The following is a 72,089-nucleotide window of genomic DNA, read 5'->3' on the forward strand; positions in this document are numbered from 1 at the left end:
AATACGTGCAATCATGTCGGCAGATATGCCCAGAAAATACGTGCAATCAAGTCGGCAGATATGCCCAGAAAATACGTGCAATCATGTCGGCAGATATGCCCAGAAAATATGTACAATCATGTCGGCAGATATGCCCAGAAAATACGTGCAATCATGTCGGCAGATATGCCCAGAAAATACGTGCAATCATGTCGGCAGATATGCCCAGAAAATACGTGCAATCAAGTCGGCAGATATGCCCAGAAAATACGTGCAATCAAGTCGGCAGATATGCCCAGAAAATACGTGCAATCAAGTCGGCAGGTATGCCCAGAAAATACGTGCAAACAAGTCGGCAGATATGCCCAGAAAATACGTGCAATCAAGTCGGCAGATATGCCCAGAAAATACGTGCAAACAAGTCGGCAGATATGCCCAGAAAATACATGCAAACAAGTCGGCAGATATGCCCAGAAAATACGTGCAATCATGTCGGCAGATATGCCCAGAAAATACATGCAATCATGTCGGCAGATTTGCGCAGAAAATACATGCAATCATGTGGCAGACCTGCCCAGAACATACACCTGCTAATATAAATAAAAAAACAAAAACATTTACTCACCTGCAGCAGCAGACCTCCTGTCCCAGCCTCCATCCGGCGCGCAGCTCCCATGGGTGGTTGGGTGGATAGGTAGCCTGGTGGGTGGGTGAGTGGGTGGGTGGGTTGGTAGCCTGGTGGGCGGGTGGGTGGGTTGGTAGCCTGGTGGGTAGGTAGCCTGGTGGGTGGGTGGGTAACTAGCCCGGTAGGTAGGTAGGTAGGTAGGTAGCCGGGTGGGTGGGTAGGTAGGTAGGTAGCCTGGTGGGTTGGTAACTAGCCCGGTAGGTAGCCGGGTGGGTGGTTAGGTAGGTAGCCTGGTGGGTGGGTAGGTAGCCTGGTGGGTGGGTAGGTAGGTAGCCTGGTGGGTGGGTTGGTAACTAGCCCGGTAGGTAGCCGGGTGGGTGGTTAGGTAGGTAGCCTGGTGGGTGGGTAGGTAGCCTGGTGGGTGGGTTGGTAACTAGCCCGGTAGGTAGCCGGGTGGGTGGTTAGGTAGGTAGCCGGGTGGGTGGTTAGGTAGGTAGCCGGGTGGGTAGGTAGGTAGGTAGCCTGGTGGGTAGCCGGGTGGGTAGGTAGCCTGGTGGGTGGGTTGGTAACTAGCCCGGTAGGTAGTCGGGTGGGTGGTTAGGTAGGTAGCCGGGTGGGTAGGTAGGTAGCTAGGAAGCCTGGTGGGTGGGTGGGTAGGTAGGTAGCCGGGTGGGTGGGTAGGTAGCCTGGTGGGTGGGTTGGTAACTAGCCCGGTAGGTAGCCAGGTGGGTGGTTAGGTAGGTAGCCGGGTGGGTAGGTAGGTAGGAAGCCTGGTGGGTGGGTAGCCTGGTGGGTGGGTAGGTAGGTAGGTAGCCGGGTGGGTAGGTAGGTAGGAAGCCTGGTGGGTGGGTAGGTAGCCGGGTGGGTAGGTAGGAAGCCTGGTGGGTGGGTAGGTAGCCGGGTGGGTAGGTGGTTAGGTAGCCGGGTGGGTAGGTAGGTAGGTGGGTAGGTAGCCGGGTGGGTGGTTAGGTAGTCGGGTGGGTGGTTAGGTAGGAAGCCTGGTGGGTGGGTAGGTAGGTAGGAAGCCTGGTGGGTGGGTAGGTAGCCGGGTGGGTAGGTAGGAAGCCTGGTGGGTGGGTGGGTAGGTAGCCGGGTGGGTAGGTAGGTAGGTAGCCGGGTGGGTAGGTAGGTAGGTAGCCGGGTGGGTAGGTGGGTAGGTAGCCGGGTGGGTGGTTAGGTAGTCGGGTGGGTGGTTAGGTAGGAAGCCTGGTGGGTGGGTAGGTAGCCAGGTGGGTAGGTAGGTAGGAAGCCTGGTGGGTGGTTAGGTAGTCGGGTGGGTAGGTAGGAAGCCTGGTGGGTGGGTAGGTGGTTAGGTAGCCGGGTGGGTAGCTATCCGGGTGGGGGGCCCGACTCCTATCCTCCCTCCCTCCCTTCCTCACCTCGGGGGCCCCCTCCCGATATGCGCGGCGGGAGAGCGAGCGGCAAATGCAGGAAGTCTTCAGGGCTCTCCAGGCAGACGCTAGAGGCCCAGCCGCTTAGTCTCCAATATGTCTCCAACTGGAGACATATCGGAGACCAAGCGGCTGAGCCCTCTAGCGGATGCCTGGAGAGCCCTGAAGACTTCCTGCATTTGCCGCTCGCTCGCTCTCCCGCCGCGCATATCGGGAGGGGGGCCCCCCGAGGTGAGGGAGGGAGTATCGGAGTCGGGGCCCCCCGCCGGGAGAAAATTATAAAAAAAAAAAAAAAAATATTAAAAAAAAAAAAAAAAACTTAATGGGCCCCTGAAGAAAACAGAACTTCAGGGGCCCTCGTGCGGCGGCACGGCCTGCACGGCCGTATGTCCGCCACTGCTGGGAATACATGGTGCGTTTCCGCAGCTAATTTCCGGCGTGTCCGATCACCCACCGGATCGATTCAGCGCTCAATACCGCGGGCCGGACAATAGAAAAAGATAAGGAAAACGAGCAGAAGATAAGAGAATCGTCCGGCGGCATAATTGAGCCGTGGAAACGTCCCGTGTATTCCCGGCATAAGATTTTCTGTTAGATTTACCTGCCAGATAGATAATTTCCAACATGTTGGAAATTATCTACAGTGATGTGAAAAACTATTTGCCCCCTTCCTGATTTCTTATTCTTTTGCATGTTTGTCACACTTAAATGTTTCTGTTCATCCGTTAACTATTAGTCAAAGATAACATAATTGAACACAAAATGCAGTTTTAAATGATGGTTTTTATTATTTAGTGAGAAAAAAAACTCCAAACCTACATGGCCCTGTGTGAAAAAGAAATTGCCCACTGAACCTAATAATTGGTTGGGCCACCCTTAGCAGCAATACCTGCAATCAAGTGTTTGCGATAACTTGCAACGAGTCTTTTACAGCGCTCTGAATGAATTTTGGCCCACTCATCTTTGCAGAATTGTTGTAATTCAGCTTTATTTGAGGGTTTTCTAGCATGAACCGCCTTTTTAAGGTCATGCCACAACATCTCAATAGGATTCAGGTCAGGACTTTGACTAGGCCACTCCAAAGTCTTCATTTTGTTTTTCTTCAGCCATTCAGAGGTGGATTTGCTGGTGTGTTTTGGGTCATTGTCCTGCTGCAGCACCCAAGATCGCTTCAGCTTGAGTTGACAAACAGATGGCCAGACATTCTCCTTCAGGAGTTTTTGGTAGACAGTAGAATTCATGGTTCCATCTATCACAGCAAGCCTTCCAAGTCCTGAAGCAGCAAAACAACCCCAGACCATCACACTAATACCACCATATTTTACTGTTGGTATGATGTTATTTTGCTGAAATGCTGTGTTACTTCTACGCCAGATGTAACGGGACACGCACCTTCCAAAAAGTTCAACTTTTGTCTCGTCGGTCCACAAGGTATTTTCCCAAAAGTCTTGGCAATCATTGAGATGTTTTTTAGCAAAATTGAGATGAGCCTTAATGTTCTTTTTGCTTAAAAGTGGTTTGCGCCTTGGATATCTGCCATGCAGGCCGTTTTTGCCCAGTCTCTTTCTTAAGGTGGAGTCATGAACACTGACCTTAATTGAGGCAAGTGAGGCCTGCAGGTCTTTAGATGTTGTCCTGGGGTCTTTTGTGGCCTCTTGGATGAGTTTTCTCTGCGCTCTTGGGGTAATTTTGGTCGGCCGGCCACTCCTGGGAAGGTCCATCACTGTTCCATGTTGTTGCCATTTGTGGATAATGGCTCTCACTGGAGTCCCAAAGCTTTAGAAATGGCTTTATAACCTTTACCACACTGATAGATCTCAATTACTTTTGTTCTCATTTGTTCCTGAATTTCTTTGGATCTTGGCATGATGTCTAGCTTTAGAGGTGCTTTTGGTCTACTTCTCTGTGTCAGATAGCTCCTATTTAAGTGATTTCTTGATTGAAACAGGTGTGGCAGTAATCAGGCCTGGGAGTGACTACAGAAATTGAACTCAGGTGTGATAAACCACAGTTAAGTTATTTTTTAACAAGGGGGGGAATCACTTTTTCACACAGGGCCATGTGGATTTGGAGTTTTTTTTCACTAAATAATAAAAACCATCATTTAAAACTGCATTTTGTGTTCAATTATGTTATCTTTGACTAATAGTTAACGGTTTTTGATGAGCAGAAACATTTAAGTGTGACAAACATGCAAAAGAATAAGAAATCAGGAAGGGGGCAAATAGTTTTTCACATCACTGTATCTAACCATCTATCTGCCTAGCAATTAAGCATTGTTCTACTCAGCAGGAGATAACCAGAAGACAATGCACCAGAGATCATTTATTATTATTATTTAAGTAGATATATTTAGCAAAGCGCTCAACAGCCCAGACTCATAGTAATGTCCAACGTTACAAAGTCCACAGTCAGATATACTTGAACTTGCTACTGAACATCCAATATGCAGTCCACTTTAAAATTCCTTCATGTCTCATTCATATCAGTAATAATATGCGCTCACCAAAACGACTGGCCAATCACCATAGGATTAGCATTCACACTTTTGGACCAAGCCAGTATTCCTGAGGTTTTTCTCGTAGTTTCTCAGATGATATGGGCCTCCTCAGTTATCCATATGCAAATTACATGTAAATAGCGATAGAAATACAGCAATAGCGTGATACCGTTTAAATAACGAGTATATTCAGTATCACCAGTGCCCCCACTCCACTTATCATATCACCCGGCGTGCCTCCACCAGTTTGAGCAATCAAGCCTCTCACCAGATAGATTGGCCGACCTCTTACAGACCAGCAACTTCAGCTTATGGTATAGAGGTTCCTCTCTTGGCAGAATAATCCTAGGACTCAAACAGGTGTATCATAGCATAACTCCATTTATTTAAAAAAACATTATAAAAATAGTGCACTCACAAAAGTTCCATAAAATTGCGCATAAAACAGTTCCTCGAGGTTTCGTAGCGTCTGCTTGGCTCCTACCGCACCGTGCCAGTTCAAGTGGAAAAATATTTATTCAAAAAATTAACAACACATTTCGCGGGCCATGACCCTCTTCAACAGGTCAATACAAACATTGCCTTTGCAGCATCAGGAGTCGAGCGTAGGCACCTCTAGAATAGAGGTTTTAACACCCATATATTTTTGCCGCCTCCACCCCACCCTTTTATCAGTCAGACCTCCTTTGGAGGCAATAGCTTTACAGTTTTCTGGAAAGTATATTGAACTACAGGAGAGCAATTCTCCAGTATCCCGTAGGACCTGGAGCACTGAGCGGGGACGGTGAATTCCCTGCAGTCTTATACCTTTGTGAGTATATAACCATATACACTGTACTTTCGACCCCTTATACGTAACGATACTGCACCATTGGGCTCCTTATCTCTCTCTACTTCTTGTTTAGGTGCTCTTGGTCCGTACAAGAATCACCGAACCCCTTTTATTGTACATCTTTCAGTTTTGGTTTTCACATTATGTTTATATTTTTTTCTTTACTCTTTTTCTTATTGTTAACAAACATACCGTTAAAAGATGGAATTTTTACCTGCAGAAGATGAATTTCACATGAATAAAGGTAAATTCTGAACCACTGATTGCTATGCAATTAGATCATATTATCAGATCTATGCGTGGAGATGGGGATTAAGTGCTTAAGGGGATTGCTCCCATGATGTACAGGCCAAATCCCTCATCATTCTTGAGAGACCTTTAGACTAGTCACTCTCTGGACTTTCACAGTGGGATCACTCCACAGCTATATAGTTATATTTTTAACTTCCGTTTTGAAGCATGGAATTCAGACTCACTAATGTATCTCTTAATTTAAAATTGTTATAATAAAATAATCAGCAATATCAGTGTTGATCCAGTGTAAGGAACAAAGAAAGGAAACATATGGCTCTGTCAAAGAATATCTTCCAGATGGTGATGTGAAGAATAGTATTGTATATGACCCTGCATGATAAGATTTCATTACAGTAAAAGCATAAGATGTATGACATCTGTTACATACTGACACGTACTCTAGCCAACCCACGCGTTTTGTGCCAGTGCATAATACATCATTTCTTTTCCTTGTTATTGAAAAACGCACAGTAATATCATTCATGACAGACATACCCCGATCTCTGAGAACTACATGGTAATAGTGAACAAAGTCTTGACTCTCCTCCTTCCAAGAAAGCCAACCTTTCACATCTTCTTGATCTTGACATCCTAGGCTGGGGCTGCTAAAAAGGAATATGACTACTTGTTTTCCCACCTCTTGATGGACTTGGCGAGAGATTTGCTTCATCAGTGGCTTAAATCCTGCTGACAGGCGTGATGACAGCTGCTGTAAGCGATACTGAGCTGTTGCTTGGGTGGAATGTCCGCATAGTGTGTGCAGTGAGTGGACAGCCTTGCTGACACACCACACATCAATGGATACTTATAGTATTCTCCAAGAATGCCTACTGGAAAATGCATTGGGATAGTTGTTGCATTTACGACTTAAGGTCGCAAGTTAGGTCAACTACTCCCATTGCACACATCTTCCACTGGTAGCTGCTTTCATCATTGGAAACAGTAATAAATAAACCATCGTTCCTATATGAAGATTTCGGTTGCCTTTATGGGGAGCTTGCTTTAAATATTGCAAAACTCAACAATGGAATCTGAGAAAATCATTGTAAAAGTAGCAGATAAGACAGGGGTCTTCCTGAAGACCTGATCACCCTGGATAGATTACAGAGGGTGCTCCTCTTAGAACCTTCTGCTCTAGTTTGACATTGTTGTGTAACGTTTTAAGGGTGGAACCCCACAAGGGGAAATGGGTCTCCTCTATACTTATAATACTTTCCCCTATATTATTTATGGCTATTTCTGCCTGAGCCCGATCAGAAACCTGCTACTGCACCTGTGCTGGAGCCAGGGAATGTAAATATTGCAGGCGCTACTACACCTGTGCCACAGCTGATACCCTTGATACACAAAAGAAGAAAAAGGGTCCCCCCTCATAAATTATATACATTCCCTACCATAAATGAGCAAAATATATACATCGAGCCTGAGACAAAAAGGATCAAATTGAAAAAATCTTTATTCATAGCCAACTCAACAATTAAAAACAATTAAAAACACGCAGCCAATCAGGGTCACAGATCCCTCAAGTTATTAATAATAAACTGAGTCACATGTCAAATAATATATAGATATATGTAGATTGCCTGCCTGGGAAACCATGTGGTAAAACGTATAGCGGTGCCTCAAAAAAATGTATAAAATAAATAAAAATCTATAATGTATATATCATCAACTAGAGACGACCGCCCCACATGTATACCCAGGAAAGCAAATCCCAATTCCAATAATACCCTTTTAGATAGAAAATCCCCTCCCAATCCTGTCACTATAATAAAGTGCTGTTGCTGTGTAAATATCACCAATCTGTGCTAATACTTGCCACCAACAATAAATATAAATATGCAAAACATTCACAAACATTTAAAACTTCATAACATCAATATAAATCCATAAATCCATAATGGTAATCTTGTGCAAAAAAAGACAATGAGATAGATAGAGAAAACAGAAAGTGCGTAAGTATTGAGGTAGATAAAGGGAGAGGCAATTAGAAAAGATGGCGACGCAAACGCCAATATAGGTGAAAAAGGTGACCAGGATAGCGGCAGGCTAGGAGGAGAGAGACACAAGGACTCACCAGATATAAAAAGTATGAAGACCCCGATTGGCTACAACAGCGCTACCCGCGCTGTCCCACTAGTTCCGCCGAAGCTGCCAAGGGACGACTTGCTAGGGAGCTGGCGCAGTTTAAATATCCCTCTCTACACCGCCAGACGCGGCCGCGTCATTGGCACGACCCCACGTGCCGTCAGTAACGTCAGCACGTACGGCCGGCCATGCGTCACATGAAACGCATAGAGGGCGACTGGTACGCATAGAAAGCTGAATGAAAATACCTATGACGTGTGAATATCCGCATGGTCGCCATCTAGTGGACAAAATTCAAAGTACATACACAATCCAACCAAGATTCAACACAACAATTCGAGTATGTATTCAGCCGCCATCTAGCGGCGAGAGAGGAAAACAACAGATTCAGATAAGATAATGAATAAAGAAACCCCAAAAGACCCAATTATCCCAAGCCCACACAAATTTCAGAGCACATAGATTGATAACATAACTCCTTACAGTATTTCTAATGAACATTTCTAAATATAGTGCTTTAATAAGACACATTCTTGAGCAATTTTAAACAGAAGGATCCCTGCAAACAAAGGACCCAAACAAAAAATGTCTCAACATATTCATAAAAAGAAGGGGAGACAAGAGATATGCGATGTTTCCAATCCAAATGCGTAGATCAAATTCACCCCCAAGGGGCCCAAATTCTCTATCTCAGTTCCAGAGCATAAGTCAGATCCTAAATCAGAACAGCACAAAAAATATAAAACAAATATTTATAAGTAAACATCATATACAATAAGACAAAAAAAAAAAAAAAAAGGGGGGGGGGATGAGTAGAAAACCCCCACATTTATTTACCTATTACTCAAGAGAGACAACTTCATCGAGCCTATAAAAGATGAGAGAGACAAGACCAGTCCCCCTACCTAGGACTGTGGAATCAAATCTACGGCCTCCATCTACTCACAAAATGTTGGCCAAGGGACAGATTGGTTAAAGCCCCTATATCAAAGAATGTCATAAAAACCACCCAAAAGTGCAAACTCACAACACAGAGTAGTCCGACCTCCTCACCTTGGGGTCATAGAAACATATTAAAAAGTAGATAAGACAAAGAAAAAGCCAGATTTCAGGATGGAAAACACCCAAAAAGAAGGGTGAACTATTATGCATGCACTAATTTTATCTTATTTTATTGTGGTAAGTAACAACCCAAGTTGAAGTCCTCATTGAGGCCATTGGGGACCCGCGTACCCAGTTTATGTATCCAGCGTAGTTCCCATTGTAACAACTTGGTGATATAATTTCCACCTCTAAGGCCCGGTTCACACTTGCGGTGGCCCTCCGGAATCGCCGTGCCGGAGCCGCACCGCTTGCAGAACGGACGGAACGGACGCACGGCATAGCAATGAAAGCCTATGCGTCCGTTCACATGCGTCCGTTCTGCCGAACCGGAGCCGGGCCGGATCCGGACTCCGGCCTCCGTTCCAACATGCGCTATTTTTTCATCCGGCTCCTCCGGCAGCCGTATCCGGGGCGGAGCCGGACTGCACCATCCGGCCAATACAAACCAATGGGAACCGGAGAGCGCACAACACACTGGCTGAGAAATCCGGATGTTCTACCCCACTTCCTATGGGGATTGTTGCGGCGATATTGGATGGGGACACATGGGCAAGCATTTTGGAGTGGAGCAGCACAGCTGGATCCGGATCCGGAGATGTTGGCAGCATGTCGCAGGTGGAGGTGAGTGCTAAACAGCAGAGGGCCTGATTCCACAGGTCCCCCTTCTGCTGACCTCCCAGACCCCAACATTTTTTTTGTTTTTAACGTTACTTTTGCCAAACGGATCCGGATCGCATCCTGATGGACACCTGATGCAACCTGACCGGATCCGGATCGGATCTGGATCAGAACCGTACGGTTCCGATCCGGATCCGGTCCGGATCCGGTCAGGTCATCCGGTCCGTTTGGCAAACAACCGCAAGTGTGAACGGGGCCTAATACTTGGTTGTAACCTTTGAAGTCCATAGACCTTCCAATTTTCTATTTTGCCCAAAGGACAGATCAGAGAGTGTGCTGCTACAGTTGTTAGGACTTTATTATCCTGGTAATCTCTATATGCCAGTTTTAGATTTGAACAATGTTTTTGAACTCTACACTTAAGTGGATTTTTCGTCTGTCCAACATATCTCTTGGAACACCCACATTCAAGAAGATAAATTACCCATGGCGTCTGGCAATTAATAAAATCATAAAGAGCAATTCGTGAGTTATCTGCATAATTGACAATATTCTTGGTAGACGGCATCAACGAACAGATTGAGCAGTTCCCACATGGGTAGCTACCTTTAATACTCAAGGGCCTTTGTGGATAGGAGTAATGGCTGTGACAAAGCTTATCTTTTAAAGTAGGTGCCCTCTTGGCCGTTATTGATGGTTTCAAAGTGATGAACTTCTTGAGTGTTGGATCACTTTGTAGGATCCTCCAATGATTTTTGAGCACTCCATAGATTTGGTTCCAACCTTCATTATATGTTGTAATTAATCTTACTATATTGTCCCTTTTTGTGCGACTTCCTCCCGACTGCAACAGCCGCTCCCTAGGGGTAAATCTGGCTCTTCGCCACGCCTTTCTTATGCATTTATTAGGATAGCCTCTATTTTTGAATCTTTCTGCTAATTTTTCTGCTTCCCGTTCGAACTCCTCATTGGTGGTGCAGTTGCGCCTGATTCTCAAGAATTGCCCAGTTGGTATTCCGCGTTTTGTTGCCATAGTATGGAAAGAAGAATAATGCAGGAGACTGTTAACTGCTGTAGTCTTCCGAAATAGTGTAGTATTTAGTTGTCCCTCAGACCCCTTGAAGATTTTGATATCCAAAAAGGAGACTTCGTTCTGGGAAAAGTCAAAAGTGAGAAAAATGTTGAGATCATTATTATTGAGAGCTGCCATGAACTCCCGTAGCAAATCCAGATTTCCCTGCCACAAAATGAGGACATCATCGATAAAACGATGCCACCCCGCAATCGCGGGGTGGAATCGTTCCAGCGACGACGTCCACAAATATTCTCTTTCCCACCATCCGAGGAAGAGGTTGGCCACTGAAGGGGCACATTTGGCCCCCATGGCCACACCTCTAACCTGGAGGTAATAGGTACCATTGAATAAGAAATAATTGTGCGTTAGCACAAATTCCAAGAGGTCCAACAGCCATCGATTCCTCTGGCGATTTTCATTAGACTCCATATCTAGGAAATACTTAACCGCCTGTAGACCGTGTTGATGTGAAATGTTTGAATATAAACTCTCAACATCACATGTAACCAAAAAATCTTGGCTATCCACTTGTATATCACCCAGCTTACAGATGACGTCAGCCGAGTCACGTGTGTATGATTCAAGCGATGTGACATGTGGTTGTAGGAAGAAGTCTATAAATGCACAACATTTTTCATTGAGGCTCCCCATACCCGCTATTATGGGTCTCCCTGGTGGGTTCTGCCGATTCTTATGTATTTTGGGTAAAATATAATAAGTAGGCGTCACTGGTTTTTCTACCCATAAATAATCAAATTCTTTCTTGGTAATTATCTTTTCTTCAAATCCTAACTGGAGTAAAGTTTTAAGTTCCATTTGAAATGTTCCAGTTGGGTTACCAGCAAGTTTTTTATAAAATCTGGTATCCTTCAACTGTCTATACGCCTCCTTCTCGTATTGGTCTCTAGGCCATACAACAATATTGCCTCCTTTGTCTGCCTCTCTTATAATGATGTCAGGTCTACTACTCTAGTCAAATTATCTCTAACATTGTTCTTACATGAAATTTTCTGCAGGTCAGTCGAGACTGCATCAAAGAACACTTGTACTTGAGGACAAGAGTTAAAGACAGGTAAAAATTTTGAGGCAGGCCTAAAATGAGTATGCCTACTTACCCCAGCTGTCTCAACTTGTTCTTCTAATAGAGACATTAAGTCCAAAAATATACTTTTGTCCTGTTCATCAATGTTCATTTCCTCTACCAGGTGCGTCAAAGGTTCTTGGTTGTGATATAATTTTTTAAGAACTAATTTCCTACAAAAAAAATAAAGATCTTTGTTTTGGTGCTAACAGCTGATACCCTTGTCGGCTGTGGTTTTGGGGGAGCCAGCGTTGGATCCCTGAGGCTTAAAGACAACCAGAGACGAAGCACCCTCATGTATTTTATTACATTTATCAGTGGGAACATGACAGTAAACACCTACCCTGCTTTTAGTTTCATTATTATCTGCTTAATTAGTCTATTAGCAGCTGTGATAAGAATCCCCGACTGGCTCAGTCTAGGTTTGACCTGGAATCATTATAGCTGAGTCACTCTTCTGTGGAGTATTTTCAAGCCCAAGCCTGCCACCTCCTGACTTAGATTTCCTGCTTTGCATATTGAGAGCTGTGATGACATGGGAGGGGCTGCTCCTGCTGAGAGAGAAGCTCTGAACAGACAAGTGTGGCTGCAATATGATCCCTGTGTGCTCTGTGTGCACTAGATACTGATGATGACTGCAGTTCATTCCTATGAGAGACACTTCCTACAGGCAACTGTACATCATACCAAAATGAAAGCACACAGATGAGCCTTTCTCATATAGCCTAGATAGCAGCATAGTCTCATATAGCCTAGACAGCACATCCAGAACAACTCATAACCCGGAAGGAGAAGGGATATGAGCCGGCAGCCATATTTGATTTTTCCTGGAGCAATAATGGATAAAAACCACTAAAAAAGGCACACCAGAGCGGCGAAATTATCAGGTAGAGCATTTATTCTTTACAAGCTATCGACTGATATGTTTATTTTGTGTGAAACGTTCATCTCTGGTTCCCTTTAAGAAGATGAGGGAATCCTCATTAGGATCCAGAGGCTTCCCCCTCCCAAGGTAAGTATCCCCCAGGGGAAAGGGGTTTCTTACAGATACTCTTTAAGACTCTGTGAATCTCTGTTGCTGGCCAGAGGACATAAATTACATCTTTGTAAAATGTCTGTTGATATCTTTTTCCTCGTATATGTTATGGACGATGGCTGTCCGTTATACCCTTGTGCTTTTTTTTACTCTCTATAAATGTTTGTAAAATTGTACTCTGTTGTTTCAAATCGATGTTTGAAAATTAAATATTGCAGAACACTTTTCTAAAAATGAATAAACTTCATAAAATGCACACTAAGTCCAAAGAAAACAGTCAGATGTATTCTTTAATTTTTGGACTACATGGATATCATTTATAGGATTAGTCTACCTTGAACTAATAATTGCAATCTAGCTGAAAACCATTAACCATAATCAACCACTGGCTCCCTTTATTTCTTGGGTTACCAGTTCTCCTTGGGGTTCAAAAGGGCACCATCATTATCATGGAAATTGTCTCTTTTCCACGGATGTGGTTCAGTTCTTCTCCAAACCTAAAAAATTAGTGTAGAAGATAAGTGCTAACAGATAAGAGAGCTATCACACCACTTACAACCCAACATGTTTTGCGGGAAAAGGCTTTGTCAGGAGTCCAAATAATAAACAGTGCAGTTATAAATCAAAGTATGAAGCCCTTCCCCCAACATAGTGCAGAGCAGAGAACATTCAGGTAAGGTTGCAGCAGCCCATATCTGATCTAATGGGTCGCCATTACTCGCACCTCTATGTATGTGTCAAATATGTCTCCAACCCAAAGGCTGGGCAGGAAAACCCCCATATTTATTTTCCTAGAACTATGAGTCTGATTTTATAAGGCTGTTACGGACCAGGAGAAAAGTGAATAACAATGGACAGCCTATGTGATGCAGAAAGCATCACCTGCAATAATGTGCTCAAACCCTCAATAAGATCTTTAACATATCCAAAAAAGCCTGAGATCATTAAAAATGGTTCTAGCTGAAAATGCATGCTTGTTTAGACAGGCACTGGGTCAGCTCAAATGATGTCCACTACTTGCCCGTTTTCTGGAAAGGGCAGCAGTGGACCATGGTACACTGTTTCTATGGCCGGGTTCACAATGTCAGTTTTTCCCAGATACAGGTTTGTCTGCTACATAATTGCAACAGGCATTCCTGATCTGCACAATGTTTTTTTTTTTTTTTTTTAAATGCATAGCCCAAGGGCTTCACTAGGATCAATAAATCGTATGTGTTTTGATTTTGTATTCACTGTGCTGTATTTTTTAAATGCCCAGTCTAGTGTATTTTTCAACCCAAAACACTTATCATTATTTCCTATTTTTACTTAGCTGAGAATAGCAAAAAAATGCAAAAGCTGAAAAAAATGCATATGTGCGAAAATTCAAATGCAAAACATGCACGTTTTTGCAAAAGCAACACTGTACTATGTATAGAGATAAGACACAAACAAGACAGAGAAATCGAATGTAACCATACATTTTCTAATGCTTCAGCGCATGGACCCAATTGTACATCCTGCAGTTGTGTTGAGCCTCTTAGGCTTCGTTCACAGTGGCTGTTGCCTTCTCTGTGAGACTGGTGGCCACTAATGATCCAATCTTTTTCATCCAATCTTACCAAATCTATGTAGTAGAAGGGTAAATTGAGTGAATATACTGAATGGATACTTCAGGCAGTTACCTTATATTACATAGAAATGGTAGGATTGGATGAAAAAGATTAGATCATTAGTGGCCACCTTAAGACAACAGGAACCCAACCAATCGAGAAAGCAGCTCCACATGTTATGCTCACATTGCGTCAGGTAAAGCAAAGCATATAGTCAATGAAAAGTATACTTCGCTTTTACTGGTAAAAAGTTTTGATCCTTGATGGTTATCCATAACCTCCAAGTCTCTGTGAATAAGAGAGACCAGGAGCCCAATGGTGCAGTATCGTTAGAAAAAGGGATGTAGGCACACGTGTATAAGTATTATACCCACAATGATGGGTTGCAAAACTTGTAAACCTGCGGGAATATAACCGCCCCCGCTCAATGTCCTAGGTCTGTTGGTGCAGATGCTGGTCGCTCGCTCTCCTGGATTAGTTGTGAGGACTAAAGGTCCTCGAGACTAAAAAAAACCCTATGAGGTATGGGCTATACTAAAAAAACACACTGGTGGAGGTGCCCTTGATGATATGATACTACTAGATGTAGTATATATGAGAAGCGCAATTTCCATTATTTAACCACCTTGGCGGTAATGACGAGCTCAGCTCGCCCATTACCTCCGCGGTGGATTTCTCAGGCCCTGCTGGGCCGATTTTCAATTTTTTTTTTAAACACGCAGCTAGCACTTTGCTAGCTGCGTGTTGGACACAATCGCTGCCGCTCGCCGCCGATCCGCCGCTACCCAACGTGTAACAGGCTGCCCCCCCGAGACCCCTGCGCAGCCTGGTCAATCAATGCCAGGCAGCCCTGAGGGGTGGATCAGGACTCCCTCTGACGTCACAACGTCAATGATCACGATCGTTGCCATGGCGACTGGGGAAGCCAAACAGGACATTGGTCACAAATTTGCTCTGATCGCCGGAGGTGATCGGAAGGGGCGGGGGGATGCTAGGCTAGCTACCGGTACATGATTTAACAAAAAATAAATAAATAAATAGTGCTGTGCAGCCACCCTGGCGCAATCAGTAGAACTCCAGGGTGGTTAATGGAAAAAGTAATGTTCATTCCTGCACGGTAGACAACACGTTTCACGGACCTTGGCCTGCTTTCTCGGGTCAATACAAGTGCCTGTAGAACTTTTGGTCACAAATGTAAGTGCATAAAAATCACTTTTACTGTTAACACGTGCGTTCACCGGTAACGCACTGCATGCAATGTGTTACGATGCTGCAACCTGTTATACCGCAACACTCTTTCTCACCACATTGTGAATGTCGCATTGGTAGAGCATTGCAGTGTGGTAAGCCGCGTTACAAAGTGGCCATTACACCACACCACTATGAACGTGGCCTCAGAGGAACCCTCTGCAGAAGGTTTAGTTCACAGCAGCTTTATACTATATGTGCATTCAAAAGTATGGAGAGAAATAATAGCTTTATACAGTATGATGATATTAATCTCATAAACTATTAACCTTGGTTTAGCTAGCTAATGTCCTAAAGAGTCATTCAACATGGTTATCATTTGCAAATGGTCATTCTAAGAATATGTGAACATGTATGCAGTGGTTGTGTGAGTAGAACTATTGTAGTACAAACTGGAATCAATAATCTCAGCAGTCATAAAATGAAGATTTCTGTGTGCATTCCACGGGCACTGGACACTCCTGCTCAGGACTGCACAAAGGCAGCTGACACTACCAAGGACTGGAAATTATTTGTTCACACTGTAATTGGAATGTGTGATTTGGCACTTGTTTTCCGTTTCTGGACATTTTCAGACAAACAGAAATAAATACTATCGTCAGATCCAAATAATGGCCTCAATTCACTAAAGGCAGTTCGGTAAAATAACTTTCACTTTCAAATTACGCATCTGGAATTTTTATCCCTTTTTTTCCAAATTCACTAGAGTTTCCATATGAGGTAGAAGTTCAGTAATTAATCGTACAAACTTGATTCAATTCACTAAGCCCTGCTCAGGAAGTGTCACTTAACAGCTGTGGAGCAGGTCAGACTGCAAGCTGTGACTTCGGGATTTCTGTCCAGTGCATCCCCGGCATCTAGATGACCTGTAGAGACCATGAGGGAAGCACTTCTTTATAACAGTATACACATCTAAAGGGATGCATAAAAAGTCTCTTTCCCCTGCTCTGCTACAGTGAAGTCCCGCCTTCCAGGGTGTTGGACCAAATCAGCTTGAGAAGCATAGCTGTGTGGCTTTCCCTATTGGCTGCCTGGCTGTCTATCGAAGATATTGCATGGAGAGAGCATAGAGAAAGCGAGTTATCGGCTCGTCAGAGCTGGAGAAAAAATATTGAACACGTTTGCCCGATTTACTGAATGCAAATTTCTTGACATTTCTTGAGGTATTTTTCACTTAATTTGGTAATTTACCTCACCAGTTAGTAATTCTCATTTTCTGTTCAGTAACAGGTTTAGTGAACTGGAATTTGGGAAGGTGTTCGTACAATCATGTTTACTTGCTGAAACAGCAGGCTGCCGCAGAATTTTTTTGTAGTTGCTGCTGACCCACTCTAGAACTTGTGTACTACTGTCCGAGGGGTACTGAAGGATGGCCAGTTCCAAGCACTCTACTTCCTTGTCACATGATCACACAAAGAGAATTCAACTTTGAATATGAACACTTACATAAAACATGAAAAAAAATGCTCAAAAATTCCAACAAAACAGACCCGAAAAATTGGAAACACAAATTTATGCAAATCACATGTAGAAATTGCTGTGGTAAGTGTACAGTAAATGGCCTCAAACACATTATGCTATCATAGAATTGTGTAAACTATGTATCAATAAGGAAAATCTAGAAAGCCAACAGGCTTGCTTTGACGCTTTGACATTCTTGCTTTGACGCTTTTTTAGCAACTTTATTAGCACTACTTGCCTGCAACGAGACGCCCGAAAGAATGCAGCGATTCTCTTGCTCTAACCAGCTTCAGTCAGCAAAACACAAGTTCTACTTTTTTTTTTTTGAAACAGCATTATGATGACATTCACAAAGTCACACATATACCTGTAAATTGTCAATAGCAGTTAAACTGACTGCCGAATCAAGGTCAGGCATAAATTTCATGCTTGATAAGTCTATCACTGATGTTGCTCATTTTTTTTCCTAGCCGTTGATGCTAAGGACAATTACTGATAGGAAGAAAGTTTAAACACATCACAGTGGTACTTGACCGCAAGCTGAAAGTAAGAGTTTAAAAAACCTGACTGATTTTCAGCCTTGAGGGCGGTTTTACACGTATTTTTTTGCATTGGGGTGGAGATGCAATGCTCCTGCCGCATCCCACAACGCTAAAATAGACAAACGTATGAGCCTGCCGCAGTGTCGCTGAGCAGGAAGTACGTCACTGGGATTTCCCGTCGTCCCTGCATGTGCACCGCGTTCCACTCCCCCCCCTCCCCCCCCCCCCCCCCCGAATTAATTCCTGCATCACCCATTGACTCCAATGACTTTTGCAGCCACTACGTTGCCGCGGAAGTCATGCGGTTTGCGCGCTGCAGTCTTTGCCCCGGCTCGGCGGCAATTTGGATCTTTCAGGCACAACATGACACGGTAAGTGTAAAATGCCCCATGCAGTTACATTGTCGCTGCATTACCATGCGGTAGAATAGGGTAACGCAATGAAGGTTTAGACTCCTAGGGCCTTATGCAATTCACTTTTTCACCTAGGTGATATTTTCAAAACTTGTAAATAAAATGCTTTTTAAAGCACCAGCAAGGAAGAAAAAGCTCAAAATAATTTTGATAGCACTGCTTCACCTACTTTTTGGAACTTTTTCCATTGCAAAGTGCTAAAAAGTTATTTTAAATCAAAGATGAAAAATGATCTCCCAGGAAAAAATTCAGGAGAAACAGTGAATTGCATATGGGCCCTAGTGTTAAAGGGACCTCAAATATGACAAAAGAGATTGTAATAAGTGTCACCTGAAATGATCATTAACCTCTTTTGACAATTAATATCTGATTGATTTCTGTGCAAAACGTGGTTTAATTAATTTTCATGACATTTTTGCCTGCAACTTTGCCTGCAACCAAAATCAAGCAAGGGTCTAGTATACATTATGTATATAATAAAAGCGACAACCAAAAAATTAAAAAAATGAAATTTAATAATCACTAATAGAAATATCTTCTCAAATATAAACGCAGAAATAAATATATGGAGGCAAAAAAAAACATACTGGGTTTAGCCCTTATGTGGTACACCTTAAAGCAAGGGATGACACACAGTGCCAAATCACAATCTAGGCCAGGGGTCCCCAAACTTTTTAGATCAAGAACCGGGTCAACATACTTCAAACTGCTGGAAGGCCGGAGAATACATAAAATGATGTAAAAAAAACTTTATATTGAACCTAGGTATTGTAGACAGCGACTGTTAACATGGGCAGCCCATCATGTCTCCCGTTTATCCAGTGCCGATATTATGCCACCAACACAGCATGTGCAGATAGTATGCCCCCCAACACAGCATGTGCAGATAGTATGCCCTCCAACACAGCATGTGCAGATAGTATGCCCCCCAACACAGCATGTGCAGATAGTATGTCCCCCAACACAGCATGTGCAGATAGTATGCCCCCCAACACAGCATGTGCAGATAGTATGCCCCCCAACACAGCATGTGCAGATAGTATGCCCCCCAACACAGCATGTGCAGATAGTATGCCCCCCAACACAGCATGTGCAGATATTATGCCCCCCAACACAGCATGTGCAGATATTATGCCCCCCAACACAGCATGTGCAGATAGTATGCCCCCCAACACAGCATGTGCAGATAGTATGCCCCCCAACACAGCATGTGCAGATAGTATGCCCCCCAACACAGCATGTGCAGATAGTATGCCCCCCAACACAGCATGTGCAGATAGTATGTCCCCCAACACAGCATGTGCAGATAGTATGCCCCCCAACACAGCATGTGCAGATAGTATGCCCCCCAACACAGCATGTGCAGATAGTATGCCCCCCAACACAGCATGTGCAGATAGTATGTCCCCCAACACAGCATGTGCAGATAGTATGCCCCCCAACACAGCATGTGCAGATAGTATGCCCCCCAACACAGCTTCCTGGCTTCCATGTGGAAGGATTGTGCCAGCACTGCTATGCTATATATGAGCCACCAATATTTAAAGATGCAGCAGGTGACATTATAAGTAATACATTTTGTGTGTGGGGGCCAGTGAAAAAGCCTCAGGGGGCCGCATTCGGCCCGCGGGCCTTAGTTTGAGGACCACTGATCCAGGCAATAAAATCGTGACTTTTTCCTGACTTTTCTCCCCGTCAGGTGAACACGCTGAAACCAGCGCAGGAGATTTGGGCGCAGCCGGCGCCACCATAGGCCATCATAGGAATTATGGCTATAGCGGAGCACAGGGAGTAACTTCAGTGCCGTCAGAAGACGGAGCTGAAGTTACTTTTAAAACATAATAATTTGGCTTCCAGCAATAGCTGGAAGCTGAATTATTTCATTCCCCACCATCCATGGCGGCCTGGAGGGGGAATAGTATTTAATACGGCCGGGAATTGTGCGGCAGCAGGATTAGCCATATACCGGCTGTATCCTGCACCCAAGTCTCCAGCGCACTTAACTTTCGTACGCCCGTCAGGGCCTTTTTTGGAGCAGCACTCCGTACACTTTCTTGTGGGGTGTTGCTTGTGTACGGTCGCTGGCAGATAGTCCACAAAGTGACGTCCGGTAAGATTCAAGGCTTTGGACGCTCAGCGTCCCAATCTACCTGCCACAAAATGGGCTGAGGGTTGTTTGACACATATGACGTCACACATTTGCCACACAAAGTCATGATGCAGTATGTATGAGTTCCAGAGGCTTTGCTGAAGCAAATGACAAAACATCTTTTTATAGTATTTCCACAGCTGTTTCTGGACATCAGGATAACATCCTATGGCCTGCTCAGCCCATTTCCACACCTCCTATTGTGTGATTATAGTCCATCACTACCTGGGGCTTCTCGATCTCCTTGTCATCTCTGGTACCGGTATGAACAGAGGCGGAATCGTGCACCGCGCTAAGGAGGGTCATGCAGCGCGATGCTCTTCCCCTTCTGCCAGGCCATAATTTCCCCACTCTTCAACTTCTTTGCAGAAAAGGGGTCTGGCAGTTGGGCCAGTTAGCCCTAACCACGCTGTAAGCATCCGTTTGTGCACGATCAGATGCTCGTATAGCTCAGGGGAGGTATAAAAATTGTCATTGGTCAGGCCATCCCCCTGATCCAGCAGTGGCTCACTGAGAGTAAAGCACGGATGAAGTTGCCAACCCATAGGCACTGTACTGTGGTCTTAACTTCATGCCTTTGCCTGTGTATGATACCTAATTCCAGATATAACCAGACTGGGACTTACAGAGCATAAACGACTTGATCCCGAAGCGGGCCCATTTTGATGCATGGAACCGCACTCAGCTAAGACTACCTTTATAGACCACAAGACTCTCGTCACCCGTGATGTCTCTTTCTGGTTTGTAGGAATTCCAGAAATTAGAGATGATAAGCTGGTAGATCTCCCAGATCTTCTTCAGTTTGAGTGCAAGGATGGGTGGCAGCCTTGAAGTCCTCATTGTTTGTGAAGTGCAGGTACTTCAAGACGAGGGAGAAACAGTATTCTGAGCAGTCAAACATGAACAGGTGTGCTGTACTGTGCAAGGTGTGTCATAGGATTATTGTTGTTGACTGTTCGGGGGTCTCTGTGCTGGGAAGCGATGGCTAAGGAGGACAGAGGAAGCCTCAGAAGGATCCAGAGGCTTTCCCCTCCTGAGGTAAGTATCTGTTTTTTTTAACATTTTTTTTTAACTTACAGATCCTGTTTATTGTTGTAACATACACAAAACCAAACTATTATTTACTTTTAATATGTACCTGCAGTGAAAAAAAAGTGCTTCCTCTGCTCCCCTCCGCTTCATCGTTCCAGTGCTGTGATCCCCTGAAATCCTGTTAACGGGCTTGTTGAGGGAGCGCAGATGGTTTGCACCTGTACAGTAGCACTGAGCCAAACAGGCTTGGATTTTTCCTGAGCCCAAGTGGCTCCATGCTACTGCGCAGGTGTGAGCCGTCCTCCTACCTATTCTCATGCGGGAGCAAGGCCACTAGCTTCGGGTGGGGGAGGCGTCCCAGCACTGAAATTGCCTGGTGGAGAGGAAGCCTCTGGAGGATCGTTTTTTCATCATAGGATTTCACAGGTTTGCTTTAAAGCAGACCTGAACTCAGAACTTCCTCTCTGCTCTAAAAGATAAGCAACAACACAATACCCTTTAAAGAAAAACATTTCTTTGTTACAGATGATACAAATCCTGCAGTAAATCTGTAGTGTGTCTACTTCCTGCTTTCATGGAAGCAGATATATTGTTAACATCCTGTGTTATCCAATTAGCAGCTCTGCTGTGGCAGAGAAGATATCTGAGCTGACATAGCTGAAGAGATCAAATTAGGACTGGGGCACACCAAGAAAGCTTCTGAGAGCTTTTTAAAACGCTAGCGCTTCGAAAAGCGCTTGGCTAATGTGTTTGTATGGGATGGATCACACCACAGCGATGTTACTTTTTCCCAAACACAAACATGGGTCCTGCAGCATTTTGGAGGCGATTTATCCTCAATGTTAAGTATAGGAAAAGTGGAAAATCGCTCAAAATAAACGCTAGAACAGAGCGATTTTCCAAGTTCACTCAAAACACTCCAAGAATCGCTAGGCATAACGAGAAAATCGCTAGGCACATGCCTGAAATCGCTTAGAAAAACCGCTTCTAAAAATGCTTATCCAGGCTAAACTCTCTAAATACATACCGGGTGCATTTCTCTCTGTTTTCCATCTGTCCTGTGCAATAGTTCAGGTCCACTTTAACTGCCTTTGCCTTTATTTTATCTTATCCTTATTCTAGGCTGATTTTTCCTTAAAGAGAACCCGAGGTGGGAATTACTTTTACTATTGGGGCACAGAGGCTGGTTGTGCGCACTAAGACCAGCCTCTGTTGCCCCATCGTGTGCCTCCATGTCCCCCCTGCTCGCCGCTATACCCCCCGCATTGCTGGCTGTGTCGCCAGCTCAATGTTTACCTTGCGCTGTCAGTCAGCGCTGCTCCCCCGCCTCCTCCGCATCGGCGCCACCCGCCGCGTCACTTCCCTCCTATCAGCGGGAGGGAAGGGACACGGGCGGGTGCGCCGATGCGGAGGAGGCAGGGGAGCAGCGCTGACTGACAGCGCAAGGTAAACATTGAGCTGGCGACACGCTGCGTGTCGCCAGCAATGCGGGGGGTATAGCGGCGAGCAGGGGGGACATGGAGACACACGATGGGGCAACAGAGGCTGGTCTTAGTGCGCACAACCAGCCTCTGTGCCCCAATAGTAAAAGTAATTCCCACCTCGGGTTCTCTTTAAGGCCTCTTTCACAGTACGACGTTAAAGTCGCACGTTATAAAATGTTTTAATGCGGACTAACGCACAGCAATACTAAGTCTGTGCGACATTCACAGTGCACACATTGCGTTTGTGTGAAACGTGTAGCATTATTTGAAAGTGCTGCATGCTGTGCGTTATACACGTTATTAACTACGTTGGACTGTTTGCACATGCTCAGTAATGACCTGGAAGCATACTTTTCATTGCCTGTATGCCTACTGTATGCGACGATAACAGGGCATAGAGTTGCGTTGTGACATTTTTGGGACTTGGTGTTGTTAGTTTGCGTTGCGACTTTAACGACGCATCAAAATGCAACATCCCACTGTGAAAGTAGCCTCAGGGCTCGTTTCCACTAGTGCGGCGTGCGTCTCGTAGACGCATGCCGGCACTGAGCGGGTGGGCGGGATCGCAGGCGAATCCCATGAGCCGTGCCATGCACGGCTATGGGAATCGCAGCCTCCGCCGCGAATTCTGTAGGGGGTTCCGGCCAAATCGCTACTGCAAGCGATTCGGCCGGCGGCGCAGTTATCCCCTATGGCAGAGTTTCTCGCGCGATTTGCCTGCGGGGAAACTCTGCGGATTCCGCAAGAGTGGAAACGGTCCCTAAAGGGAACCTAAACTGAGAGGGATATGGATGTTTCCTTTTAAACAATACCAGTTGCCTGACTCTTCTGCTGATCAATTTGCTGCAGTAGTATCTGGATCTCACACCTGAAACACGCATGCAGCTAATCCTGTCTGACTTCAGTCAGAGCCCCTGATCTGCATGCTTGTTGAGGGGCTGTGGCTAAAAGTATTAGAAACACAGGATCAGCAGGAGACTCAGGCAACTGGTATTACTTTAATAGGAAAAATCTATATCCTTCTCAGTTTAGGTTCCCTTTCATTTTAGGTATTATTAAAATAGTTTAAAAAATTATTTAAAAAAATGAGTGAAATTCAGCCATAAAATGTCTTAGTTTTTTAACCCATGCTAGTGCGGTAAAGCTATGTAGCATTCTGCTGCTTTTACGTGTTCATGAAACCACAAGAGAGTTCCTTTTCCTGACACACCCCCTTTCGTGTTTTCACATTGACCGCTCAGCAGCTGGAGGCCTCTGCAGAAGCCTAAATAGAGGGGTGTCCTTTCAACCGAATTGATAAACATGTTTTTCTTGGCAGATCAAACTGGATCCAATGGAAAGAAGTCCCACCCCGTGCTTTACACACTATCCTCATACACACGTAAAGTATGCGTGAAATCTTTTAACATACTGACCTACAAGAATATTCATCAGATTGTGCTTTGTGGCTATGATGGATAAATTGATACTCGTGTGTAACAAAGTCATGATGAAACAATTAGCTGCAGCGAGGCAGACTGATAAACAGCAGCAAGAGGAGTAGGCTTGTGTGTCTGTAGCGGAGCAGCGCTGCTAGATTTGGGCGCAGCCGGCGCCTCCATAGACAATAATAGGAATCATTCCTATTGCAGCGCTCAGTGAGTAACGTCTGCTCCGTCAGAGACGGAGCCGATGTTGCTTGAAAAACACAATAATTCGGCCTCCAGCAATCGCTGGAAGCCAAATTATTTCATTCCCCCACTATCCATGGCGGCCTGGAGGGGGAATAGTAATAAAAACGGCCGGGACTTGTGCAGAAGCAGGATCAGCTATATACCGCTGTATCAAATGTACTCGTCTGTAGCGCTTACTATGATTTCATGATAGAGTTTCTACACACAATTATAAGGGAGGTCTAACTAATACTGTCCACCAAAACAGGTTACAGGAAATGTTCTCAGATTCCTAAGCCCCCCTTTCCCATCTTATAGGTACACCAACAGGGAATCTCTCTGTTTGCAAGAAAAAATGTAGGGCCCATTTCCACTAAGTATGAATTCGCAATAAAAAATGAAACCATTGAATATCAATAGAGTAATTTCCATTGAATGCAGATATTCGCATTCGATGTGATGCAGAAAAAATATGGATTGCATGCTGCAGATTTTTGCACCACGTATCCATTTCCCATGTGATTAATGTTAGACGCATACGGAAATTTGCATTAAAATTTGCATAAAGGCCGGTTTCCATTAGCAGGATGGTTTCTGCATCTAAATTTCCTTATCGCAGACAGCCGCGGGTGTCTTCCTGTTGTCTTCCAGAAGTCCGGATGGGGCTGTCACTCGCCGCTGAGGGGAATTGGATGCGTGCTGCAGAAATCTGCAGCATGCAATCTATATTTTCCCCTCAGCACTTAGCTTTGTAACCACTAATAACATCGCGCATAGCCCAGTGCAGTGCGCGCGCGCGCAGCTGGTAATAGTGCGTGGTGCTTTGATAACGTCGCACCCGCTGCCCAATTGGCGAATTGGGTGATCATAAACGGCGAATCAGTGCGCAGCTTTTGGGGACACCCGAAGCGCCGTTTCCGTTGCACTGGGTGCAACGTTTACAGGGCAGCGGGTGTGACGTTATCGTCGCACCGCTCACTATTACCGGCTGCACACACAATGCACTGGGCTGTGCGCGATGTCTGGGCGCAAACCACTTAACTCCGTGGTTTGCGCCCACTAGTCCTTAAAGCACACTAACCAGCTTAGCGCTGGTTAGCGAATCAAGGCCATAGTATCGCTCTGCAATGGCTCAACTGCATTCAATGAACAACTCAATCGATACGCAATGGTTTCAGAGCCATTGCGGAAAATCGCAATACAAATTTGGATGTAGTGGAAACGGACCCTAAAACCCAAAAATGTGCATACCGGTAAATATGAAATGTAACATCCTAGTGGAAATAGACCCGTAGGGAGGGTGACATGACAAAGAAATATAAAGGGGGAACCAACAAAAACTGACATTAAGGGCCTGTTTCCACTACACGCAGATTCTGCATGCAGAAAACTGACTCCAATGAATGCCTATGGGAAATCTGCATCAGAAAAATCGCGTTCAGTGGAAACAGGCTCATAGGCATTCATTGGAGTCAGTTTTCTGCACGCAGAATCTGCGTGTAGTGGAAACAGGCCCTCTTTCACAGTGTGACATTAAAGTCATTAAAGACATTAAAGTCATTAATGACATTAAAGACATTAAAGTCGCACGTAAAAACAACATTTAATGCAGAATAACTCAATGCAATCAAAAATCAATGCCCCATTCACAGTGCACACGTTGCGTTGGTGACTAACACTGCACGTTAAATGAAAGTACTAAATGCAGTGCTCTAGACACGTTATTAGCTGCGTTGGACTGTTTGCACATGCTCAATAATGACTTGGAAACATACTTTTCATTGCCTGTATGCTCTACTGTAAGCGACCATAACGGGGCATTAAGTTGAATTAGGACTTTTTGGGGGCACTGCGTTGTAATTTGCGTTGCAACTTTAACGTCACATCAAAACGCACCGTCCTACTGTGTAAGAGGCCTTAGGCTTCTTATACACTGCAAATTGCAATTTCGATTTCCAATTTGAGATTCCGATTTGTGATTTTCAATGGATGCTAGCAACACAAGAAGAAAAACTCAGAAAAAAACGCAGCATGCAGGACTTTTTTGAATTGCATGAACAATCATAATCGCAAGTAAAATCGCATCAAAATCGGACATCTAAATTGCATGTAGTGTAAAAGAGCCCTTGTATATTTTCTGTGCAAAGAATGGGCAGGTGGTGACACACGTGATTACCCCAAGTGATTTACAACTGTCAGGGATGGAACACACACTATATTTTTTAAAGGATACCTTAGCCCTTACTAAATTCTGAAATTGATGCTGTGTGTGTGTGGGGAGGAGTGCATAGCCTTACCGCACCTCTCATGGCCCAGCGTCTCTCTACGTTCTTCAAAAAAAGTGTAGCGCTGTGGTCGGTGGCGCAACCGCAGTATGTCCATGGGCAGGGCTGGCGTGCATGCCCTCTGACCCGTACATACTGTGCACGCATCTACTTGGGCACCAGACCACATCTTCCTGCATGATTGTGCGCGTACTCCTGCGGACATACTGCAGCTGCGCCGACCACATCGCTATACCGGGAACTTTTTGTGAAGAACGGAGAGAGACGTCAGTCCAAAGGAGGAGCGGAAAGGCTATGAACTCCTCGTCAATTTCAGAATTTAGTAAGGGCTAAAGTATCCTTTAAAAAAATCACCATTCTGATAGGCCACTTTAGAAAGCAACATTAGCTGAAGTATGCATAAGAAATGAAAATATAAACAAATCCAACCTAAAGACTAATATAGAAGTATAACACTACACGAAAGCCTTGATAGAGAGAGAAGCTTTATGTACCAGCACTGATTTCTTTGGGCAGCATAAAATCACCCTCCTCGCAGAAGACAGACAACAGATAAAACGGCAGGCAGCCATCATCAAATGCTCTGCTTTCACATCCCTGCATTATGCGCTCACTAGCAAATATCTTCATGACCACACAGTTCTGGAATTAGGTTTCTTCTGCTAAGTCTCCCAGTCTGTGCGTTTGTGATTTTTCAGTTATTTGTGTAACATCATGTCTATAGAGGAGAACTGAACTCTCCTGAAAACATCCAAACAAAAAGATTTTCAGCTGGCAAATAAAATAAAGTTGCCTCCATTTTCACTTTACACACTTAGGCCTCTTTCACAGTGCGACGTTAAAGTCGCACGTTAGAAAATGTTTTAACGTGGACTAACGCACAGCAATACTAAGTCTGTGCAACATTTCCAGTGCACACGTTGCGTTGTGTGTAATGTGTAGCAATATTTAGAAAGTGCTGCATGCTGTGCGTTTAGCAATACATTTGCTGCGTTATGTGTGTTGCACATGCTCAGTAATGTTTCTTTCTTTTTTTTAAATGTAACGCATGCGCCGTTTTCGTTCCATCAGTATGCGACAAAAACAACGCACCAAAAGGCACATAACGCAGTGCAAAATAAAGTCCAATTTCATAACCTACATGCGCTGCGTTAGGGGCACGTTGTTCGACTTTAACGTTGCATCAAACGCAACGTCCCACTGTGAAAGAGGCCTAAGGGGTTGATTCACAAAGCCACGCTATGCTTCGCTAAAACTTTACGCGCGCTATAACAAACGTTTGTGCGCATTCACACTGCACAATCTGCGCAAAAGTACATGTTGCGCCGTGTGAACGCATGCAAACGTTTGTTAGCGCGCGTAAAGTTTTAGCGAAGCATAGCGCGGCCGTGCTATGGGTTAGCACAGCTTTGTGAATCAACCCCTAACAGTGATTCCCTAACATACCGTAAAGGTGTGAATATCGCTAACTAGTGGCATACGCACATTTACAGAGCAGCAGGATTCAGTAACTGTATCCTTCCATTAGCAATGGTGGCGAACTCACCTGTGAGACCTAAGCAAAGATATGTAACTACTACTACCTGATCTCCTATGCCAATAGCCTTACAGATAAACTGAAGGCTAAGTTCACAGTGGGAGCTGTGTTGCATTCCTCGTAAACAATGGAGAGGAAAAGTTGCATTGCTACTTTGTACCGTGCCACGGGCTTTATAAATCAATAATAATTGCATACAGTGAAGCACAGAGTCAATGAAAAGTATGCTTCGCCACCACTGTTAATGCACACGTTATGTGTTAACAGGCTGCACTCGGATACTGTAGTCTGTTGGATCGCATTGCACTAGATGCACTCTGATGGCGGGAACCCACTGGAGCGATTTTTTTGAGCATTTAGGGAGCGCTTTAAATCGTTAGCGCTTTCCCTAAACGGTCTGCCAATGTAAATAAATGTAACACATTCCAAAGTAGCGATTGCGAATAGCAAAATCGCAATTGCAGGACATGCGAATTGTGGGAGCGTTTGCGCTGCAATTTAATGTATTGAAGCGCTGGCAAATCACTCATGAATCGCTACACATAGCGATTTGAGTGTGATTGCAAGCTGTAATAAAATTCTGATACATTGAAAGGACAATCGCAAATCGCTACACAATCGCTGGCAAAAAGCTTACACTTTTTAAAATCTCTCTCAAAAGCGCTGGAAAACGCTCATGAAATCGCTTACAAAACTCTGAAAAAAAACACTAGCGATTGCTAAAATAAACGCTAGCGATGTCAAATAGACTTTCAATTACAGTGCAATTTTGAGCAGTAAAATGCCTCCGTTACATCGCACCACAATGCCCCACTGCGAAATTAGCATTTTTTACAGGTGAAATCTGACTCATCTTTCCTGTGTATGGAATAAAAGCTTATAAGAACATGAGAAACTAAAAACATAGTTACTATGATGGAGAAGTTATATACTGTATGTACAGTATACATATTTATTACGCTAGACACTAGGGTCAACATAAACAAACCTGAGGTGAAAATAAACGAATGAGATAAACAACGGTATCTAAAGTCAGTCCGAATCTTGAAGCAACCTGAGCGCCTCATATAAAAAAAATATTTAAAATGAACCTTGCCCTAAGGGGGATTTGTAAATCATGTGCACTATGTGAGGGGGTAGTGTTAAATTAACTTACATACGTGGGCTGCTCCACAGCATTAAGAATTAAAAAAAAGGAACATAGGCTAGTTCTAAGTAGGATTAATATTTTGCATACACATGTTTATCTGATCATGTCACGTCACTTCAGGTACCCTTGATCAGTTTGATTAACTAAGGCTTTGTTCACATCAATTAGCGCAGATGGCCGTGTGATCGGAACACAATGTGTACGATCACACACTATCTGCACTGCCGATCCCATTCACTACAATGAATAGGTCAGCGCTGCGATTCCCAAAACATGCATGCAGCAGTGCGATGTCGTGCATATGATGGGAACGGTAAAAGGACTGTCTATGCACTTCTGCCGTTCTTGCGTGTCGCACACCATACGCACTGCCGAAATGCGCATGGCAGCGTGTAAAGTGTTAACGAGCCCTTCGACTGAGTCTATCACCTAAGTATGGATTTTACCACAATCAAAGAATTTCTGTAATCAAAGAATGTTGATTTGGTGAACAGATTAATATTTCAGGTTACAAATAAAAATTCGGACGATGAAGAAGCTGACTTTAACCTTTTAACAAACGTGTGCGGCGGGTCTTGACATGACAAAGGTGAAGGAGCTCCGGTCAAGACTGCGGTCATGCATTAGGTCTGTTACACAATGTGCACTGGAAATTAAAGTGTCTCATTGTACGAGTCATTTGCTGCTCCAGGAAGTTAATGAGATCTGAAAATAGTTGTCTTGATGCTCACTTTCGTTCTAAATCGGGTGAAAATGTGAGCTTAGAAAATCAGACTTGTGCATAAGTCTAGTCTAGGTCACTTGCACATTCAAAAGGTTAATTAGGCTTAAACTCAAATCAAAAACACCATTAGACGAAGACACTTTGAGATGAGTGCTTTAGTTAATCACTGCCTAGCGTAACAATATGGCAGTCACTGACTTAGAGGCACATCAGATGGACAGTCTTTCTACACATCCATACTTTTCCTGTTATGTTACATCTGGGCAGTATCATTACTCTTATTTGACAGAAGAGATTGCTCTGTACCTTTCCTCATGCTGGTGTAGCAGCACCAAGGCACTTTTTACATAAGAAATAGACAGACCATTGACAGCATCTATGGCATATCACCACATATAATATACTAGGGAAATGTGAATTATTTTCTCAGCATCATTATAATGAAGACTTTGTTATGCGTTAACCATACAGCAGCCAATTTATTTAGAATGTATTTTAGCACATTTTTTATGTGTTACATTTCCTTGCTAACAATTGGTACTGCTGTAATGTGTATTTATGGCCACTTGCCACTGGGGGCAGTGTGAGACAATAACAGAGGACTTCTGCTTTAATTTTCAACATTTTCTTCTAGCAGAGAATAATCAAAGCATTCCAAAAATTGACAGCACAAGGAGTTCTGCCGACTGAGGTCAAAAGCAGTGATCTCAAACGAGATAATTCCTTAGAAGCTGCTAATGGGTTAAAGAAAACCTGAAGTGAAAATAAACTTATAAACATTTTTGATGTTTAATCATTTCATCAGCCAGTGAAACCTTTTTAAATAGTAATTAGCAACAGTTACAAAGGATCTCAGCCTAGTTTTAAGCAGAGTTGTCACTGTACATACACATTTATCTCATCATGCTATATGTCACATCAGGGTCCCTTTAAGTAAGGATGTGCTTTAAAGAATACCAGAGCCGAATAAACCTAGAGAAAAAGGGGGAGCAGGCTTATACTGTTACCTGTCCTGATGCCTACTGCTCCCCCCTTTCTCCTCTCTGCCCCTGCATTCCACCTAAATGCCCCTTGTGCAACCTGTTCCACGTTGCCGCAATTGGGCACTACTGCCCAGACGATGACCAGGCTGTGCGCGTCCTATAGCGCGCGCCTGTGGCCGGGAGCGCTCTGCGCATGCGTATGATGTCACTATGTCATGCGCATGACATCATACGCATGTGCAGTGCGCTTGCGGCCACATGCGCAGCCCGGCCAGCGCCTACACAGTAGTGCCCGACTGTGGCGACCCAGAAGAGGCTGCAGGAGGGGCACTTAGGTAGGATGCGAGGGCAGAGAGGAGATTCATTTCTACTTGCATTTAAATTTCAAGATGCATATAATTCACATGAAATTTGAATATAAGGAGGTATTATTAACCACTTCTCCTCTCCCAGGACAAGTAACTACGTCCGTACAAATTCCCTCTTCCCCTTGCAGGGATATAGCTACTACATCCTTTGCCACCGCGCACTCCCGGTTGCCCCCCGCATGCGCTCCTGCACTCGTTATCGCCAATCGTTAGACGGGAGATGAAAGAATGGGAGTGCAGTTCCCATTTATTAATCTCTGTCCCCGTGTGAATGATTGCAGGCATCAAAGAGATGCCGCGATCATTTATTTACTTCTGACAGAACTCATGCACGCATTACTTCCTATTTAGCGTATTATAGGTATGCAATAGAAAGTAATGCGCGAGGACATATTGTAGCCAAATAGTAAAATTAGGCCTACACACAAATTTTTTTTTTTTCAAAAGACCCACACATAGTTACATTGTATTACACAGGGCGACTTTTTCCTAATGCTGCTGAATGGAGCTGCTGACTTTGAGAAAAAGTCGCCCTGTGTAATACAATGTAACTATGGATTTTAAAGCTCTCTTTCTCCTCTTTCTGACGACACCTACATCGTCACCCTACGCCTTTTAGTTTTCTCTATTTTCGCAGTCGAAGTCGCGGCCGCGGCAATTTCGATCGCGAAAATAGTGAAAACTAAAAGGCGTAGGGCGGTGGTTTATATATATCATTGGAACGAGGAGAAAGAGAGCTTTAAAATGATATGCATCTTTCCATAGTTTCTGCACTGCTCGGAGTCCCTTTAAAAAATAAATACATACGGTAAATAGTTACCTTAGGGACTGAACTTTTTTAAAATGTATGTCAAGAGATTATAATACTGTTAATTTTTAAACTATGGGCTTGTAAATATAATACAAATAGTGATGGAAAATTGAAGAAATGCACCTTTATTTGCAAATAAAATATTGACGCCATACATTGAATTAGGGAACTGTAACGGTGGCGGGGTCGTTTTCGTGGTCAGCGCACAAGACGCGCACTGACACAACGAAAACCCTCCACCAGCGTATAATTTTGGGAAACCCAGGCTAGGTGCTATGCACCCGCAGAGGGCAATTCCCACTGGCAGATGGGAGTGCAGGCGAACACCGCCGCTGCACAGCCACAGATGCCAGATGGGAATTGTACAGAACCCGACAACGGGGCTGAAGAGCCCTTAAAGAGAAAGAGCACAGGGACAGGATGTATGTGTGTGCATCAAACTAGCCGCCACCCAGCGACAGTGAACACACAACAGCGGAAACAAAGTGGGAACACAATCGCAAGATTGGCGATTGCCGATAGAGACACAAGACAGAGCAGGACAGCGCACAAGGGTAGCAAAGGCACAGAAAATCACACAATGAGAAGATAAGAAAAATAACAAACGCTAGCTAAACGCGTCCACCGCACTCATTCGCAACAGTGAACGCGTTTACGCACGGTCCCTGCGCGTTAAGCACCCGGGGACAAGCGTGCCGCCCTAACTAACCAAAACAAGACAGACACCACACAGACACGCTTGCTACACGGTTGCCTTACCGCAGGCACCAGCAAGCGTAAACAAACAGACAAACAAACAACAGGAAAAGGTCACACAGGAACCACTGCTCTTACTGTCAGAGCCAGTGCGAACCAAGTATGAGAAAAGACCCACTGCTTTTCCGCCAGAGCAGTGTGATCCAAGCACACGACAGACAGAAGGAGTAACCGATAGTGACCGCAGCCAAGGTTAACTCCCAGATTCAGACCAGAAGGATCCACCTCCTCTAACGCTAGGGCGAGTGCGATCCAAACACACGGCAGACAGAACAGATGAGGTAGGCAGAAACAACCGCTGTTCCAACCTACACTCCAGACTCAATCAGAAGGATCCACCGCCGCTAACGCTAGGGCTTGTGCGATCCAAACACATGACAGACGGAACAGGCAAAACAGATAATGCAATCCTAACTGCACTAGGGAAACTGCCTAGTGCATTCCCACGAATTACACTAAGATAACTTTAACAAACGAGAATGGCTGACACTCCAGGAGTGTCCATCAGGAACAGACCATGAAAGGGAAATGTCCAGCAAAGCATTCTGGGAGCAGAATGCTTTTATAGTGCCAGTCATCAAAAGAAGGCAGGTAAGGGATTTGCATGACTAATGTATGCAAATTCCTCAGCAACACAAGCGGCAAAACTGACAGAAGGTCTCCTTTCCAGAGTCCTGCAGCATGCAAACCTAAACAACGGTCAAAAGGCTGCCTGCCTGCGCAGGCAGCTGAGCGGATTCTCACAGGAACTATTTTAAATGTTGCAATAGCCGGGAACAATGGGCAAATAAAATGTGTGGGTTTTAATTAAGGTAGCATGTATTATTTGAAAACTATAATGGCCGAAAAATGAGAAAGAATGACTTTTTTTTCAATTTTTTTTTTATTTTTCCTGTTAGTTAGAATAAAATAATTCTTAGCAAAAATTACCCCACAAAGAAAGCCTAATTGGTGGCGAAAGAAGCAAGATCTAGATTGTTTCGTTGTGAATAATAGTAATAAAGTTATAGGTAAATGAATGGAAGGAGCGCTGACAGGTGAAAATTGCTCTGGTTTTTAAGGGGAAAAACCCTTGGCGGTGATGTGATTAATAGGTATCTCATTGACCATCCCTATTGTTTATCCTGCCTCACAGTAAACCCATAGTAGCAGCACTAAGGCCTGTTAAAGAGAAACTCCAACCAAGAATTGAACTTTATCCCAATCAGTAGCTGATACACCCTTTTACATGAGAAATCTATTCCTTTTCACAAACAGACCATCAGGGGGCGCTGTATGGCTGATATTGTGGTGAAACCCCTCCCACAAAGAAATTCTGAGTACGTACACTTGGCAGTTTCCTGTCTGTGAACCCTGTTGCATTGTGGGAAATAGCTGTTTACAGCTGTTTCCAACTGCCAAAACAGCAAGCAGCAGCTACATCACTTGCCAGCAGTAAAAATTTCACCATGTGATAAATGTCAGAATATAAATCAGGGATTTAAAGAAACACTGAAGCGAAAAAAAATGTATGATATAATGAATTGGTTGTGTACTATGAATAATTACTAGAAGATTAGCAGCAAAGAAAATATTCTCATATTTTTATTTTCAGGTATATAGTGTTTTTTCTAACATTGCATCACTCTATAATATGTGCAGATTACACAACACTCAGCATTCAAAATGAGTCTTTCAGAGCAGTCTGTGAAGTAATGAACTCTCCTCTAGCAGAGGAAAAGTAAACAGTTCAATTACAGTTGAGATAATAAAAGTCAGATAACAGCCCTCTCCACCACTAAGTTAGTCTGAGAGCTTAATAGCTTTTTTGCATAGAGATAACAACTGGAGTTTCTCAACTCTTCCTGTACTGGAAACAATTAGACTGATGTATCTGATCTTAATGTTTTTTTTCTTAGCTGTACTAATAATGTACTCATAATATCATCATTTTTTTTTCGCTTCAGTGTCTCTTTAAAATATTTTACAATGGGCAAACACTGACTAAATCATTTATACATAATTATTGTAAAAATGAAGCACTTTTTCACTACATTATTTTCACTGGAGTTCCTCTTTAAGGGATGTTTAATACAAAACAAAAGCCCAGTGAAGAAAACAGACAACCATAAAATAGTTGCCATAGCAACAATCTTAAAATGACAAAATATTGTAGATTCTGTCAATAGATGTGTTTACAAAATCCCCTTTCTATTTAAATATGCAGTACTAATTGTTTTCTCAGTTCTGTGCTTCAGACCAAGTTTTTCCTCCACCCTCACTGTCCCTGTGTGTAGTGTGTTTACAACATGTCCCTCACACTACCTGCTAAGGTGTATGTGCTAAGTGCCCTTGAGTTGGTGTTGGCACATAACAGCCCTGAGGGTTTCCTGGAAAAAACACTGTCTTCAGTGAAGCATTTTATGGTAGCTTAATTGTCTTCCTTTGCAGTGGTTATTACTGGGTGAAGGTATCATGTAGATGAACTTCCTGTGTTCTTCCTGCCTCCAATCTTTTCAAGCATAAAATATTTCTGTAGAGAGATTTCTTCTCTGATGATGTGGCCACAGTATTATCGGCAAAGCACCTCATCTCAGCACCGATTGGTTTGTTCTTATTGATGCCCATGGTATTTACATATTCTGCTCCTGTACCAAAGGTGTCCATCTTCTTCCAGTCTAATGCTGGATCCACACCATACAATTTTTCGGCCAATATACATGCCCGATCGATTATTTCCAGCATGTCAAATCTAAGGATCGATCGATTTTATGAGCAATTTTATGACAGATTTCCATAGAAATGAACGGAAATCGGTCATAAAATCGACCGATCCTTAGATCGGACATGCTGGAAATAATCGATCGGGCATGTAAATCGGCCCGAAAAATTGTATGGTGTGGATCCAGCATAAGATCTTCGCAGTCCAGCTTGTACACCCATACATAGTTACTAGGTAAATTAAAATAGCTACCCAACATTTTAAGATCTTATTTTATGCTGTATTTTTCCAGTGCAATACGTAGAGTGTTTACCATTGATCCAAGCAGGCACATGTTGTCCACCCCGTCTATTTCCTCTCAACCAAAGGAAGAGTCAGTGGGCTCGATCCAATTCATTTTTTTTCTCCTGAGTTTCCTCCTAGGTGATATTTTCACATCTTTTCAATAAAATGCCCGGTATACCACCAGCAAGCAACAAAATACTCTGAATAATTTTGACACTGTTTTCCCTACTTTTTGGTATTTTTTCAGTTACAGAGTGCTGAAAAGTTATTTTAAACATAGAAACATAGATACTTTGCTGACAAAGTATCCTCTATTCGGTCTCTCATTCAGTCCACAGCACCTAAGACTTATGCAACTCCTGGAAATAGTTGCAAGAACAACCTAACACCCTGGACTGATTTCAAAAGTATCAGTGAGGAAGAGATCTCAGACCTCCTCCGTCGCCTCCGCCAGACAACCTGCGACCTGGAACAACTAAACATATGCTGAAATGCCCTGACCTGCTTGGTCCAGCATTTCACAAAATAGTAAATTGCTCTCTGCAAGCAGGGAGGTTTCCTACCTCTCTAAAAGAAGGAATCATCAAGCCCCTTCTTAAAAAACCTTCCATGGATCCAGATGCTATGAGCAGCTACAGACCTGTCTCCAACCTCCCCTTCTTAGGTAAAGTTATTGAAAAGGCTGTCTATCTGCAACTTGAAACCAGGCTGTCAGTAAACAACATCCTGGACCCTCTACAATCTGGATTTAAGAAACACCACAGCTGTGAAACAGCCCTCATCCAAGTCTGCAATGATCTGCTCATGGCAAGGGACAGAGGGGAATGCTCCATCCTAATCCTGTTGGATCTCTCAGTGGCTTTTGATACAGTTGACCATGAAATCCTGCTTAACAGACTGCAGGAGTACTGTGGCATCAGTGGATCAGTCCTCCAGTGGTTCAGATCATTCCTGACTGACAGAACACAGAGAGTATCCGTAGGACCTATAATGTCCAAACCTGCACCTCTACAATTCGGAGTGCCACAAGGATCAATCCTATCCCCTCTGCTGTTTGCAATCTATATGTTGCCACTCGGCACACTTATCCAACGACATGGCCTGTTGTACCACTGCTACGCCGATGACACACAGCTATACCTGTCCTTCAAACCTGGTGGAACAGACCCTACTCCAAAAATAAACTCTTGCTTAGCTGAGCTACAGGCATGGATGAATGATAACTGGTTGAAACTGAATGCTGAGGTCCAGAGCTGGGACAAGGTCCTCCAGCACCCAAGGCTGAGACACCAAAGTGCGCCCCTCCATCCCTCCCACAACAGCCATTACACACTGGTTGCTATTAGACTAAGAGGGCCACAGGGCCCACAACCTCCCCAACACCTTAATATCTAGTTATCTAGCTTGCAGTCACTGCTATGTATCCCCTTTTCTTATTTCTTTCTGCTTTATACACAATTAGGAATGACAGCTGAATGAATTGTGCGCCCCCTCCTACACTGCGCCCTGAGGCTGGAGCCTCTCCAGCCTATGCCTCGGCCCGGCCCTGCTGAGGTCCTTTTTGTCCAAAGCCAGCGCTCGCCATCAAAACAGCTCTATCCTAAAGCAACACCAATCAGGATTGGGAATTCAGACATAAACAGCTCCAACCTTGTGTGCAGCCTTGGCATACTAATCGATAGGGAATTGAGTTTCAGAAACCAAATTTCATCTGTAGTTAAATCTTTCTTTCATCTGAAGAACATTGCAAAGATGAAACATCTGATTCCCCCAGAGGATCTTCCAACCCTAGTTCACGCCTTCATCACGGCTGGACTACTGCAATGCCCTTTATGCTGGCCTCCCCAAAAAGGACCTGCGACGCCTGCAATTAGTGCAGAATGCTGCTGCCAGATTGCTAAAAAACCAGCCTTGCCACTGTCACATTACACCGATCCTTCGCTCACTGCACTGGCTACCAGTAGAATGGAGAATACTCTTCAAGATTGGACTGCTGACATTCAAATCCCTGCACAATCTGGGCCCTGGATACATGAAGGACTTGCTGAAGCTGCACCACACCTCTCACAACCTCAGATCAGCAAGTTCTATAAACTTGGTCACTCCCAGAGTGCACCTCAAAAAATCTGGAGATAGAGCCTTCTGTCATGCTGCCCCTACTCTTTGGAAATCCCTGCCACACCCAGTAAAGACAGCACTATCCCTGGAGCTATTCAAATCCAGACTGAAAAGCCACCTGTTTAGCCTGGCATTTCCGGACTTATAAAATTCTTCCTCTGTACCACGATGGTCTGAGCCATGCTTATGCGCTTTGAGTCCTACGGGAGAAAAGCACTTTACAAATGTTATTTGTTGTTGTTGTTGTAAACATAAGATAAAATCTTATCTCCCAGAAAAAAACTTTGAGAAAAAGCAAATTGGATCGGGCCCATAGAGCCAGTTGTCATTTACCTTGTTTTCTTGATATTCAGGTATAATTTCATTCAAATTCTCAGCTTTTTGATGCTAGATAATAGCTGCTGTGGACCTTCTTTTCTTACAGCTAAAGTGGTCTCATCAGCATACCGAAAGCTGTTAATGGATTTTCTCTGACTATAATATCCAGGCACAACACTGGAGGGATATATTTGGGGTCTGGACCAGAAGTCTATTGTTTGGGTGCCCTTAATGTCAGGTGTCATGGTGCTCACCTGTGACCTGGACGATTCCAAATGTTGGGCACCGTGACATCAGCGCAGTGAAGGCTTGCTATATTCGATAGTGAGCCATGGTCGGGCCCTCCACCTGCAGGGCCATGTCTGTGTTACAAGGTGCCGGTCCCCAAAGCTGTGGGCAGCGGAGGACGGCAGCGTAGGAGCGATCGGAGCAGATGGGGCTGGAGGAAGCCCCAGGTATGTATACAATCTTTTTCATTTATCATCTCTGAGTCCCTTTAAACAGAACTAGACCCCACACCCGGCTTCTGAGCTGGGCTGGCTGGACTGGGCTGGCTGTTTTGCTAAGGCTGACCTGGCTACTGTGCTTGCTGACATCCTGGGCGGCTGGCTGGCACGGCTGGCTGGCTACTCTGCTGGCTGGCAGCAAAACCAGATGAGACAGTGTATATTTGGGAAAAATCTTTTCTAAGATAATCAAAAAGGCAAAAAGTCCTCTTATAGGCGATCCACCATGCCCACTTGTCAACAATTATTCAGATAGAGAGAACTGGACACAATCTTACAGTACAAAATCTTACTTGAAAACTTTATTGGCACAGTACAAAATTGTTAAAAAGATTTTAGTTACTTCGTGTGTATGGTCCTCATGAGCGTTATTAAACACAAAAGAAGCTTTCATGAAACCAGAAGTGTCATGGTCTGACTTGATATATAGCACGATCAAAACAATGGGCTTAATATTGATTCAGGTACAGGCAACGACACACGTTCGTTTCGGGCTTTCTCTGAAACCCTTCATCAGGCCACCATATATATATATATATATATATATATATATATATATATATATATATATATATATATATACACACAAAGATAATTCTAAAAAACGAAACAGACAAAAGACACATATTAAAATCCACGTTTCTACATATATTTTTCAAAGAAAACTTCCAATAGACTGGAAAAGGCCGCCACATAGAGGTGAACAATCAAAACGCCACCAAGAGGAAAAAGGATGGAATGAAAAGAAATAAAGACGAAGGAAGGAGAGGGTAAAATGCATAGCCCAGACTTCAGGGGCGAACATTTTGTTGATACACATATTTACCATAGAGCGCCAAAGAAGTAAAGATCAAGAGGACCCCATGGGAATATGCACAGAGGCTTTTTAATCTCTAACCCCAATATTCTCCAAATCGAGGGTGGAGAGCGGAAAATAGATGTGAGCTACTACCACGTGAGGGATTGAAAGAGCACTAGACATATTATAGAATACGAGGCTCAATTACAATAATCCACATTCAGAGAAAATATAACAGTACAAAAGGGAAATATAATGAGGGAAAATACACAGAAACTGAGGTCAGAAACAGATGGCAAGACAGAATATCAGTGTATATGGGAGGAGTGGAGTACACACAGAGGGCTAATCGTCCTCATGGGGTAAAAAAGTTGTAATCCCCAGACTCCATGAGTATAGAGAAAGAACAGGATGTGTCCCTGACCAGTGAATATCGGTCAACATCCAAATAGAGAATTTTTTTGCAGATAAAAAAAGTTAGAGCACAGGTAAGGTTCATAGTACTGGAATGGCCAAAATAAAAAGAGGGCAAATACAGCAGTAAAAGGTTACCATATACACATCTAATGGGCCCAGCTTACATCAAGAACCAATATTACACAAACAGGAAAGAAAAAGGGGCATCTGAGCCTACCAGACGCACAAGCCACCTGATGAAAAAAGGGGGGTGCAATGTTACTAAAGCAACAAACCTTAGAAAACACGCTATATAGCAAAGGAATATATTGTAAATAGCCCTATCTCTCCATCAACAATCCATGTACCAAAATACATATATAGAGCAATAAGTCTTTATCCAAGTCATTATACAGGATAATGGCAGGTAAAAACTAGAAGGCTACAGTTATGTCATAGGCCCCGTTCACACTTGCGGTTTTGTAAAAACCGGAACGGATGACCGCACCGGATCCGGACCGGACCTGATCCGTACGGTTCCTATCCGTTTGCATCCGTTTTCCTGCGGTATGAACACGGTTGCGGTCCGGATCCGGTTTCTTAAAGAGATAACAACCTGTATAAATACCTGGGGTCTGGGAGGTCAGCAGAAGCTCTGGGGTCATTGTTGGAGACAGGTGGACGTGTGGAGACCATCCGTGGATACAGAGACTGCAGTTGGGACCATGGATCCAGTCATTTTTTACTCGTATTACCTGGCAATTCTCTCTTTCCTGTTGTTCACCTACTACTATGTGGGGAGAAGGCGTGCTCCTCGCAGGAGATGGTGGGTGCACCCTCTACTAGCCAGGAGGCAGAGGAAGGGAGAGTTCCAGGCCCTCTACCGAGACCTCAGACGACACCCACAGAAGTTCTACAGCTACACTCGGATGTCTATTCCCCTGTAAGTATCTAGGCCTAAATACACCAACCCCCACCATCCCTAAACACCCCACCCTCACCCCCACAACACCTCATCCCTGTATACCTAGCTAAACACACCACCCTGACCCCCACACCCCTGTATACCTAGCTATACACTACACCCCCACCCTCCACAACACTCCCAAACCTCTGTAAACACACCTCCCCCATCCTCCACCCAACACCTTGTCCCACAACATACTTTACAGCTTCTTCCTTTCCATCTCCTGACAGGTTTGATACCCTCTTGGAGATGGTGAAGGATGACCTAAGGAAGAAGGATACCACGTTCAGGAGAGCAGTCACACCACAAGAACAACTACTCATCACACTGAGGTATGTAAAAACAATTTTTTTTTTATTTAAAAAAAACAATTATTAACCTTTTCAACATGAAAATATTCTTCCAACATGGAAGACAAAACTTAAATAACATTTCTATGGTATAGCCCGGTCAGTGTTGAGGAACACCAACCACCAACTTTGTGCGGGAAGAGTTGCAGGGCATAGCTGCCCAAGTGTCTTTTGGGGACACCAGTCCCTAAAATTAAAGTGCTTTAAAAACCTAACCACTGGCACATGACCCTCTGAGCCATGGATCAAGGACACAGGTCAGTGAAAAGGCTAGGCCTCTCACCGACCAGTCAAGGTGTCCTTCATCCATGGTTCCAAGGGTCTTGTGTAAGTGGTTAGGAACAACAACAAAGTGATGAGCAAGAGGAACCGACGGCAGAGGTGCAGGACTACAGGTCTAGTGCAACAGGCACAAGGTTGTGACCCAGGTAGTGTCTTTTGGGGACACCAGGCCCTAAATTAGTGCTTCCAAAACCTAACCACTGGCACATGACCCTCTGAGCCATGGATCAAGGACACAGGTCAGTGAAAAGGCTAGGCCTCTCACCGACCAGTCAAGGTGTCCTTCATCCATGGTTCCAAGGGTCATGTGCAAGTGGTTAGGAACAACAACAAAGTAAGGAGCAAGAGGAACCAAAGGCACAGGTGCAGGACTACAGGTGCAGTGCAACAGGCACAAGGTTGTGACCCAGGTAGTGTCTTTCGGGGACACCAGGCCCTAAAGTTCAAGTCCAGCAAAAACAAAAGTACCCTGACATGGTCATCTGAACACCTCTGAACCTTGGTTGAAGGAGATGGGGCAGGGAAAAGGTTGGGCTAAAAAGCCCTGGGATGGTATCCTTCCTTCTAGGTTCGGAGGGATTCAGAGGAGCATGTCCAGGAACAATATGACTGTTTTTTTTCAAATTGTATCGACACCACTACTAGAGAAGGTGGGAGTTGCTGCCTGGAAATCCGGACTTTCTTGGGTGCTGGTCGTGGATGAGCTGGACCCTGATAGCGGCGGTCCGTATTGACTGCCTCTGTAGCCAGTGTACATCTGTGATGAAGATTGCAAGGGGGGCACCACTGTAGGTTGTGGGGGTCTAAAAGTTGGTGGTTGGAGCAATGGCGTATCCATGTGTTGTTTGATCGCCTCCAGCAAAGTTGAATGGCACGCCATCATGTTTTGGGAAGGCACCTTTTCCAAATACGGTAGTAGAGACATCACAGTGTGAAAACACGGGTGTGCCTGCAATTTCAGCAGTTCCTTACATTGTTGATGCATTTGCTGCATCATGTTCTGCAGCTGGCCCACCGACTGATGATGCTGCGCACGCAGTTGGTCGATTTCTCCTCTGTGCATCTCATGCATCATTTTAAGCTCGTCCCTGTAGTGCCCATGTACAGCTTCGAGCTCACATTGCAGTGAACTGATGTGGGCCTTGTACTGCTCCATGATATGGCCCCTGTCCCCATCTTGCAACTGCCGGGTTATGAGCGTTTGGTGGCTCTGCAGAATCCCGAGAAGTCCGGAGACAGCCCCGGACATCTCGGACTCTGTCTCTCTTCTTGTTGGGGGGAGGGCACCTCGACGCCTCAGTGGTGGGGTGGTAGCATCTTCCCGTCCTCTGGCTTGCGTAGGGGTTGCCCTGCGCGCTGGTTGTGCTGCAGTCTCTCTGTGCTCCTCTCTTTGCTCTTGGTCCCCTGGAGCTTCCATACCGGTCGATTGTGGAGGTGCAGCTTCTGCCACACTCGGTCCTGCAACCTCCAAATCACAGCTCTCTTCGCCCAAGTCAACTTCAATGTCGAGAGCTTCGACAGGGAAGGACTCCCTCCTCCTACTCCTCTCCTCGGGGTAATATGTCACATCGGTGACCTCATCATCCACCAAGCTCTCCTCACTGCTGAAGCGTGCCTCCTCGGTCGGTTCCTCTTGCTGCAAATTGTCTTCAGTCCTGTAGATAAAAACAATATTTATTGGTTTGCCAAACAGCATGTGGCGTCAATTCACAGAGCTAGCAAACACTTATCAAACACTTTATCAACCGTTTTAAAGGTAGCAAACGTTTGATAAAGCATTTGAGAAAAGTTTGCTAAAGCCATGGGAATTGAGGCCAGTTTTAGCAATACATGGCCGAAGTCATGGTAGTTGTCTGGTACAATGAGTTCTCAGTTCCTGCCCACAGTGGTGGTACTTACCGTCTAGGTTCCACGCTTGCATTTAGGAAAGTTAATTGCTTGGCGAATTGGTAGTCCTTTGGGCGCTTTCCGCCGCCACTGCCACTTCTTTCGGCAATTGCTTTCCTGCGTAGAAATTTTACGTAGGCATCCCGCATATTGCGCCACCTTGTCTTGAACCTTTCTCCTGTAACGACATGAAAAATTGATTTTGATTATTTCTCTTGTAGGTACATGGCAACTGGACAAACATATACATCGCTACATGTGACATTTCGTATTGGGAAGAGCACGGTGGCAGGCTTCGTCGTGAGGACTTCGAGGATCATTTGGACGCGACTGAGGGACAGATACATGCCAGTGCCAGACACCAAGAAATGGGAGGAGATCGCCCAGGGCTTCTGGACCGAGTGCAAGTTTCCTAATTGTGTTAGCGCACTGAATGGGAAACACATCCGGATTCAGAAACCCGTGGGGAGTGGCAGCCATTATTTCAACTATAAAAAATACTTTAGCATTGTTCTAATGGCAGTGGCAGATGCGGACTACAAGTTTGTGTACGTGGATGTGGGGTCATACGGTAGTTCCAATGACTCTGGAATCTTCCAGCGTACAACCCTTTGCCGGCTGATGGAGGAAGGCAGACTGCGTCTCCCCCGTGACAGACCCTGGCCTGGGACAAGGGCACCGGCCTACCCCTATGTGTTTGTGGGGGACGAGGCCTTCGCCCTGTCCGACCATGTAATGCGGCCGTACCCAGACAAGGGACTTGATGCCAGCCAGCTACACTTCAATGCTCGGTTGAGCCGTGCAAGGAGAATGGTGGAGTGCACATTTGGGATCCTGGTGTCAAAGTGGAGGGTGTTCCACACGCCCATGCTGCTGAAACCGGCCAACGCAGTTGTCGTGGTGAAGGCAGCATGCATCCTCCACAACTTTGTGCGGCAGGAGGAAAGAGAGACTCCGGAACCCCCGAATGTGCTTCCACTAATGCCCCTGAGGAGGTATGCAACCAGGCCAAGGGTAGTGTCACTGCGGAACAGGGACCGACTGAGACTTTATTTTAACACACCACCAGGACGAGGGTGAATGTTTGGTTTTTAATATGTTTTGTTGAAATGTGTATATTTTGTAGTTTAAAGTTTTTAAGTGATTTAAAATGTGTTAATTTTTTAAAATAAATGGTTGTTTAATAATTGGTCATTGTGTATGTTTTATGTGCACAGGTGGGGTACATCACAGGTGGGTGGGATACATCACAGGTGGGGTACAGGTGTGTGGGATACATCACAGGTGGGTGGGATACATCACAGGTGGGGTACAGGTGGGTGGGATACATCACAGGTGGGGTACAGGTGGGTGGGATACATCACAGGTGGGTGGGAGACATCACAGGTGGGTGGGGGACATCACAGGTGGGTGGGATACATCACAGGTGGGGTACAGGTGGGTGGAATACATCACAGGTGGGTGGGATACATCACAGGTGGGGTACAGGTGGGTGGGATACATCACAGGTGGATGGGATACATCACAGGTGGGTGGGATACATCACAGGTGGGGTACAGGTGGGTGGGATACATCACAGGTGGGGTACAGGTGGGTGGGACACATCACAGGTGGGGTACAGGTGGGTGGGATACATCACAGGTGGGGTACAGGTGGGTGGGATACATCACAGGTGGGTGGGATACATCACAGGTGGGTGGGAGACATCACAGGTGGGGTACAGGTGGGTGGGATACATCACAGGTGGGTGGGATACATCACAGGTGGGGTACAGGTGGGTGGGCCACGGGTGGATGGGCAACACGTGGGTGACACAAATCAATAGCAAAAGTGGAATATATCACAAGCAAACAAAACCACAAGCCCCCCCAAACACTTCTAGTCAACATACCCTCTGTGGCTTGCTGTTTGCGGCTCATGTTTTCAAAGCCCTCCACGTACAGCTTGGCAATTTTTTTCCACAGGCCTCTGCATTTCTTTAGTTGCTGTGGTCCGCATCCCCCTTGTCCCACAGGGCTGGTATCTGCTGCACCTGTAGGATGAGGTCTTCTGCTGTGTAGGGCCTCACCCCCTCGTTATCAGACATATCATCAGACATGTTGCAGCCAAAGAGCTCCAGCATGAAATCGCTGCTGCTCCACTCTGTGAACGCTGGGCCCATGTGGTCCCCATCCAAAATGGCCACTATACCATAGTAAAAGCATAGGAAGTGGGGTAGAACGTCCGGTTTTTATAGCCAGTGTGTTGTGCGCTCTCCGTTTCTCATTGGTTTGTATTGGCCGGATGCAACAGTCAGGCTCCGCTCCGGATACGTCTGCCGGAGGAGCCGGACCAAAAAATAGCGCATGTTGGATCTTATGCCGGAGTCCGGATCCGGTCCGGCTCCGGTCCGGACGAAACGGACGCATGTGAACCGTCCGTTCCGCATGCGGTCCGGCTCCGGCACGGCGATTCCGGACGGCGACCGCTAATGTGAACCGGGCCATAGGCAAGCATGTAAGTCACAAATACTGATACTCACAATCCCTTCGGCAGATAAAAAGATCCAAGCAGCTACACAGGGAGTGTAATACAGAATGGCGCCTCAGCCTTTTAAATGCTGAAGCTGGGTGTCTCTCTAAGTGAACTATGCAAGCGAGAGCTCACGAATCCAAAGTGGCCAATAGAAAGCAGGACCCCCGATTGTACATCACGTTATGCGTCCAGCCAGCCGTCAAAAGACGGAACCACGCTGGAGTGCATAGGGCGGAAGCGGCGACACCCGGAAGTGACGTCAGCCGCTCCCCGCCCGACCAGGATGTACCTCGCCAGCGCCCAGACCACGCTGGAACGCGGAAGGTATATACAAGGAGGCCATTGTACAGCTCATGTCAATACAAGGTCACGCTGGGATGCGGAAGAGAAATAAACAAGACCCGCGTTTGCATCCAAAATACATTAAGAAGTAATAATAACATGCCTATTTACCCTAAATATAGTTAAAGCCAAGTTATATACATACTATATAGGGAACCACAACTATTATATGAAAAAAGGGGCATGAAGACTACTCAAAAAGACGCAAGAGCTGCACAAGGCAGCCCAATGCTCTTAAAGGGGAATGTGATAGCCACAAGTACTCCAATTGAATGCGATGCCAGAGTATCACCTCAAGGGACAAAAAGTCCACTAGGTGGATAATATGCATGAAAAAAAGAGAAAAAGAATATCAAAATATAACAAAACAAGCTGGAGCCCCATACGTGTGTAGATGATGACAAGAGCCCCCAGCCCAAAGGATCCAATTCCCACTGCAATACCGAATCTGGCCTAAAGAGATTTTTAAATTAATTTACAGCGCACAATTAAAGTAACATGAACATATAATCAATCATTGAGGTCTATACTCCAGATTCATCCCCCTAGGGGTCATAGTCTGTAAATATCTGATCCAATATGCTTCCCTATGAAGCAACAAGGCTTCTCTGTCACCTCCTCTCCTTGGGGGGGTCAACAGTTTCCAAGACACAAAACCTTAATTAGTTGGCAGCGTGTCCCATTTCAATGAATTGCTGAGCTACAGGGGAGTCTACCTCTGTTTTACTTAGTCCCCTCCGAATGGCTACATTGATCTTGGACCTGTGTTCTCCTATGCGCTCCTCAACTGGCCGTGTTATCTCCCCCACATACATCTTGCCGCATGGGCATTTTAGGCCATATACAGTATAACATAGGCTGTGTTGCTTGCAGGTGGCAACATGATTAAATTTGATGGGGAAACTCTTCATAGGGTGGTTGATGCTCCTACCCTTTAGTACCAATTGGCAGCATGTACAATGCAAACAGGGGAAAGTGCCATTCTGCCTAGGAGCCAATAATCATTAGGGATTCCTCCCAGTAGAGCCAATATTGGCTCTAATGAGATGGTCCTTGATTGACTGTGCTCTTTTGTAAGCCATCATGGGGATAGATTTAAAAGATGGGATGTCTGCACTGATGGATCTCAAGATGGGCCAATGCTGTTTGATCACTGATGCAACTCGAGTTGATAATGTATTATAAGATGTTGCCACAATCATCCGGTCCTTATTTTTAACAGTACTTCTCCGAGACTCCAGCAGCTTACACCTATCGCACTCCATAACTTGTGTTTTGGTCTGTTCTATCAATTTTTGTAGGATAATGTCGCTCTATAAATTTAGATGCCATTCCCGACATACGTCTTTCACTTTGTTGTTCATTACTTACAATACGGCGGACCTGCATGAATTGGGATTTAGGGAGTGATTCTCTTAAAGATTTAGGATGGAAGCTGATAAAGTCAAAGAGCGTATTTCTATCTGTTGGTTTAGAATATAAATCATAAGACAACAGACGACCCTTCTTCTGTACATCCACATCGAGGAATGCAATTGTGTCATTCTGTACGTTAAAGGTGAATTTCAATGAGGTCGAAGCATTTTGCAATTGTTCATAGAAGAGGTCAAAGGAGGATCTAGGGCCGGACCACACCAGGAAGATGTCATCGATGTAACGGCGCCATGCACAAGCAAACTGCCTGAATAGATCATTATGGTAAACCCAATCCTATTTGAACCTCTCAACAAACAAATTTGCGTACACTGGTGCCACATTTGAGCCCATTGAAGAGCCCCTCAACTGTAGGTAGAACGTGTCCTAGAAGAGAAATAAAATCCTCTCCAGGACCAGCTCTAATAGGGACATGATGAACTCAGCCTGTATGCTGGACACCCTCTCATCATTAAGCAAAGACCGACATACGGCCTCTTTGCCCTCTGTGTGCGGAATACACGTATATAATGACTCAATGTCTAATGTAATCAGAAAGCAGTCACCATGGGGTAAAATTAATTTACTCATCTGTTTGATAAAATCTGATGTATCTCTCAAGTAGGATTTTTGATTCAACATGTACTGTCTCAATATGTTATCCAAGAAAATTGCAGTATGGCTGAGAATTGAATCACAGCCTGCCACTATGGGCCTACCTGACGGTTTTTCAAGCCGCTTATGTATCTTTGGCAAGCAATAGATAACAGGGGTAACTGGTTTTTCAACAAGAAAATAATCATACAATTTTTGATCGATCAAGTTACAACTTAATGCATCCTGTAAAATCATTTTCAATTCTCCCAAGAACTTGGATGTAGGGTTAGCATCCAATTTCTTGCACACTCTTTTATCACCCAATTGTGTAAGTATTTTTGACACATAATCATCTTTGTCCATAACAACTACTGCACCCCCCTTTTCCGCTGGCTTTATTATTATTGACTGATTCTTTTTGAGTTCAAATAGTGCATCTTTTTCAGCTTTGCTTAGATTATGTTGTACAAAGGGTAACTTTCCTCTCTTAAAACTATCCTCCAATCTAGCCACATCCCGTTTAACCAATCTAATATAAGCTTCCACCTACTCGTTACCTAGTGGTGGTTTATTGCGTGTTGGAAAAAAAAAGATTAAGTTCTTTAGCATTATATATAGTTCTACAAGCTGTGGGTTTAGACAAGGAAGCCTGTCTTAAAAAGAATGATTACCATCTAAGCTGATCAAAAAATGTCTCCAACTCTGTGTCCATGTTGAAAAAGTTGGGAGTAGCCGTTGGACTATCCTCTGGATAAGACAGAAAATTCTTCAGGAGACAACACATATGTAAAGATATTGATCACTGAGGATACTTGTGATCCTTCTGGGATTTGGGAACCCATTAAGTACGGTCTCTGAAGTAGTAGTCCCTTTTTGGCGTCTGTTTGGGTGGTCTCCCCTTGGGTACCTGGACCAGTATTGTATTTGGAACCCCTAAAAAAGAGGTGAATTCCGATGCAGATGATCCAGTAGAGGGGGTTGGAGAACTTGGTTGTACTGTTGTATGTTTGGGATGCCTCTTTCTGGGCCTCCGTGGTGGTTTGCTGCCCCCTGGTGAAGGTGGTAAGTTGCTGTCAATAAACGTAGCCTGAAATATAGTCACGGAAATCGCGTTGGAATTTCTCCCTCTTATATTGTAGTACGTCTTTTTTGTATTTCACAAGAGACTCCTCCAAAGCGGCAATTTAAGTGTCCAGTGAGTCCTTCGGTACTTGTTCAGAAAGTTTCTTTCTAATTTCTAGCGCCTCAGATTTGTACAGTGGGAGCATTTTGTATATCCTCTCTACATAAAGCAGAAGAATATCAAAAGACGACTTGTTAAGAATTCGCTCAAATGTACACAAAAATTCACAATCGTCCCTGAAGATGTTTGGGTGAATCTGTGATCTCACACCTCTAGGAATGTTCAATGCTTTGTAGTATTCCACCAAGGTCTGGCCATGCAATTCCTAATTTATAATATATTTCTCGATTTTTTCCAATACCTTTAAGTTCACTGTGTTACCATCTATATCATTCAGTATTTGGCAGCATCCATCAACATTACTCAAAATCCGCTTGTCCTCATCTAAATAGGAAAAAATAGAAAAACTGCCAGATTGTGAGGTTTCCTCTTTCAGAGGAGTTAGGTCATTAGATGACATTTATGCTTCTAATTCCAGTATAAAGTCCAAGAGATTGTAACTTATTTATGGAAAAAAATGTTTTTTGAGAGGTTCGAGGAGGATTGGGTTTACCATAATGATCTATTTAGGCAGTTTGCCTGTGTATGGCGCCGTTACATTGATGACATCTTCCTGGTGTGGTCTGGCCCTAGATCCTCCTTTGACCTCTTCTATGAACAATTGCAAAATGCTTCGACCTCATTGAAATTCACCTTTAACGTACAGAATGACACAATTGCATTCCTCAATGTGGACGTACAGAAGAAGGGTTGTTGACTTTAACAGTTTCCATCCTAAATCTTTAAGAGAATCACTCCCTAAATCCCAATTCACGTGGGTCCGCCGCATTGTAAGTAATGAACAACAAAGTGAAAGACGTATGTCGGGAATGGCATCTAAATTTATGGAGCGACATTATCCTACAAAAATTGATAGAACGGACCAAAAAACAAGCTATGGAGTGCGATAGGTGTGAGCTGCTGGAGTCTCGAAGAAGTACTGTTAAAAATAAGGACCGGATGGTTTTGGCAACATCTTATAATACATTATCAACTCGAGTTGCATCAGTGATCAGACAGCATTGGCCCATCTTGAGATCCATCAGTGCAGACATCCCATCTTTTAAATCTATCCCCATGATGGCCTACAAAAGAGCACAGTCAATCAAGGACCATCTCATTAGAGCCAATATTGGCTCTACTGGGAGGAATCCCCAAAGATTATTGGCTCCTAGGCAGAATGGCACTTTCCCCTGTTTGCATTGTACATGCTGGCCGCCCGAGTTACGCTCCACCCGGGATCCAGATGAGGCCCACGGAATATCCAGGCGAAACGGCTGTCAGGGCTGTCGCCCTGGAGGACTCCTGAGCACTGGCGCTTTCACCCAGATCCGCTTCTGCCACCACTCATGTCACGCAAGTATGGCCTGCACTGTCTGAATCATTGCTCCCCGCATGTCATGTGCTTTGCAATCTGCTTTGCTACTGCTCACAGCTGGAGCTGCCTGAATTGTATTGCTTATGTCAGTGTAAAGTGTCACAAGTTGCTTGATGCATAATAGTGACTTTGAATTATTCGCTGAGTGAATAAAGTGGTGACAATTTTTATCCTGAAGTGCTTGCCAGTTCAGACTCTTCTTTGTTTGCTAACTTTTTTTATCTGCAAAAAAAAAATCTCTTTTTGGATGTTGACCGATATTCACTGGTCAGAGACACATCCTGTGTGTACAGGATGTACTCTGTGTGTACTCAGGGGCGCTTCTAGCCATTTTGTCACTCCAGGCGGAAAGCTGGTGGCTCCCCCGGTTTAAGTGCACATTTAATGCAATTTGTTAAAAAAAAGTTTGAAATGGGGCAATTATGTTTAATATATATTACCAAATATAACGCATCCCCTTTGATATAAAGCATGCGCCATATGATTCATGCTACTACTGTTCCCTATAATAAAATAAGCAGATAGCATGGCCTCTTCAGAACATGTTCAGATATATAATAGCACAAATAACACAAATAACAATGTCAGGTATCATGTCCACTACAAATCAAATGCACATAACACGTCCCCCACAGATCAAATGTAGATATGTCCTCCATAGATTAAAAGCACATAACATGTCCCCTACAGATCAAATCCAGATATGTCCCCATATAGATCAATGCACATAACATGTCCCCTACAGATCAAATCCAGATATGTCCCCATATAGATCAAATGCACATAACACGTCCCTCACAGATCAAATCCAGATATGTACCCATATAGATCAAATGCACATAACATGTCCCCCACAGATCAAATGCAGATATATCCCCCACAGATCAAATGTACATAACACGTCCCTCACAGATCAAATCCAGATATGTACCCATATAGATCAAAAGCACATAACATAGCAGTCAGTGACATGACTATGTACTCTGTAAAGTGCTGCAGAAGATGTCAGTGCTCTATAAATACATAACAATATGGTAGGACATAAGACTATGACTATGATAGGATTAAAGTGTGAGCTTCTCTGAGGACAGCCAGTGGCATGCCTATGTACTCTGTAAAGTGCAGAAGATGTCAGTTCTATATAAATACATAATAATAATAATAATAATAATAATAATAATAATATAGTAGGACATTGGGGAGAGGTCACTGGGTGCTGCTTCGAGGAAAAGGGGCAAGAAAGATCATTGGGTGCTGCTGAGGGGCTCAAGAGAGGTCACTGGGTGCTGCTGAGGGTTAGGAAGAGAACACTTGGTGCTTCTGGGGGTGGGGTCAGGAGAGGTAACTGGGTGCTGCTGGGGGTCAAGAGAGGTCACTGGGTGTTGATTGGGGGTCAGGAGAGGTCACTGAGTGCTGCTGGCGGTCACTGGATGCTGCTGAGGGGGTCAGATGAGGTCACTGGGTGTTACTGGAGAAGGGTGGGGGGTGATCAGGAGAGGACAATGGGTGTTGCTGGGGGGCATCAGGAGAGGTCACTGGGTGCTGCTTGGGGGTCAGGAGAGGTCACTGGGTGCTGTTGGGGGTTGGGAAGAAGTCACATGCTGCCGGGGGGGTCAGAAGAGGTCACTGACTCCAAATAGGGCGGGGGGATCAGTTGAGGTCACTAGGTGCTGCTGGGGGGCAGGTGGATCAGGAGAGGTCACTGAGTGAAGCTGACCTGGAGTCATTCTGGTGGTGAGGAGAAGTCATTGGTTGCTTCTGCTGATGCAGTGGAGGCACTATCTTACCTCCTCACAGCGTCCCAGTCTTCAAGCCTGCCACCACTCTAGTATTCCTGTCATGACCATAGTCAAGTGGGGGCGGAGCTTCCATCTGGTGGGGGTGGAGCTTCCATCCACTGGGGGCGGAGCTTCCCACAGCCGTGGCTTCATCAGCATGCAACCGAAGGTCCTGGAACCGGGCCAATATCTCCTCCCCTTCCCTCTCTGTGAGTCGCAGCATGCAGGGGAAAGCCTATGTGGGGGGATTCAGCAGTTTCTTTTCTTCTTCCTCATGCTGGAGTCACGCTACAAGGGGGGCGTGGCTCCTTTAGCTAAGCATGCTTGCCACCTTGGCTCTCCTCCTTCCACTGCAAGGCACTCCCCCCGCTCTCCTTCCTAGCTCTCTAAGTGGCTGCTGTTTCACTATGTTGCCATAGTGGCGAGAGAACTTACCCGTGGCTTTAAAGGGGCCATGCCGCGGGTAATTTTAATGACACAGAGCGTGCCCTCTACATTGTGTGCGCTCCAGGCAGTTTGCTGGAAATCCAGTGCCTAGAGGCGGCCCTGTGTGTACTCCACTCCTCCCATATACACTGATATTCTGTCTTGCCATCTGTTTCTGACCTCAGTATCTGTGAATTTTCCCTCATTATATTACCCTTTTGTACTGTTATATTTCTCTGAATGTGGATTATTGTAATTGAGCCTCATATTCTATATGTCTAGTGCTCTTTCAATCCCTCACGGGGTAGTAGCTCACATCTATTTTCCGCGCTTCACCCTCTATTTGGAGAATATTGGGGTTAGAGATTAAAAACCCTCTGTGCATATTCCCATGGGGTCCTCTTGATCTTTCCTTCATTGGCGCTCTATGGTAAATATGTGTATCAACAAGGTCTGTTTTGTTTTTTAGCATCATCTTTGTGTGTATATATATGTACATATATATATATATACATACATATACTGTATATATATATATATATATATATATATATATATATATATATATATATATATATATATACATATACTGTATATATATATATATATATATATATATAAATATATATATATATATATATATATATATATATATATATAGTGGCCTGATGAAGGGTTTCAGAGAAAGCCCGAAACGAACGTGTGTCGTTGCCTGTACCTAAATCAATATTAAGCCCATTGTTTTGATCATGCTATGTATCAAGTCAGACCATGCCACTTCTGGTTTCATGAAAGCTTCTTGTTTGTTTAACCACTTAAGGACTGCAGAGAAATATCTCTGTAAATGACAACTTTTTTGATTTTTTTTTTACACGAAATTGTCCATTTACAGAGATATTTCTCCCACCCAGCATGGGTATGTGTAAAAATACACCCCAAAACACATCGTACGGCGATACTACATGTGTGACACTTTTTTGCACCCTAACTGCGCTAAGGGGCCCAACGTCCTATGAGTACCTTTAGGATTTTACAGGTCATTTTGAGGCATTTGATTTACAGACTACGCCTCACAGTTTAGGGCCCCTAAAATGCCAGGGCAGTATAGGAACCCCACAAGTTACCCCATTTTAGAAAGACGACACCCCAAGGTATTCCGTTAGGAGTATGGTGAGTTCATAGAGGATTTTATTTTTTGTCACAAGTTAGCGGAAATTGATTTTTATTGTTTTTTTTTCACAATGTGTCATTTTCCACTAACTTGTGATAAAAAAATTAAATCTTCTATGAACTCATCATACACCTAAAGGAATACCCTGGGGTGTCGTATTTCTAAAATGGGGTTATTTGGGGGGTTCTTATACTATCCTGGAATTTTAGGGGCCCTAAACCGTGAGGAGTAGTCTAGAAACCAAATGCCTCAAAATGACCTGTAAAATCCTAAAGGTACTCATAGACCTTTTGGGCCCATTAGCGCACCTAGGCTGCAAAAAAGTGTCACACATGTGGTATCGCCGTACTCAGGAGTAGTAGTATAATGTGTTTTGGGGTGCATTTTTACACATACACATGTTGGGTGGGAGACATATCTCTGTAAATTACAATTTTTTGATTTTTTTACACACAATTGTCCATTTACTGAGATATTTCTCCCACCCAGCATGGATATGTGTAAAAATACACCCCAAAACACATTATACTACTTCTCCTGAGTACGGCGATACCACGTGTGACACTTTTTTGGCAGCCTAGTTGCGCAAAGGGGCCCAAAGTCCAATGAGTACCTTTAGGCTTTACAGGGGTGCTCACAATTTAGCACCCCCCCTCCCCCCACATGCCAAGACAGTTAACAAACCCCACAAATGACCTCAAATGACCCCATTTTAAAAAGAAGACACCCCAAGGTATTCCATGAGGGGCATGGTGAGTTCATAGAACATTTTATTTTTTTGTCATAAGTTAGCGGAAAATGACACTTTGTGAAAAAAAACAAACAAACAAACAACAATTTCTGCTAACTTGTGACAAAAAATAAAATCTTCTATGAACTCACCATGCACCTCACGGAATACTTTGGGGTGTCTTCTTTCCAAAATAGCATCATTTGTGAGGTCTGTCCTGGCATTTTAGGGTCTTCGCAATCATTACATGTATGGCCAGTATTAGGAGTTTCTACTATACTCCTTATATTGGGCATACGGGTAATGCACTCTGGGCTGAAAGGAAAAATGAACGTCAAACAATCAATCAATGTGAATGAAAAAATATCTGCCAAAAAATGTGAAAAAAAGATGGGAAGGCATCTGCCAGGACATAGGAGCTGCCATCCAAAAACGTCCAAACCCACTCAGCTCGTATGCCCTGGCAAACCCGATTTCTCCATTCTCATCGATCGACAGCAAAGCAATAACTTCATTAACATTAACATCAACTTTCATAAACTTCACATTTTTAACCCAAACATTAACATTGGGAACCAAACATTAACTTTTTTGCTTACCTAGTAATCGTATTCAGCCTAGTAATTAACTGCGTCGCCATAGACTAACATGACTTCCGGGCCGACCCAAATTGCTGCAGAAGCCACGCAGTAACGTAGGCATGCACTAGCGTTAAGTCAAGCACTTCCGGCGTAGGGGGGACCGCAAAGTGTGACTTTCGCTAGGCAATTTTCCCTAACGCATCGCGCCAGTGTGAAATAGCACAGAGACCCTTGTGTGCCTACTGCTATGTCTGGAGTTCCCTACTCTCTAAAAGTGTATCTGTTCATGATACCTCTGGAAACACTCCCCTAGGCATAGGCCAGGCTGGTCAGGACAGGTGGGACAGTAAACAGTGGTGTCACGCCTTATTCCAGCCCTGCTGCAGACACGACAACGTTTTCTTGGGGTACGTTGATTTGAGGTACTCGGAATGGGAAAGGCGTAGTGCCTTTCATGTAGCCGGCTAACTACATTTTGGGGTTGGGCCACGGCACCTCCTGGATACAGGAGTTCCGTAACGATCGCTTCCTGGAATTTAAACGAGTCATCAGGCAAAGTCAGGTAAAATGAGTGGTACTTACCGGGGGCTTCCTCCAGCTCCAAGCTCCCAGGATGTCCCTCGCCGCAGCTCTCCGTCCCGGTCCCTGGCAATGACGTCCAGGTCGCTCTGATCACCACCACGTGGGCCAGAGCGGTCTGCGCAAGCGCAGAACTACTGCGCCTGCGCTGCGGCGAGGGACATCCTGGGAGCTTGGAGCTGGAGGCAGTCCCCGGTAAGTACCACTCATTTTACTTGACTTTGCCAGATGACTCCTTTAAGGAAAGATCCAGTTCTCCCAGCCTTACTGTAGAGAACAAAGCTGTTGTAAATAGCCAATTGAATTAGATAAACAGACACTTTTTTTATACCAGTGTCTGGTTTTGCGGGAAACTAAATAGGGCCCTAACATCTGGTCATTGAAGTCCACCCCTCCCATGTTAGCATTATAGTTGTGGACGGCGAGGGGTTTTTCAGTGACCTCAGTTGCCCGTTGAATTTGCACTGTCGTATCTGTATGAATGGTAGACAGAAGGTAAACGTCCCTCTTGTCCTTCCATTTCACCGCAAGCAGGTCATCGGTACACAAGGCAGTCCTCTCCCCCGTGCAAGTCAGGTACTAACGAGCCGTTGGGGGAAGCCCCGGCGACTAGGCCGCACGGTGCTACAGCAGCGGATTCCTTCTATCTTTAAATGCTGATAGAAGGCCACACTTGTGTAAAAGTTGTCCACATAAAGATGGTACCCCTTCTGGAACAAAGGTGACACCAAGTCCCACACAATCTTGCCACTGCTCCCCAGGTAGTAAGGGCATCCGTCCGGCTCCAATTTTGAGTCTTTTTCCTCATAGACCCTAAAACCATAAGTATAGCCTGTGGCCCTTTCACAGAGCTTATACAGTTTCACCCCATACCGGGCACGCTTGCTTGGGATGTACTGTTTGATGCCAAGGCGCCCTGTAAAATATATGAGGGACTCGTCTACGCAGATGTTCTGTTCAGGGGTATAAGCATCTGCAAATTTTGATGACAGGTGGTCTATGAGGGGCCTACTTTTGTGGAGCCGGTCATAAGCAGGGTGGTCACTTTCATGGTTGTGCTGTCATTAAAGTGCAGGAAGTGCAGGATCATCTTAAATCGTGTCCTGGACATGGCAGCAGAGAACATGAGCAGGTGATGTATTGGGTGCGTAGACCAATAAGACCGCAATACATTCAGTTTGACTAGACCCATGTTAAGGAGAAGGCCCCAAAAAAGTTTTAAGTTCGGAAACTTGGAGTGGTTTCCACCGGAAAGGCTGGGCATAGTACCTATCCGGGTTGTCGGTGATGTATTGGGTGGCATAACGGTTGGTCTCAGCCACAATTAAGTCCTAGAGATCCTCGGTGAAGAACAGATGAAAAAAGTGTAGGGCCGATCCTAGATTATCTGTCTCCACCTGGACTCCAGACTGGGTGGTGAAAGGGGGCAGTACGGGTGCGGCGGAACCAGGGGATTGATTTGCCAGCACCTCTGGAAGACAATGGGTAGTACGGGCCCGTTTTGTTGGTGGCTGTGACTCAGGTCTTAATGCACGTGCCACCGAACCAGTTTCAACTTCCATTCTGGTGCTCACCACTTCACCAGGGTCTACAGAAGTACTGGTGCTAGGTCCAGGAGATGCTGCGCTTCTGGTGTATGCCTCACCATGAAACCTCAGACCAGCGCTAGCACCACTCTGCTGCCCTTGAGGCAGATCCAGTGCCACCTGCGGCCCAGTGACATGGGGTGTGGTATGCCTGGCTCTAGTCGGGACCTCAACCTCGTCAGCGCTATCGGTCAACGAGCCACTGCTCTCTACAGGTTCAAACTCTGACCCAGAAGATTTGTCAAATGAGTCGTCCCAATCGTCCTCATCCAACTGGGCCATGTACCGGTACACCTCATCATCGGAATACCCCTTTCTTGCCATGGTGAACTGCTAAATTTAGGGGGTATTCCCCTGAGACTACCCAGGAAAAAGATCACCTACCTAGCAAAAGGGAGTACTTGTGGAGTAGAAAGCTGTGGTCACTGAGTTTTGATTAATAAAAAATCAAAACTGATCTTTACAGTGCCACAGCTATTGTACAGTGTTTTTTGCAGTGATCAGAAAAAAAAATTCTGTCACTGTGGTGGGGCGGGCTGAACGCAAGTTCAGGCGAACGATCAGGCCTGATCGGGCAAACACCGCGTTTTTAGTGGATCCTAGTGACCCTAATATAGATCTGACTGCGATCAGTAATGGTCACTTACAGATACTATATAGTACCAATGCTGATTAGCGACAGTGATGACGCTAATCAGCGACTAATTATTGACTGCGGTGCGGTGGGCTGATAGCTAACTGACACTAACACAGGGGCCTAGCTAACTGGCCTAACTGGTAACACTAGTGATACTAAAAAAGCGTCAATTTTCGCTAATTACTGTTTTTAGATCACTAGGATAGTGACCGAGGGGCGGGGGGGGGTGGTGATCAGGGGGCAATCAGACAGCAATGGGGGCAATCAGAAACAATCACAGACAATCAAAGCCAATCAGAGGGCAATCAAGGCAATTACAACACAATTAGAGCCAATAAGAGTGATTAGAGGCAATCAGACGGCAATCACAGCCAATCAGCGCAATCAAAGCCAATCATGGGGCAATCGAAACCAATCACGGGACAATCGAAAACCAATCACGGGACAATCAAAAACCAATCACGGGACAATCGAAGCCAATCACGGGACAATCGAAAACCAATCACGGTACAATCAAAAACCAATCACAGTACAATCGAAAACCAATCATGGGACAATCAAAAACCAATCACAGGACAATCGAAGTCAATCACAGGGCAATTGAGACAATCGGAGCCAATCAAAGCACAATCAAGCGTTACAGACAGTAGATTAGAGGTACACAATGGCAGGGGGTGATCTAAGGGCAGGGGGGGAGTGATCAGAGGGGGATCTAAGGGCAGGGGGGATGATCAGGAGCCCGCAGTGACAGGTGGTGATGGGGTGATCAGTAGGTAAATACAGGGGAGAATACAGTGGGTTACAAAAGTATTTGGCCCCCGAATACTTTTGCAACCCACTGTATATGCAAGCAATGCACTGGCGAGGTGATCAGGGGGGGTCTGTGGGCGATCTGAGGGTGTGGGCGGGTGATTGGGTGCCCGCAAGGGGCAGATTAGGGTCTGATCTGATGGGTAGCAATGACAGGTGGTGACAGGGGGTGACGGGGTGAATGATAGGTGATCAGTAGGTGATTACAGGGGAAAATATATGCAAGCAATGCACTGGCGAATTTATCAAAGGTGATCTGAGGGCGATCTGAGGGTGTGGGTGGGTGATTGGGTACCCGCAAGGGGCAGATTAGGGTCTGATCTGATGGGTAGCAGTGACAGATGGTGACAGGGGGTGATTGATGGGTGATCAATGGGTGTTTAGAGGGGAGAACAGATGTAAACAATGCACTTGGGAGGTGATCTGAGGGCGGGTTTGCGGGCGGTCAGGTGCTCGCAAGGGGCAGGTTAGGGTCTGATCTGATGGGTGGCAGTGACAGGGGGTGATTGATGGGTGATTGACAGGTGATCAGTGGGTGATTACAGGGGAGGATAGATGTATACAGTACACAGTGGGGGGGGGGGGGGTCTGGGGAGGATCTGAGGGTGTGTGGGGGGGTGATCAGGAGCCCCTAGGGGGCAGTTTAGGACCTGAGCTAAAGGATAGTATTGACAGATAGTGACAGGGGGTGATTGATGGGTGATTAGGGGGGTGATTAGGTGCAAACTGTGGTCTAAGGGGGCGATCAGGGGGGGGGGTCTGAGGGGTGCTGTGGGCGATCAGTGTGCAGGGGGGGGGGCAGGATCAGTGTGTGTGTGTACTCACAGTGCTGCTGACCTCTCTGGTGGTCGATCGGTCACTGTGACCACCAGGGGAGAAGGAAGCCTGTATAATACACTTTGTTTACCTAACAAAGTGTATTATACACTTTCTATTGGCCCATTTAAAAATTTACAACCCGCTGGGTGCTAATTGGCCGGCGGGTTGACGTCACAGGTGGGCGGAGCCTAATGCCGGAGATTGCACGCAATCTTGTACTGCAAGATTGTGTCCAAGTATTTTTTTCCTTAAAGGATAACAGTTCTGTCTATCTGAATAATTGTTAGCAAAACCAGATGAAAAGAAGCAAGCAGAGTTATGTCAATATGGCATCCAAAGATGAGTCCAACAGGTCTTAAGATGTCCAACTAGCTACTGGGGAAGAGTAGAAGGCCAGAATGAGTACAGGAAGAACTAATGATGCTGATGGATTAAAGCCATGAAGACATCCAAATGCTGAGGTGCAGTGCAATGCTGCACAAGACCATCAGAAGCTGGAACATAAGATCTATGAATCAAGAAAAGTTGGACGTGATCAAAGATGAGATGACAAAGCTAAATTGACATTCTGGGAATTAGTAAGCTATAATGTAGAGATGTGGCGAACTGCTCGCAAGTGAACAGTCCCTGGGGAATGACCTCGGGATCATTTCTATGTTGTGACGCTTTCTGCATTACTGCGCAGCCACACGCAAATGCTTATCCTACAGCTGCGCGTCCGTGAGCGCGCGCCTACAACCGGGAGCAATCGGCGCATGCACATGGCATCACACAGAGCGCTCCTGGCTCCCTGCGCTCCACTCAAGGACGCGCTGCCACCGGCTGCGCAGTAATACAGAAGCGTCACAACACGCAAGTGACCCGAGGTCATTCCCCAGGGACTATTTGCTTGTGAGCAGTTCGCCACATCTCTACTAAAATGGACTGGCGCTGGTCATTTCACATAAGATTTTCTATTGTGGCCCGGATACTTACAGAAAGAATTTTACCACTAAAATGGTGTCAACATTAGTTCTTGGTTAAAATCCAAAAAGTGACAAAATGAACCCACTTTGATTGCAAGGAAAGCCAGCTCCAACAACTGAAGCTGATCAGAAAAGAAGTGGAACAGTTTTATGATGCTTTTTAACAGTTACTGGACACAACACCCAAGAAAGACAGCACATTTGTCATAGATGACTGGAATACTCAAATTGGCATAACAGGCAATCTTGGTCTAGGAAAACATAATAAAGGAGAGAGGCTAATAGAATTTTGCCAAGACAACACATTGGTTATAACAAATACCTTATTTCAACAGCACAAGAGATCACTTTACACATGGACATCACCAAATGGTTTGCCCAACACAGAGTTCCAGAGAATTGCACGCAGAGATAAGGAAACTTATCGGAACCAACAGTGAAATAGAAACAAACAATGTAATGGGAAAGACTAGAGATCTTTTTAAGAAGATTTGCAACATCAAGGGAACCTTCCGTCCCATGCAAAATGGGACTGGTGAAAGAGAAAAATGGAAAGGATCTGACAGAAGCAGAAGAGGTTAAGAAGAAAGATTAACAATATACTGAACAGTTATAAAAGAAGGACATAGACAGTACTTATACTTGGGATATGCATGCTGAACAAGAACCAAGCATCCTGATGAGTGAACGAAAAAGGGCATCAGAAGGTCTTACTAATAACGAGGATCGAGGAAGTGATGGAATGCCAGTAGAACATCTGTAGAGCTTGCACGACGATGCTGTTGGAGTGCTGTTGGCAATTTGCAATCAAATATGGAAAACACAAGAGTGGCCTTTGTACTGGAAAAGATCAGTTAACATTTTAATCCTAAAAAGGTAATTCCAAACTTAAAAGCTATGGTCCGTCGTGCCGTCTGATCATCAACCCCTGGTCACCCGACCCCTAACACATCCTTGCACGACTACCAGCTCCAGGTTTGATGCATATGTATGTGATGGATAGGGATATGTCTTTATCTTAAGCGTGGCAATACACAAGAAATAAAGCATTTAAAGAGACAGTGCCCGGACTGCCTTTATGTACCAAATACTGTTAGTGTGTTTTAACATTGTATACCGGAAGCACGTTTCTTTGCTGAACCAATGTGCCACCCGTGCTGTAGTGATGAAGTATGTGTGACAGTGTCGATTTATAGGTGCAGTTGAGACCCCTTCACCCCCGTTTACTGAGTGCCGAGTATTCCTCTCTCCTGTGTGCACAGTGCTCAAAGAAATATATCCAGAATTCACTAGAAAGGCTGACACTACTATTCAAACACTAATACTTTGGCCACATAAGGAGAAGACCAGATACTTTGGAGAAATCTATGATGCTTGGAAAATTGAGGGCAAAAGAAGAGGAAACAGGGCACAGGTTAAGATGGATAGACAGCAAATGTGAAGCTATTAACATGCCTATGCAAAAAGCAGTGGTCACAAAGAGCCAGAGTCAACTAAACGATGAGGAGGAGGAGATGAAGAAAGTATGGAGTCCTGATGAAGACGTTACTTAAACCACTTTGCTTCCTAACATTTCCTTACTGGTATAAAGGATTGAATTGGCATAATCAAGTGTTCTGGTAGATTCATGTCTCTAAGTGTGTCTCAAAGTTTTTTGTGAACCACACATTCACAGGCTTTGCAGTAGTCTATGCAGCAGATCTAGACATTGCTACTCTTTGGTTTGGTCCATTGAATAAAAATTAAATTGACTTCATTTGTGGAACTTGCAATGGGCAAGCATAATAACATCCCCCAACATTTTTGGACAACCTAAGGAACAGATTCTCAGCTTTAGATTTGCAAGACAAAACTGCAGAAATATTACGGAAAGACATCAAGGAAACTATGGATGATTAATGTAGAAAGACATTGCATATGGTCAAGAAATCAAAGCAGCCCAAACGATCATTAAAACCTTTGAAACTGGTCAAAAACAGAAGGAAACTAAGGCTGGAAGCCAAAAAATAAGGGTGTTGATGTAAAAAAAAGAGTATTTCAGCTACCTTTGAGACCTTCCATAGTAAAAGACATAGGAAAAAAATCAAAAACATCTCGATACTGTATTCCTGTGGACAATATAAAAATCTATATAAAACAGATATAGTTTTAGACTACACTGACTTTACTATATGATAATCTCCTGACTGATTTTAAAGCTGTATCTTGTAATAGGACAGTATTATCCATAAGTGTGTGAAGCATGCTTATTGAAGTGATTGTATTCATTCATCTGTCTCCCACTTTCATAAAGCACCATCATATTACTCACTTGACTCTGATTAACACTTTGTCTTCTGTGCGTATTTAATAACCTGCGAGTGAGATTATTGACAATCTTCCACTGATAACTCTTGGCAGTTCTGATTACCTGAAGCTCCACCCTTGTCTCCCAACTACTCCCCTAACCTTTTCAATTACAAGTATCATTAAGAGCTACCCATGACATATGTGAGTTCTGGAAAGAGAATTTCATCCACAAAGCATATGAGTAGAGTGTTGCAGGCTCATGTAACAGAGAGTTGGATATTTTTTTGGGAGAAATTGAAGCTCCATTAAGGACATATCTTGATGCCATTGGGCAACTATAGACTTCAGTTGTTCCATCTAATCAAACTTTCCATGGACAAGTGAAACAAGATAATGCCTGAAGATGTTTGCATTACGCCCTTTTTGACCTTGTATATTTTTTGCAAATATGTTATTTTCGCACAACTGAGAACATTCCTAAAAATATATGGGCATGAAAAAACTCATTTTCACCAAGTGCATTAGAGTCTATGGGCATCAGAATTTTTTTTTTGCACAGTTGAGTATAAGTGTGAAAATATATGGACAGTAATGGGAAAACTCATTTTCACTAAATGATTGAAGTCAATGGGCATTAGAAAAAAAGGTTCTCATTTTGTAAAAATGTGCATATTGCGAAAATTCTTCTTGATTTTTGTGAAAATTTGGAGTCAGGTGAAAATGTTAATTTTGATGTGAAAAAAAAAAACATGTTAGCAACCCTTTGGCAAAATGTTTAAATGGAACAGAATTGATTAATTATGCAAGGACTACTAGGACAAAGTAGAGTGGTTGACCACTTCTTTCTAAAATCTGATTGGCTGCTTCAAGTAACTGTTTCCTACAACATTTCTCATTGTGCACACTGGGACATACAGTTTTGCATTGGTAATGGGGGTATAAAATATTTAAGGCGAAATTCACAAGGTATATCAGTAAGATTACTGTGCGCATGTTACTTACGCAGTTAGCGCAACCCGTGTTATCTGGAAGATTCTTGTTTTGGGTTCAGAGGCTACCCTACTTGCACAACATGCAAAGTAGTCTATGAGACACAGAATATTAAGTGGCACTTCCCATCCTGTCATACCATACTCAGTTAAAGTAGACCTGAGCTCAAAAGTCCTCTATGCTCTAAAACATATGCAACAGCATAATAACCTTTAAACAAAAATATTTCTTTGCTACAGCTGATACAAATCCTAAAATAAGTCTGAACCATTTCTACTTCCTGACTCATGGAAACAGACATATTGTTAACAGCCTATGCTTTCAAATGGACTTATCTACAATCTCTGCCATAGGCAGTCATGTGACACAGGGGAGAGATCAGATTACAACTTGTGATTAGACACAAAGGAGGGGGAATTAGACAGGCTAAACTCTCTAAATACACACAGGGTGCATTTCTCTATGTTTTCCTTCTGTCCTGTGCAATAGTTCAGGTCCACTTTAAGGCAAACTTTAGCCTATAAGACCAGGCCAGAGGTGGGTCCTGGGTGGAACCACAAGACGGCTCCAATTTAATGGGATTATTTGGGAGTAGGTGGAGCTGCAGACGCCAAGGTGCATCATACCTATAGAGATTCATATGGTAATGATAAATGGACAGTCAGAGGGGTGGAGTGCAAGGCGGGATAGGGCGGAGACAGGAGATACCAACTATGGCATTTAGAGCCGCATGTCTGGATACCGGACCTCCCTAGACACCGCTATCTCCTGTGTAACACCTCTGAAGATGTGAGCATAGCTTATGCAAAAGCTGGAAAGTAGGGGGGAATGCAGCCTGCCCGATAGAGCCTCCGCTATTCTCAACTGCATACAACCACTGGTTTTGATCTTACCAGTGCCTGACAGCTTTTGCACTACTGTATATGAAAATGATATATATCTTGTCGCCAGATACCACGGTTTATCCTCTATGGTCACTGATTGCTGCAGAAGTACATTGGGTGCTCATCATACTGTTTAGCTGATTAGTTTTTAAAAATTACTCATAAAGCATTGATTTAAGGCACAACTTTTTTTTTTATGTAAGTGTAATTTTACTTAAAGTGGACCTGAACTCTTGCACAGGACAGATAGTTTAGCCTGTCTAATTCCCCCTCAACTGTGATTAATCACAAGTGTAATTTGATCTCTTAGTTGTGTCAGCTGGCTGCCTCGGCAGAGCAGCTAATTTGTAACACATGATGACACACAAGTGACACTGAAGCGGAAAAAAAACAACAACGTATGAAATAATGAAATGTATGAGTAGTACTGATAATTAATAGAACATTAGTAGCAAAGAAAAGTCTCATATTTTTATTTTCAGTTATATAGCTTTGTTTTATATAACATTACATCATTCTATCATATTTGCAATTACAAACCACACTCTGTATTTTAAACTATGAAACAGAGTAAAAGCTTATCTGAAACTGTGTCTCTCTGATTCTTTGATGGTATAAGTGCTTCAGAAAATAGAACTGTCTCCCCAAGTTGGGTCGGAGAGCTCACACAACCTTCTCCCCAGAGCACTCTGGGAGATCATGCAATGTTTCTGCTCACTTCACAGAAGAAAAAAAAAACACACCCCATAGTGATTACCGTTGCCAGCAGTAAAGATACCAGCATCACAGATAAATGTAACAATGTAAATAAGTGTGAGGTAAGATTTCACAATAGCAAACATTGGGGTTGATTCATTAATCATTATCATGCTTGTCAGCAAGTTAATTTTAGCACGCGAACGTTACTTGCGCTCCTGGCAATGTAGCGTGCGCTCCTAAGTAACGGAAGATCGTTCTTAAGCTGTGCGCTATACTTGTAGTGCGACCACGATACTTCACTAATGCGTCTACTACTACTATGTTAATTGATGTTGTAAGGGCTGCTCTAGTCAACCACTTCACCCCAAAGGGGTTGTTACCCTAACGGACAAGAGCGAGTTTCACCTTCCAGTGCTCATCCCTTTCATTTGCCAATAACTTAATCACTACTCATCGCAATGACATGATCTATATCTTGTTCTTTTCACCACCAATTAGGCTTTTTGGGGTTGATATTTGTTTTCAGTAATTACTTTAATTTCTATGCATTTTAAAGGGAAAAACAAGGAAAAAAAATGAAAAAATGCACTATTTCTCCAATTTCATGCCCTATAGTTTTAATATAAACACTGCTACTGTACATAAAACCCACACCTTTATCTGCCTATTAGTCCTGGTTATTACCAGATTTTAATTATGTCCCTAGTACAAAGTATGCGGACAATATATTATTAGAAAATAAAGGTGTATTTGTTTTTTGGGGGGTCATTTTTTTTTCACTGATCTCACGTGCACGCGCGCGGGAACGCACGGGAGCGCACGTTTTGCAGCGCTGTGTGACTTATAAAAACATCTTGCAGCTGTTAAGAGGCTCTAGCAGGACTTTTTTTTATACGCCTGCTTGTCATTAAGTGGTTAAGTATCGCGGGTGCTTCAAGTGTAGCGCACGGCACTGAGAATGATCGAGCGTTACTTAGGGGAGCACACTACGCTGCCAGGACCACACGTAGCATGCGCATACTAAAATTAATTTGCACTAACGAACGCAATAATGGTTAGTGAATTATCCCCATTGACTAAATAATTTATAGATTCATATTCTGAAAGAAATAAGCAATGTTATTCATTGTATTATGTAAAGTTCCTTTTGGAAGGTAGATTCACACAGTCAAGGCATGCTGAAAATACTGAAAACCAACTAATGAATGCATAAGAGCAGTAACAACCAATCAGCCATCATCATTCCTCCAGCTGCTATAGTCTGGGGAAAGGTGAAATCTGTTTGTCTTCTATGGGTGATTTCAGTTTTCAAATCGGTTCCCCTTGTTGCCCTCTGCACTGTCATATTAAATAAGCATGTTCTCTGTGTATTTTTCTAAGTGTGTAATGCCTGTGATCGATGCAGCTGGCCTTAGCAGCACGCGTCACACTGATGCCCAGAAGCACAGGGGCTTGATTTAATCCATGCACAAGAAAGGAAAACTAGGACAGCAGAGATTATGAGAGGTTGAACAAATTAGCCTAATTTTTCATATACATGGAATCTTGACCTTGATAATAGAAGGTTACATAAGCATTTACTGCAAACCGACTTGCTGAAGAAAAAAAATATTTACAAGATCATGAAGGAAATGCATTCCAAAATAACAATCATATTCAATCAAGATCACCAAGATTATAATATGAAAAGCATAAAACGGATGTGTCTCTTCTATGTGGTCATATTTCAGTTTGAAGTGTGTATTCTTGTTAAATAAAAACAGTTTACTGCTGTATACTGAGAGGATGGTCAATGAGACGCAGGATTATGCTAATGCCCTCTTGGATCACATTTTAACATCAGTGATGAGGTAGAATCCGTCATCTTTAACATTAGAACAATTGTGTTTTGCAAGGGGGAAAGAAAGATTTACTCTCCTGCATGGCACGTCCTCTTTCCCAAATTGAAAACCACATGATTGGTATTGACCAGAGAGTGGAGTCCCATGCTTACTGGCACAGCCCTCCTGACTGGAAGCAGGCCCCGCCACCTACGTGTTTCGCCTCCCTATTGGATGCTTCGTCAGGGTGTGGCCAGACACGTCAACATACTCTTTTTTTAAGACAATCCAGGCTATGCCTCTTTTACACTACCATCCCAAACACATTGTTTATTGCACGACGTGCATAGATGCTTGCTCCTTCTCATGTTATGCTGAACTATAATGTTCGTTTTGAAGTTTCCCACATAGAAGTCTATTTGCACCAAGTTGCCTTGCTTAATGCCTAAACAGCAGCAGTTAGTAGATGTTACATATTGCAAATACTAAAACGGTCTTCAGGTAATTGCAGGGTAATGCACAGCAGCTTCTGTGTTACCCTTTGGCCCCTCGAGCACTTCCGTTGCATCGCACCGCGGGTACTGTGGTCTGTCTCACAAAGTCTAACGCACACTGCCACGAACCGGCGTCGAGGGAGAGTACCACATCCCGACATGTAAAAGTAGCCTTATAATTACAGAGACAGTACCATGAAATGTAAAAGTTTGGGAAGTTTCCTATACTCAAGTAATTGGGGAATATATTATTAAACATCCCAGAACTGAGACAGCGGTAAATGGCGAATACTTTCACAAGTGCCTGTGAGCCCCAAGTACACCGTTAGCTGATTGACAGCCACTTCTTTACCGCATAGCAATACTGCTGGCCCCAGATATGCTTACTTGAAATATAGTTTGTAAGAGCTGCAGCACTACTATGAAAACATTCTATTTATATGCCTTAGCATCTTTCATCCGACTGCCAGCAGGAACCAGAGATTTATGAATAATTAAAATGGAAAAAAAAATATTGATTTCTCCATTCTCCGTATTACCAATGTGTTGGAGTCATTGTTTTTATCCCACGTATAATACTCATGTTTGCTTTTATTTCTGATCTGTGATCCTGTGATCAAATAGAAATTGTAATTTCATTATCCAGAAAATTTTGATCATCAGGGGTCTCTCCATAGGGGGATTTGCACCTGGGACTCCTTCTCAGAAGACAGATGAAGGGATGGCTTCTTCTATTTGGGATTAAACCCTAGCTTGTGAAACCAATTACAAAAATCTTAACACTCTACCTGCACGTAAACACATTAAGTACACATGCCTAGTGAGCCCAGTTCAAAAATCTGCTAACTGTCTGGGAAACAAAAGTTGTCTTAATAATTTGTTTGTGACTGGAGGCTCCATGATTTAGGCTAGGTTCACAGTGGTCAGTTGCAGAATGCACACGTTATAATGTGTTATCAGAGCCGGCCTTTGGGGGTGGCAAGTGGGGCATTCGTCCCAGGGCCCCGCTCCTGAAGAGGCCCCGCACCCTCTGCAGCGGTGGGGAGAGTGGGCATAGTAGTTAAAACTCACGTGTCTTCCTCCGATCCTCACATCAACCATCTATTTCCTCTCCCAGCATCTGTGTGTTGGTAACAGCGCCCCCTGTGGTGACATGCGGTCACGTCATCATAGGGGGCGCTGTTACCAATACACAGATGCTGGGAGAGGAAATAGATGGTAGCTGTGAGGATCGGAGGAAGATACGTGAGTTTTAACTACTCACCCCACTGCTGCAGGCTGCAACCACCTTCATATCTAACCTGTACTGCGGGGCACCTACCTATCTATACTGCAGGCACATACCTAATCTATACTGCAGGCACCTATCTAATCTATACTGCAGGCACCTTCCTATCTAATCTATACTGCAGGCTTGCACCTATCTAATCTATACTGCAGGCACCTATCTAATCTATCTATACTGCAGGCTGGCACCTACCTATCTAATCTATACTGCAGGCACCTTCCTATCTAATCTATACTGCAGGCTGGCACCTACCTATCTAATCTATACTGCATGCACCTACCCTATCTAATCTATACTGCAGCCACCTTCCTATCTAATCTATACTGCAGGCTGGCACCTATCTATCTAATTTATACTGCAGACACCTCTAATCTGTACTGCAGGGCACCTACCTAACTAATCTATACTGCAGGCACCTATCTAATCTATACTGCAGGGTACCTACCTACCTATCTAATCTGTACTGCAGGGCACCTACCTGTCTAATCTATACTGCAGGGCACCTACCTACCTATCTAATCTATACTGCAGGGCACCTACCTATCTAACCTATACTGCAGGCACCTATCTAATCTATACTGCAGGGCACCTACCTACCTAATCTATACTGCAGGGCACCTACCTATCTAATCTATACTGCGGGGCACCTACCTATCTAACCTATACTGGAGGCACCTACCTATCTAACCTATACAGGGTGTGTGCTTTCACAGCGTGTGTGTGTGTGTGTGTAAGTGTATCCACAGCATATGTCTCTAGGCCCCACATATGACACTCTCCCCAGGCCCCGCGTACTCGAAGGCCACCTCTGGTATTATAATGAGTGTGAACTGTAACAGAGAATGGTTATAGACTTAAATACAAAGCGTGCATGCAGCAAGTTAGAATAACGCGATCAGTTACAACTGAGCACTGTGAACAGGGCCATAGAATTGTATGGACAGCGAGCTGAAATGCAGAATTAATCAGCAACGCAAGTGACCACTGTGAACAGGGCCTCATTTAAAGGGACTCCGAGCTCTGGCTAAAATAAAAATGTTCACTTACCAGGGGCTTTCTGCAGCCCAGTGCTGGTCGGGACGTCCCACGCCGGCCTCCTGGCTCTTCTCCCCACGGCTGTCCATATAGGGCTGATTGGCGGCTCCCCGGGCGACACTGGCCGAGTGTCGGGGCTCCTTCTTCCGCAAACCTCATCAATGACGCCGCACGCCTGGCGGCCTCGCGTCATCACGGCGGCCGGCGTGACAGCACGGCGCATGCGCGATTAAATCGCGCATGCGCCGTGCTGTCACGCCGGCCGCCGTGATGACGCGAGGCCGCCAGGCGTGCGGCGTCATTGATGAGGTTTGCGGAAGAAGGAGCCCCGACACTCGGCCAGTGTCGCCCGGGGAGCCGCCGGACAGCCCTATATGGACAGCCGTGGGGAGAAGAGCCAGGAGGCCGGCGTGGGACGTCCCGACCAGCACTGGGCTGCAGAAAGCCCCTGGTAAGTGAACATTTTTATTTTAGCCAGAGCTCGGAGTCCCTTTAATTAAAAAGTTAGAACGTTCACAATGTTTTAAAACAATATTGTCATGTGTTTGTGATAAGTGTTGGTGAGCATGCCTATTGCAGTCATTGCCTTATGCTCCTGGTCCACTGTGTGAAGTGGTTTAACAATAGAGGATGCAGAGGTTGTGACCGCACTGGGGCCCCTTGGACCAGGGGGCTCTCCCTTAACTGCAGTATGAGTTCTTCAATGGTGCTATGCTGGTAAAGATCACTTCTATGTACAGTATGCTGTAGTATGCTTTGAATAGTGGCAACTATTAACTGCCTCCAATGGCGGCGCCAGGGGAGTGCTTTGGGTGGTGAAGCACCCCCTAAAATTCTCCAAGCACCCCCCAGCGTGAACGGACTTTCGGCGTCTGATAGACGCCGTGTCAGTTCACTGACAGCAGCAGCCCGCAGCTCTGACAGCGGCAGAGCAGGGCTACGGTAAAATGCGTCCGAAGCCCTGCTCTGGAGACTTTGAGTCTGCAGTGCACGGCTTCGGGCGCCATTTTCCCGTAGCCCTGCTCAGCGCCGGAGTTTCAGACAGTTGCCGGCTGCACTCTGCAGAGGATCGTGGGAGCTGCGCGACAGACGGAGGCCGGGAGGAGGTCTGCAGTGCTGCAGGTGAGTAAATGTGTTTTTTTTTATTTATATTAGCAGCAGTAAAATCTTCCACATGATTGCACGTATTTTCTGGTCAAATCTTCCACATTATTGCACGTATTTTCTGGGCAAATCTGCCGACATGACTGCACGTATTTTCTGGGCAAATCTGCCCACATGATTGCATGTATTTTCTGGGCAAATCTGCCGACATGATTCCACGTATTTTCTGGTCAAATCTGCCGACATAATTCCACGTATTTTCTGGTCAAATCTGCTACATGATTGCACGTATTTTCTGGTCAAATCTGCTACATGATTGCACGTATTTTCTGGTCAAATCTGCTACATGATTGCACATATTTTCTGGGCAAATCTGTCAACATGATTGCACGTATTTTCTGGGCAAATCTGCCCACATGATTGCATGTATTTTCTGGGCAAATCTGCCAACATGATTCCAAGTATTTTCTGGTCAAATCTGCCGACATAATTCCACGTATTTTCTGGTCAAATCTGCTA

Source organism: Hyperolius riggenbachi, chromosome 1 (assembly GCF_040937935.1).
Source record: "Hyperolius riggenbachi isolate aHypRig1 chromosome 1, aHypRig1.pri, whole genome shotgun sequence".
NCBI classification, from domain to species: domain Eukaryota; kingdom Metazoa; phylum Chordata; class Amphibia; order Anura; family Hyperoliidae; genus Hyperolius; species Hyperolius riggenbachi.